This window comes from Dama dama, chromosome 30, assembly GCF_033118175.1.
Source record: "Dama dama isolate Ldn47 chromosome 30, ASM3311817v1, whole genome shotgun sequence".
NCBI classification, from domain to species: domain Eukaryota; kingdom Metazoa; phylum Chordata; class Mammalia; order Artiodactyla; family Cervidae; genus Dama; species Dama dama.
In genome coordinates, this window is record NC_083710.1 from 57,404,291 (window position 1) to 57,476,379 (window position 72,089).

Here is a 72,089-nt window from a genome sequence, read left to right on the forward strand (position 1 = left end):
AGTAGATATGTAAGTAAGTAGGTGAAGATAGATAGATAAAAAAATTGTCTTTCAACTTCATTTATGCCTTTGCCAACTCAAAAAACCTATGTAGCCACCTGCCACTATTTTACATTAAATTTCCTGGTTTTGGTGTTATGAAAAGTCTTTTTTTTAATTAAAAGAAAAAGCTCACATATCTTCCTTTAGTTTTTATTTTCTGTTTTCTTTTTAATTTATTCTTTTGACTATTCCTTCCTTTTGAATGTGTTTGTACTTGAAGGGGACAAACTTACTTTTGTCCCCCAAACAGTTGTCAGTACACTCCAAATCATATTAAACGATCAATCATTTCCTCTTTGACTTTAAAATGTCACCTATGTTATATGATAAGGATTAGAATATGCCATCCCCAAATATGCCATTTTAGCATAAGATTTGTTTTAAGCTGAAAGCAATTAAAAAAACAGCAAACGTGGAAAGGGGTCTCTGCCCTCCCCCTGTCTGCCTAAAAGCAAGAAATAAATTCCTGTTTGTGAAGGTTTATCCCCCTTTTCTTCCTGTACCAGGAAACAAAAGCAATCATTATCACTGGAGATGAAAGAAGGCACTGGGATGGGCCTGCACAAATAAATCTTACTAAAATAATCCTCTTTTTTCCATTAGTTTACCCTGTATATTTACCTTCTCTTAACTTACCACCCCTAGAAGCTCAAATCCCTTTTTCTTCATCTCATCATGTCTCCCCAAGTTTATTATCCTTTGTTAAAATGATATAGAACCCCCTGGATTAACTGCTTCTTTGAGTTTGCCTTCATTTCTTTTCTAGAAAAGCCTTCGTACATGTAATGGTTAAAATGCTAAAATCAAATAAAATGTAAATATCTATTCTCATATTAATATTTGGCCAGTTTATGCCCTTCCTGTGGTCAAAAGGCTATAATAGGCTTCCTGAGAAATATAAAGAAGAATGAAGCATGATGTTTGCCCACAGGAAACAATCTAGTTAGAAAAATTTTTTGGAAGTAGCTCCAATAAAAGTTTATCAAAAGTATACTAAACATAATTATAATACCATTTTATGAAGCAAAGATCCAATCAGTATCTTTATACCACGTGCTGCACTAGATATTATTTGTAGAAGGACCAATGATCCTAACGAAGCTAACAACTTAATCAAGGGACTCAGATCTACAAAGTTAACTACACAAGTAAATAAGTAAGTGTTAGTCGTGCCCGACTGTTTGCGACCCCATGGACTGTAGCCCACCAGGGTCCTCTGTCCACGAGATTTCCCAGGCAAGGACACTGAAGTGGGTTGCCATTTCTTTCCCCAGGGGATCTTCCCAACCCAGGGGTCGAACCCAGGTCTCCTGCACTGCAGGCAGATTCTTTACTGACTAAGCTACAAGGGAAGTCCCTTAACTACACAAAGCTGTGATCTATTCATCTACATGATGATTAAATGCTGTTTGTGTACTCCAAAAGAAAGCTGCAGATGGTAAGCAGGTCAGTCATGGGAATGGTTAAACTGTAGGACCAACATATGGACCTAGGAGAAGACAGTATGTTACTAGGCAGAGCAAGAGAAGAGGATTCTGGGCCCAAAAAGAAAGACATTAAGAAAACACAATCTGAGAATTCCCTGGGGGTCCAGTGGTTAGGACTGCGCTGTCACTGCTGAGGGCCTGGGTTCAATCCTTGATTGGGCAACTAAGATCCTGCAAGCCCCGTGGCACAGTCAGACAAAAATAAATAAACAAAATAAAAGCATGCGTATCGCTAACATGTAAAACATTGTGTTTGCTTTGAGGGAACTGAAGTAGTGGAGAGAAATAAACCCGGAAATGTACATTTAAGCCAGATCATGAAGTGTTGAATTTTTGAATAGAGTATAAAGAGCATCAATTTTTAAAACAACTTCAATATATATTAGATCCTCTGAGTGCCCTTTACCTCATCATAGCAAAGGAGTGAAATTTATTTCTTCAAATTTGGAATTTACATTTGAGTTGGTGAGTCCTAAAACACCAAGTTCTTGACAAATGTTAAATTTACTTTAGGGGGCCACAGAAGCAGCTATCCTCCAAAAGGCAGAAAGAGGCTTATATGACAGCTGATGGGGGAGAACTAACAACAAATTAAAATACTACGAACAAAGGAATAAATAGTGGTTTCAACTATACGCCCTGAGAGCAAAGGTTCCAAATTGCAGGCATTGATTTGCAATCAACCTGCTTTTCATTAGAGTTAATTTACTTAATAAAGACCATTTTTATTGAATGATGATTAGTAATTACCTTTTCAATACTCAGGAGTCTAGCCAGTTTAATGGTGAAAATGATCATGATAGTAATATAATAGGAGCCCACATTTGAAGCTTTTTGATAGAGAATTTTTGCAGGATAAATTTTGTCCTGAAAACTTTATATGCATTGTACTGTTTAGCTGTCAAAAAATCCCCTGAGGTTGATACTGTTTTTACTCCATTGGCCCTTGAAGAAACTGAAGCTTAAAGAGACAGTGTATCTTTCCGAAAGTCATACACTTCCTTGAAAATCCAGGTCTCAAAATCTACTTGACTTTGGAAACGGACATTCTTAATGTTGATCGCGTTGTTGTTTTAAAGAGATAATTCTAGCAATAAGTGAAAGCCAAAACAGGAACAGGCTAGCTAGAAAGAGAGAAGAAGCCAAGAGCCTGGTGCAATAGTTCAGGCAAAAAATGAACAAAGTCTGGCATGGGGCTCTAACCCTGAGGATGAAGAAGCTGGACCCATTTGCCAGATAATTGACCAGACTTGGATACCCATTGGATGTGAAGGATAAGAAAGAGACATGAGTCAAAGGTGATTTGGGAATACAGCTCGAGTGACTAAGCAGGTTATAAAACTGTCTTCCAGTATAGCGCATGCAGGTCAATGAGCAGGTTTTAGTGGGACACTCAGAGGAGTGATCGGAATGGAAGTTACACATTTTGGAATCAGTTTCACTTCAATAATAGCTAATACTATGGGGGTAGATGACTTTAACCACCAAGGTGAGAATCTGTAGTAAGATGAGATAAGAACACAGGCTAGAATATTGAAAAAAAATCCAAGGTATGCCAGGGATCAGCACAGATGCTGTGAGAGTTTAAGGATGGCTGAATTTCATTCTGACTAAGAGTGTTAGGAATGTCTTCTTGAAGGAGGTGGGATTCACAGTGGAATTTAAAGGTGCAGGTGGAGAGAGTAGTGGAAGATGGAAATTTCAGGCTGAGAAAACAGTTTGAATAATAGTTGATGAATGGCATTTCAGAAACTTAGAGCTTACATGGGAAGGGTAAAGTTGGGTTGGGCAGTGGTTGGTAGAGCTGGAGTGATGATGGGGTCAGTTTGTAGAGGATATGAATTGGTACGGAAGAATTTTGTGGAGGAAGGTTTCGTGATCAGTTCTGAGTTTCAGGAAGAAAGCTTTTTGAAGACTCTCCATGGGAAATACGAGGCTCTGACCTTTTCCAAACCAGATCTCCAAATGACTGCTGTGTTAGGGAACCAGAGAAAAGTGTCTTAGGCATTTTTAAGCACAAAAGGATGTGAATGAATGTATTTCTTTATAATAAACCCTAGGAAATCTTTAACTCAGACCCCTATCTGACCCATGAACTAAAGAAAGAAACTCATTAATCATCTAATTATGAAATATCTGGCTTTTAACTTGAACGAATTTACCAATGAGTTATGACAGCATTTCAGTAGAAAAATATCTTTCATCATCACTGTAACATAAAGAACGGAATCTTAAATTATATATTATTTACAGTGTTGAAAATTTGGAAATTGTTCAAAAGCCTGCCACTCTGAAGAATAAATTACTTGTGACTCTATAATTATTTTATACTTCAGATACGATGTATTTTTCCTTATAAGTAGATACATTAAATTTAAAGAAATTTTTCTGATTCAGGGAGTTACATAGCTTTCTTCATTTTCATATCTTAGCGCTTTATAAAGAATATTTTAATGCTATGTTTTATTTTGGAAAAAGGAGAAAAAACTCCCTAAGAATTGTTGTTATTCCTGGAAATTGTTCTGTTTATTCAGGGCTATTAAGTTTTCTTAAAGCAGCTTAAAGAGGTTCTTCTATTATGTTCTGCTTCTCTTCTCATATATTGCACATTTTTTTTCACAAATGCTAATATTGAAATGCTTTTGATTGTGAATTTCCAGGGGAATACAGGAATAGTATTACTGAAAAAGCACACAGACACACAAATGAATGAAGAGAACCGGGAACGATTCCAATGACATTTTAAATAAGAATGTTCAAAAGCCTCTCCGTTGTGCTTTGCTATTTGTAGGAAGAGTTAGAAGTTTTTCTAGCTCATGTCGACAGCTGTTTAGAAAAGTTTTCACAGGAGATGGGAAGGAAATGTGCCTTTCTCCTGAGGGAAGGGGAACAGGGATTCTGCTGGGCTGATTTTAACCTTAAACACCAGAGATGGAAGTGGAAACTTACTCTTATGAGAGAGTTAACAGCAGTGTACTGGACTTAACAAACTCCCTGGAAGGCTTGCTGCTAAATCTGTGTTCAGCAATATTCGTACCTGATTTATGCTCTGGATCAGAAGGTCAAAGGAGGTTTAAATTCATTTATCTTAGCCCAAGGACTTGAGCAAGAATAGAATCCCTCTTCACCTCCCTAAGAAAGCCACTGTGCTAGTGTAGTAGTATTTTCTTTATTCTTTTCTTTTTTAAAAAAATGAAGGTATCCACTATTTCACTGTGCTATTATGATTTGAATGAGTTTTCCTAGTATTTTTTCGATTTCTGGGGAGAACTGAAATAAAAGGAGATCCTATGATTGGAGTGGCTTCCCTGGTCACTCCAACGGTAATGAATCTGCCTGTGATACTGGAGACCCGGTCTTATCCCTGGGTCAGGAAGATCCCCTAGAGGAGGGAATGGCTACCCATTCCAGTATTCTTGCCTGAAGAATTTCATGGACAGAGGAGCCTGGTGGGCTACAGTCCATGGGGTCCCAGAGCCAGGCACCATTGAGTAACTAACACTTTTGCTTTCACTTTCTCAAGGGTGAACATCACCTACTCAGTGGACGTGAGTTTGAGCAAACTTCAGGAGACAGTGAAGGACAGGGGAGCCTGGCATGCTACAGTCTGTCCATGAAGTCTCGAAGAGTCAGACATGACTTAATGACAGAACAATAAAGGGTGAGTTTTCTCTGAACATAGACCTGAGTAGTGAGGGTTTATACCAACCAATTTCATCTTTTTAAAAAAATAATTTTATTTATTTATTTTTGGTTGTACTGAGTCTTCGGTTCTTTGAGGGCTTTCTCTAGTTGCAGCACGCAGTCTTCTCACTGTGGTGGCTTGTCTTATTTTGGTTCATGGGCTAGGGCTTGGGGGCTTTAGCTGTTGTGGTGCTCAGACTTAGTTACTCAGAGGCATGTGGGATTTTCTGGGACCAGGGATCCCTTGCCTCTTGCATTGGCAGGCGAATTCTTATCTACTGCACCACCAAGGAAGTCCCCAACTTGACTTTTAACACTCATGACATTTCATAGCAGAACAATATTAAGATATAAATATTCAGAAAGGTAGTTTTCCTAGACTGTGTTTTGAGATATAGTCATGTGTTTCTTTAAAAAAAAAAAAAAAAAATGACTTCTGGGCTCAACCATATCTGAGAAATGAAGAATTAAATAAAATTAAAGAGGTTACTTTAGGAAGTCTCAAAACTATTAACACAGTAATGTATTTTGCAGATCTCCAAGAAAAGATGAACATGCAGCATTGCTCACAGTTACGCAGACACTTTACCAAGAAAGTATGTTGTAACTAAGTTTGGGAAATGGTGTAGTGACATTATGAATGGATGAGCGAATATCTAACACATCAACATCATTCACTTTAAAAACACACACACACATACACATATAAATATATTTAATCCTCACAAAAATCATACGTATTAGGTGCTATTACTATCCCCATTTTATAGGTGGGAAACCTAAGACACTTTCCCAAAGTCCCATAGATAACAAAGAAGGCTTCCTTTAAGTCACTTTATAAACTTTTTCCTCAGTGGTAACCAAACATATCTGTTCATGAACCCATTAGTAACAATTTACAGTGTACTACTATGTCATAACTTGTAAATATATAAGCACTACTATGTTTATGTATCGTCTATTATAAAATAGAGCAAAATAAAAATTAAAAAGGTATGATAAAAATGGAATAATGAATGCTTTAGAGTAATCCTTTATTTTATTACTGAATACAAAAATTAATTTGCTCTTATTACAAATATAAAATCACTATTATTGAATATACTGAATTTTAAAATTAATGTTTTCTGATACACTAACTTGAAAATCTGATTCTAGATTAGTTTCAGTTAATATTGATAATTGGTTTGGTTGTTGGGAAAGACATGTGGCAAAGTGTTATTATATAAAATAAACACTTGAGGTGTGTTGTATTGCTAATACTAATGAATATGCCCATGTTTTACATACTCTTTTTTTTTTTCAATTTCCTTTCAAATGATCACTTTTTTTCTTGTATCTTAACTAATGGGAAACTAAGACTTGATAGAAATATCAAGCCATGTCATTTGTTTACTGCTTATTTGTGCTTGTACTATTTGAATTAAATTTTTAAACATTTGACTTTGAGTGTTAGGTTAAGGTAAACTAGAAAATATAATACACAAATGCAGTTAACCCATAACACATAGCTATCAAATGTTAGTATGTGCTGAAAGCAAGGTGAAAAGCTAGTGAAAGCCGTGTTGACCCCTCTGCCCTCCCTCAGCATCCTGCTCCCCGCACCTGGGATGAACGTCTGACACTTGCATGAGAACTCTGAAGTCATTAGTATGTATCCCTAAATTAAAAATTAAGAAAGATTAACTTTTATTATTCCTATTCACTTTAATATTAATGGATTAATTAGGCTGCACCTGCTTAGTTTCCACACACAGGATCTTCGATCTTCATTGTGTCATATGGGATCTTTAGGCACGGCATGCAGACTCTCAGTTGCAGCATGTGGGATCTAGTTCCCTGACCAGGGGTTGATTCTGGGTCCCCTGAATTAGGAGTGAGGAATCTTAGCCACTGGACCACCAGGGAAGTCCTACTTTTGTTACTTTTAAAGTAAAAAATAGATATACTCTTTCTACATTCCAGTAGTTCATTGTGTTCACCTCTGGGGAACCCCCAGCCCACTTTGGGGACTACTCCTCTAGACTGTTCAACATAAAAGACTAATCTGGTCAGAAATATTAAGTTTCAAATAAATCCAAAAACAAAAAAGCTTCTTACTGATGAAAAGAGTGATTTTGTTACCTCTTGGAAATGAACATTTTTTTTAGGAGTAAAGTAGCATTTTATTCAAAAGAAATTTATTCTCTAAATAAATGCTATTCCCTTGAGTAAAAGTCTTTTAAATTGACAATCAGTCTACCTTTATCTCTCTTTTTTTTTTCCTGTGGCATACATAAATCCAGTGTAATGGACTCCATAGGGTAGCCTTTCCTTCTGTGTTGAAAATTTAGTTTACTGTGTTCCTTCCTGGATAACATGGAAGGTTGAGAGTGTACTTTGGAGATGGTTGTTGTTCTTGTTCAGTTGCTAAGTCAGGTCCAACTCTTTGTGACCCCATGGACTGCAGCATACCAGGCTCCTCTGTCTTCCACTATCTCCTAGAGTTTGCTCAAATTCATGTCCATTGAGTCAGTGGTGTTATCTAACCATCTCACCCTCTGCCACCTCCTTTTGCCTTCAATTTTTCCTAATGTCAGGTTCTTTTGCAGTGAGTCACTTCTGTGCAACAGGTGGCCAAAGTATTGGAGCTTCAGCTTCAGCAATAGTCCTTACAGGGTTGATTTCCTTTAGGATAGACTGATTGGAAATGGTGAAGTCTCTCAGTCGTGTCCGGCTCTTTGCAACCCTATGGACTGTAGCCTGCCAGGCTCCTCTGTCCATGGGATTTTCCAGGCAAGAATACTGGAGTGGGTTGCCATTTTCTTTTCCAGGGGATCTATCCAACCCAGGGATCCAACTCAGGTCTCCTGCATTGCAAGCAGACTCTTTACCCTCTGAGCCACAAGGGAATCCCTGATTGGAGATGGTGGAGTTAGAGGTAGAGGTTAAAGACATCAGTGGAGAGTTGCATCTTGGTGACTAGATAGGAAAAAGTTGCAGGCACTTGGCTATTGCTGGATTCAGCTTTTCTTTTTGCAAAAAGTAGAACCCATTATTTCTGTAAAAGATTTCAGTTACCATTTAGTAACTTTTCTCCTCAGATCCAGTGCCATATTGCAATGTAGAGTGAGCAGGGCAGTAGCATTTACTCAACTTGGTCTGAAGCTCTCAGGAAGGCAGCTGCAGGAAACTGGAAGCTGCTAGGTTCCTGCAGTGGCTCAGACAGTAAAGAATCTGCCTGCAATGCAGGAGACCCAGATTCGATCCCTGGGTTGGGAAGATCCCCTGGAGAAGGGAATGGCTAACCACTCCAGTATTCTTGCCTGGAGAATTCCATGGTCAGGGGAGACTGACGGGCTACAGTCCATGGGGTTGCAAAGAGTTGGACATGACTGAATGACTAACACACACACACACACAGGTATCCAGGGCTAAGTCTAGCACCTCTTACATAGATGATGTTCAATAAGTATTTGAGAAATAAATGATTGAATGAATTTATAAAACAAAGAAAGAAAAGGTATGAACAAGTAGCCATTTTGGGAAATTCAGTTAGTCATTTTATGTGAAATGAATTAGAAGAAGAGAAATCAAACTAAGGTGAGAGAGACAGAGAGTAGCAAATCTGGGATGATATAAGCAATGTAATGACTTTGGATGGAGCACACTCTAGAAAGTTATCTAGTTAGGCCCTTTGCCCATGTTATTTCCATAGGCTGCCCTAATCACAGCAGGGACAAAGTATGTGGGAGGGTGTAAAGAAACAGTGAAAGCTGGTGCATGAATTGTAGCTTCATTTTAGGTTGGCTGTGGCATGTATACATGTCCACCGGTGGTTAGAACCCTGTGATGCGTTGCTTTGCATGCATTGCAGGGCTGGTTGTACTAGATCTCTGGCATCATCTTGATAGTCCAAGCAAGGTCCTGTCCCCCGGTGTAGGAGGACATGCTACCAGAAAGGCTGAAAGTGTTCTCTAAGGACTGAACAATGTAATTACTTCACAGAAAGGGAAGGACTTCCATTATTCGATTTTGCAGAGACTATTGGGGAACATTAGAGTTGCTTGAACTTGGGGAGTATTTACCACCTGATTATGCCTCAGGTAATGCTGATATCCTAGCATCTCAAACCACCACTGACTCCCTGGTATTGAGCAGTTCCGGGAAATACTGCTCACCCTAAGAGAAAAAGTATATTTCCTTAAAAGGGATATTGATTCTCAGTGCGATCCTTCTTTAAGAGCCAAATGAGAGGGGCTTTATACTAGAAACAGAATGAAAAAATACCTATTCAGCCAGTGTGTCTTAATTATGAATATAAAGCTAAAGATGGCACTAGTGGTAAAGAACATGCCTGCCAATGCAGGAGATGTAAGAGACTGGGGTTCGATTCCTGGGTAGGGAAGATGCCCTGGAGAAGGAAATGGAAACCCACTTCAGTATTCTTACCTGGAGAATCCCAAGGACAGAGAAGCCTGGCAGGCCCCAGTCCATAGGGTCACAAAGAGTAGGACAGGACTGAAGTGACTTAGCATGCACACATGCAAAGATAAGACACCAAAACCATGGTATCAGGAGAGATTAGACTGTCACATGAGAGATTGATATGAGATTGACAGATGTAAAGAGAATTGCAGATAAGAAGGAACTAATATTGATACTTGTGAACCACCCTCCATGAGCCAGCTGCTGTGCTTGAAGGCACAAACCTTATCTTATCATGAATTCTTATAAAATTTGAGAGATAAGTAATACTTTTCAATAAGGCTGAAGAAACTCAGAGAGGTTAAGACACTCACTCAAGGCCACATGATTTCTTCTGGCAGAAGTGAAGTGAAGTGAAGTGAAAGTCTCTCAGTCATGTCCAACTCTTTGCGACCCCTATACAGTCCATGGAATTCTCCAGGCCAGAATACTGGAGTGGGGAGCCTTTCCCTTCTCCAGGGGATCTTCCCAACCCAGGGATCGAACCCAAGTCTCCCACATTGAGGGCGGATTCTTTACCAACTGAGCCACAAGGGAAGCTTTCTGGCAGAGCAGGGACCAAATGAGGATATTGAAGACTTCAAGTCTCATGTTCTTTCAAGTCTCATGTTCATTCTCTACAATGAATCAGTAGAACAAATAAATAAATTGGACAATTTATTTTTGCAGGAAATGACTCCCTTCGTAAAATAAGCAAATAAACTAATGAATAAAATGACTCATGAGAGTCTTGGTTATAGGTGTGCTCCCTACCAGCACGTATATTCCACGCAAAGGGTCAAAACCTACCTTGCTGGTGTTGACATAATCTATCACAACACCACAGCATAATTTGTTCTGGTTCCACTTGGAGAGACAGGAGGGGGGAATAACTGAGTAAAGGAGCTAGGGGATGTAACTAGGCACCTGGCCATTCCTCTGGCTAAGATATGTGGCAGGTTCATTACCTTATGTTCAAAGCAGTGTATGTCATGAGGGTTTTTCTATATTTTCCACTCTTGGAGAGATCCCCTAGAAGTTTATTTTCAAGATTTGAAAGTGATTCTTTTCTATCTCAATGTCTAAGCTTAAAAGTTTAGACATTTATGTCATGATTATACAACATTAAAAAAAGAATAAACTGTTCTCTCTTCTATATGAAATGCTCTCATAATGTTGCTACTACCTGCCAAACAAACACGAGTCAGAGATTCAAGGCAAAGTTTGGAGAACTAGTGTTAACTCTCTCATGTTAGTGGAGAAATCAGCGAAACAAGTACAAGATTTTCTTCTCGTTTCGCTTACCACAAAGCTCAATCACTCTTTCAGGTGAATCAATTATGCAATTACACTTTGAATTGATAAGACTCTCAGGCAGACCACATCAATGACTTACTGATCTACCTTCAACTTCTCCACTTCTGCTTGTGAATTATATCTAGTGGGCTGCAAGAAGCGCAAGATCCAGATCCAGAAGGCAGGTGAAGTGGAGAAGGCAAGTGGAGAAAACACCCACTCCTTTAATAACTTATATGAGAAGCACTGGGAAGCCAGGATGTATCAAATCTTACCTTCTGCTGCAATGGCTGAAGTCAGCCTTTTTATGTGTCTAACCGGGAGATAAATTGTTGTTCACAGAACATGGCAATGTAGCATAGTTTCTGTTGGGTTTGGGCAGAAAAATACCCTTCACTACTGAAAAAGCAATGCGAAATTTGAAAATGAAGTTTATATGACCTCTTTATGGCCAAAGAGCAGTCGTTTGAAAGACTGTCTTTCTCACAATGGAAGCTGATTTTATATTCCTAATGAGGCGTGGGAGACAAAAATCTGCTCTTGAAACATTTCGATCTCTGCAGTGTTCTCTATTTAATTAGAATTATTCCCTATATGAATCTCCCCAGCTAGCAATCTAATAGCTATTAGCAGAATTTATTTACTGTTTAAATTGCTAAAGTTTAGGCTTGATTCCAAGGATTTGGGTAGGTAACTAAGAGAGGGTTTGGCCTTTTAAGTCAAATCCTTTCCTCATCTCTCCCATCAGTGGATATATAAGAACTCGTGGAAAAACAAAACAAAACAAAACTCAGAGTCTTAGCAAAGGAGATTTCTTTTGGTGGGGAAGAGAGGGAACGCAGATGATGGAGTAGCAGATAATTACACGTATCTGAAAGTGAAAGTGTCAGTCGCTCAATCATGTCAGACTCTTTGAGACCACATAGACTGTAGTCCACCAGGCTCCTCCGTCAATGGAATTCTCCAGGCAAGAAAACTGGAATGGATTGCCATTCCCTTCTCTAGGGGAATCTTCCTGATCCAGGGATCAAACTTGGGTCTCCTGCATTGCAGGCAGATTCTTTACCGTCTGAGCCACCAGGGAAGCCCCATATGTACATATCTGAATGTACCTGCAAATATGTTGAACTTGGGAAAAGTTTAAGTAAATTATTTTTTCTCCCTTGGTAAATGTAATTGCAGATGTGAATCCTAGAGTTTAATGATGTATGAGACAGACAACAAATTAAAACAAGAAAAATGGATCTGCCACTCTTAGTAAGTAAGCATTTTTTCATTGTCTATAGGGGAGAAAAGAAAGCTACAGTAGTAATAACCAACCTAGAATTAGGGAGGTTCACAATTATAACTTCAAGTCCTTCGGTGACCTTTATTTATTAGTTCTATCAAATTCAAACAGAATGTGCACTTTAATGTTTCAGTTTTTCAATTCATAACTCTTTTTCCATTTTTACATTAGTATGATTAGAATAATTACAAAATAATTGCATTTTATAGTTATTAGGATTAGGAAAATCAATTAAAATAAAATGGTATGTTTCCAAAGGTTAACTGACCAGCGATGTGAATGATAAATTTTGAGTAAACTGTTACATACATTGTTCTTCAATTCAAGAGAACTCATATATTGTTTAACTACTTTCTCAATTCTGGTTCATTAAAACATGACACTGTAGAGGATAAAAAATATATTTTCATGACTTTCTGTTTAGACATGGTTTGTTTTTGTTTTAGTTTTATTTACATGTGTTCCCCATCCTGATCCCCCCTCCCACCTCCCTCCGCATCCCATCCCTCTGGTTCATCCCAGTGTACCAGCCCTGAGCACTTGTCTTATGCATCCAACCTGGGCTGGCGATCTGTTTCACACTTGACAATGTACATGTTTTGATGCTGTTCTCTCAGATCATCCCACCCTTGTCTTCTCCCTTAGAGTCCAAAAGTCTGTTCTGTACATCTGTGTCTCTTTTTCTGTCTTGCATATAGGGTTATCGTTACCATCTTTCTAAATTCCATATATATGCGTTAGTATACTGTATTGGTCTTTATCTTTCTGGCTTGCTTCACTCTGTATAATGGGCTCCAGTTTCATCCATCTCATTAGAACTGATTCAAATGTATTCTTTTTAATGGCTGAGTAATATTCCATGGTGTATATGTACCACAGCTTCCTTATCCATTCATCTGCTGATGGGCATCTAGGTTGCTTCCATAGACATGTTTTAAGACTTTTTATATCAAAAATATGAAGGTCTGTATATTTTCAATATTTTATAGCATTAGAATTGCAGAGAAGTATTGGATCAGATATACTAATAATCTGTGATTTGAAGGAGTAGTAGTAACAATTACAACAGTAAAAATAAGGATAGAGGGACTTCCCTGGTAGTCCAGTGACGAAGACTCTGTGCTCCCAATGCAGGGGACCGGGTCTGGTCCCTGGTCAGGGAACTAGATTTCACATGCTGCAACTGAAAATCTCAGGTGCCTCAACTGAGACCCAGTGCAGCCAAATAAATGAATATGTATATGTAAAAAAAAAAATTGTGTTGGATCTCCTCTAAGAAGATAGTTTGGAATAGCCTCATTTTAAATAATAATTCATTGCTCACATATGAAGATGCCATAATGGAAAATGTCATCAATGCAGAATGCATTTAAGAGGTGTTTCTCTGCAATCATTAATAGAAAGATTCAACTATGATATGGTCAAAACACATGACTTGGAATCAAAAGTCTGGACTTGAAGATATTTCCACTTGCTTCCTATATGATTTGTAGCAACCCACTCATCTACAGAAATTCCAATTTCCTGTTATGTAAAATAGAAGTATTAATTTCTGTCCTTACAAACATCTCAAGGCCACCTGTGAGGATCAAAGGTCAAAATGAGTTTTGATATGTGAAAGCAATAAGTCAACAGTAGGGTACTGTAATAAATTACTATGATTTACACAGACCTGGCCCCAATTTGCATATTAAAATCTGGATCCAGAACTTGGGGATGAAAATAGAGATAGGGTACTTTGGTACATAATTATATTTAGTCTAAAATGACCTTATTTCTATTCTGTATAAAGTGAAGTGGCTGCCTAACTACTAAAGTTGCCATTTATGAAGTCCTTTGTTTATTGCTTGTAACTATGCCACAAATATTGCAAATCTAAGGCATGTGCCAGATACTGGGAATAAAATATCCTTTGCCCCATCAAGAAGTATATAAACCAACTTGAAGATTATAAAGATACGTCATAATTTTTTTAAATTTTTAAACTGTTTTGGTAACATCCCATGGCATGTGGGATTTTAGTTCCCCAACCAGGCATCAAAACCATGCCCCCTGCATTGGAAGCACAGAGTCTTAAACATTTGACCACCAGGGTTATAATTTTAATTATAAAACAGCTCACAAAAAGAAGAGTTTAAATCTCTCTTTCATATGTGAGTAAACCAATGCTCAGAGTTGCTAAGTAACCACCCTAAGATCATTCAGCCAGCAAGTGGTGGCACCAACATGAGTTGCCTTCTGTCAATTTCTAAAGTAAGTGATTTGGACTGTGTATGTTTGTGTGTGTGTGTGCTCAGTTGCTTAGTTGTGTCCTGCTCTTTGCAGCCCCATGGACTGTAGCCCACCAGGCTCCTCTGTTCGTGGAATTTTCGAAGTGAGAATATTAGAGTGGATTGCCATTTCCTACTCCAGGGGATCTTCCAGACCCAGGGATCAAACCGACATCTTGCATCTCCTGCATTGCAGGTGGATTCTCTACCAATTGTGCCACCTGGGAAGCCTTTCTGTGTGTATGGCATCAAAATAATATTTTTGGTGCTTTCCTAGAGACCCACTGAAGCTCTAATAGGTAGTTTAGATGTTACATTGTTCTTTTATAAAGTTAGTGATATACACATTGATATTTTAAATATATCTATTTTCAGGTGAGAAATACATTTTATATCATTTAATACTGAAGGCTTAGTGTCTCATCTTTAAAATTCCCATTCTTTGTCACCAGGTAGTGAATTTCTGATGGACTGATGAAGGCCTAAAGACAAAGCAAGTCGGTTCTGATTAAGAACCAAGTGTTTGCCAAGAGCCTTGTGGCTTGTGATACTTTTATATGTGAACTTGGCTGGGCCATGGTACCCCCATATTTGGTCAAATGTTATTCTTGGCATTTCTGTAAGGGTGTCTTTGGGGTGAGATTAACATTTAAATTGGTAGATTTTGAGTAAAGGAGATGGCCCTCTGTAAAGTGGGCGAGCTTCATCCAGTCAGCCGAAGGCTTTCATAGAACCAAGACTGAACTCCTCCCAGGAAGGAATTCTACCAGCAGAAGCCTTTGGACTTGAACCGCAACACTGGCTCTTACCTAGGTCTTCAACCTGTAGTCCGTCCTGCAAATTTTGGACGTGTCAGACTCCATAATCACATGAGTAAATTTCTTAAAACTAATCTCTCCTTTTGCATTGTGTAGGTGTGCACACATATCCTACTGTTTCTATTTCTCTGGAGATCCCTGACTAATATACTGCTCCAGAGTGACCAGCAGACCCGTGGGGAACTTCTTAGAAATTCATAATCTCAGATCCTTCCCTTGAACTATTGTTCAGAATTTGCATATTTTAACAGGATCCCCAGGTCTTTCGTGCACAGAGTTAAGTTACATAAGTCCTACCCAGGGTGATCAGAAATTCAAGATTTGTTTTTTCTCTTTTCCCTTTTATTTTTTTAAGTGCATTGCTGCTACGTTGGTGTCTGTTTGGGGGGCATTTTGAGGGTCCTTTTATTTCAGGCTAGTTGAATGCTCTGGGGCAGTGAGGGATTAGTGAGGGAAATTGTTGTTGGTTTCGCCTACTGAGAAAGCTCAAAAATTTTGATAATACTCTCCAATTTTGTGATCGAATTCATTGCCATGGAAAGCTATTCCATGTTTCTGCTTGGATTGATGGTGTTGATGCAGGGACTGCTCAGCTAAGAAAAAAAAAAAAATTAACGGGTCATGAGTATCTAGGATAAGAGATACATAAAACCATAGTAGACTCATCTCAGTAATGGCTGGATTGTGGTTAGTAAAAGCCCATTCATTTGAATGACATTTAGAGGGTATCTACTTTGTGTCAGGCATTGTGATAAATGCTACAGAGAGAAAGATTTCTTTCCTGTCCTTAAAAACCTTATAGTCAGTTCAGAAGAATAGATGTATAAGTCAGAGCAATGACAAAATACAGCTGCCTCCTCAACAAATGACCATGAAAGGCAAAAGAGGTAAATTTTTCTTTAAATTCTTCCTCTTCTAATCCATTCCATGTAAAATGATCAGCTGAATTTTCCAAAATGGCTACTTCTTCATACCCATTCTTTCTTAGACACCATCAGTATATCTTTACACTATTAAATTCATTCATTCATTTATTCCTCAAATACATGTTGAGCACCTCCTATGTACTAGGTACTGAATTGAGCCCTGGAAATCCAGCCGTAAACCAAATAAATAAGGTCTAATGAAAATAAAAATGAAATAATCACACAGATGATTACATAGCTTCATTGATAATGTGCTATGGAAGAAGACTGAATAATATGAGAGTGAATCACAAATTTTATCTAGACTAGGAGTTAGAAGGAGCTAGATTTCCTGGGAGGTGACATTTTCACTGAATATTAAAGGAAGACTTTATTGACTACGCTAAAGCCTTCGACTGTGTGGATCACAATAAACTGTGGAAAATTCTGGAAGAGATGGGAATACCAGACCACCTGACCTGCCTCTTGAGAAACCTGTATGCAGATCAGGAAGCAACAGTTAGAACTGGACATGGAACAACAGACTGGTTCCAAATAGGAAAAGGAGTACGTCAAGACTGTATATTGTCACCCTGCTTATTTAACTTATATGCGGAGTACATCATGAGAAACGCTGGGCTGGAAGAAGCACAAGCTGGAATCAAGATTGCCGGGAGAAATATCAATAACCTCAGATATGCAAATGATACCACCCTCACGGCAGAGAGTGAAGAGGAACTGAAAAGCCTCTTGATGAAAGTGAAAGAGGAGAGTGGAAAAGTTGGCTTAAAGCTTAACATTCAGAAAACTAAGATCATGGCATCTGGTCCCATCACCTCATGAGAAATAGATGGGGAAACAGTGGAAGCAGTGTCAGACTTTATTTTTTTGGGCTCCAAAATCACTGTAGATGGTGATTGCAGCCATGAAATTAAAAGACACTTACTCCTTGGAAGGAAAGTTATGACCAACCTAGATAGCATATTAAAAAGCAGAGACACTACTTTGCCAACGAAGGTCCGTCTGGTCAAGGCTATGGTTTTTCCAGTGGTCATGTATGGATGTGAGAGTTGGACTGTGAAGAAAACTGAGCGCCGAAAAATTGATGCTTTTGAAATGTGGTGTTGGAGAAGACTCTTGAGAGTCCCTTAGACTGCAAGGAGATCCAACCAGTCTATCTTGAAGGAGATCAGTCCTGGGTGTTCATTGGAAGGACTGATGCTGAAGCTGAAACTCCAATACTTTGGCCACTTGATGCGAAGAGCTGACTCATTGGAAAAGACCCTGATGCTGGGAGGGATTGGAGACAGGAGGAGAAGGGGACGACAGAGGATGAGATGGCTGGATGGCATCACCAACTCGATGGGCATGAGTTTGAGTAAACTCTGGGAGTTTGTGATGGACAGGGAGGCCTGGGGTGCTGCGATTCATGGGGTCGCAAAGAGTCGGACACAACTGAGCGACTGAACTGAACTGAACTGAAGAATTTCTCAGGTTAATGGATGTGGGATGAGGGCTAAGGAAGAAGATTCCATACAGAGGCAGTGGTATTTGTGAAGGATGTGTGGAGGGATGGAAAGAAACTGACGAGAAAAGGAGAGAAGGCAGACCCTTGGGGTTAGGGTGGAAAGGGGCAGAAGTATAGGTCTTAGAATAGGGAGGAACCAGATCATTCAGGATCCTGACAGAATTGGAATTCTGTTCCAAGAGCAAAAGGAAGTCATCAAATCTGTTTAAAAAGGGATCAAAATGTTTATAATACACTTTTGAAGGATTATGCTTACTGCTAATTGGAAAATGTGATGGAATAGCCAAAAATGGATTTGAGGAGACACGTTCGGATAAAATCCAGGTTCTTTAGTTTAACATTCAGATTCCTCAGAGCTGAGGCCAAATCTATCTTTCCAGTCTTCATTTTCACTTCTCCCTTACATAAACATGCATTGCAGCCAGACTAGTCTACTCACTCTGTCCTTTACTCAATCCTGATTTTTGGCTTTCCAGAACACCTTATTACCTATTTTTCAAGAGCTAGGCAAAATTTTGTCTGTCCTCCGTACCCTGGTTGAGTGTTGCCAATTTCTTAAAATGTCCCAAATGATTACCATTTTTCTGATAAGTTTTTCAGAAAAAAAAAAAAAAGATTGTAAGAGACAATAATATTTTTGAACAATGAAAAAAATGAAAGTACTGCTGATAAATTTGTGACAAAGTCTTAATGTCAGCCTGTTGAGGTATATAAATTAGTCATACCAACTTAGCATTGGCTTTGAAATTTATCTCATCTATTCATCTGCTTTTGGGTCTTTGTTTCTTAGGTCCTAAAGGCGCTTATTTGTTTTTTGTAAGAAAAATCAGATTGGAATCAATTGTCAAATAACATATTTTTCCTTACTATTAAATTTAAGCCCAATAACACAACATTTAATTGCTTTGCTTTGGGCACATATGATAACCTTTTCATTTTCATGCTGTTTCAGGATGGCATTTTAAACACAATTAAAATGTATTTTTGACCCTTTAGACTAGCCTGCAAGGCTCCTCTGTCCATAGAATTCTGGAGAATACTGGAGGTGAGAATACTGGAGGCGAGAATACTGGAGTGGGTTGCCATTCCCTTTTCCAGGGGATCTTCCTGACCCAGGGTTCAAACCCAGGTCTCCTGCATTGCAGGTGGATTGTTTGCCATCTGAACCACTAGGGAAGCCCATAGATACATATATACATACACACACACACATATTTATTGTAAGTTAATTTTTAGAAACTAAAATCTTACAAATCTCTTATAAAGAAACACTATTTGAAATTGATCAATCCTTTGGCATGACATCAATTCTGTTTTTTTTCTTTCACATTCAAGAAGGGATCTCTTTCTCTTTCACACCTGGCTGGCCGTGGGCTCCTACCCACCACCTCAGTTTAAGAGAATCATTCAAGTTGTTTTGTAGCCGTCATCCCCTCTGGGAAATTTTCCTGATCCCATATACTACACCCAAGATAGAGGTAATCATTTCATCTTTATATGTGTTTTAAGTCTGTAATCACATGTATTATACACTACGGTAAACATTTAGCTGTCTTGCAAACACATTGCGGGAGGGCAGGCGATACTGTCTTATATCATAAGCATGTAACACCGTGCTGAGGTGAAGAAGAAGAATGAGGAGGAAGACAAGGAGAAGAGGAAGAAAAATCCCCTGAGTATACAATAATAGTCAGCTTTTTTAGTACTTATTTTGTACCTATCTCAAGAGTTCATATTTCACATCTCTTCAATCTTCACAACGTTTGTGTCAAGAATTATTATCTCTCAGATGAAGATATCAGACCTAAAGACCTTAACTAATTTGCCTGTGGCTACACAGCTAACAGGTCACGGGGTGGGGTTGGGGTTGGGAGATTGGAATTTGCACAGTGACTTCTCTGAAGACCATGAACTTCAAGCACTACAGAAAACTGGTGTACGAACGTATATAGATACTAACAAACACAGGGTGTTTTTCCCCTAGAAGAATTTCAGAGACTTAGCACTCAGGTTGAAAATTTCAAAGTTATGGTCACGGTGACCGCCCCCCCCCCCCCCCCCCCCCACGTACCCTGACCTCACTCTCCCTCACACGCTGATGGCCATCTCAGAAGGACATATTTCATTCTCCCCACTACTCCCCTAGCTTCCTCTTAGCAGGGTTTCTCAAACTCAGTTGTTGGCATCCAGACTGAATAATTCTTCGTTGTCAGGATTATCCTGGCCAGTGAAAGCTGTTTAGCAATTTGCCTCTACCTGCAAATACCAATATTTGGTATTTTGCAAAGCTCACCCTTTCAACCGCCAGTGGTGAAACCCAAAAACATCTCCAGACTTTGCCAAATGTCCCCTGGGGGAATCAGATTGCCCAAGGCAGGAATTAGATACTGCTACCAATCTTTATCTATGGATTAGAACCTAAGTCCTGGTTATTAGCTTCCAAAGAGCTGTGGGCATTGTTCTTATTTTGCTGGTCCACAATCACAGATCTAAATGACTGCTTTTTTCCCCCACTTACTGTAACATCTTTTACACTGAAGATACACCTTAAATATTAAGTCGGTGACCAGAAGTTGCACTCTGAGCCTGTAGTTTTTATCATTCACATGTCAGGGCAAAGGCTCTGAAGACACGTTATTGGGTTCCTTGTAAATTCTCACAGATGATTAGAATCAGATCAATAGTTTGTAAGAGAATCCATTTCCAAAGTTTAAGCTTCAAGGTGTCGTGTTAGTGAATGGTTGGAACAAAACCGAATTGGGCTGCATCCTAAATGTGTGGTCAGAATCCAGGTGACACAGGGACCTGAATACGAATGTCGACTGTGTGGTTGTTGGTGCTGCTGGAGTCAGTTCCTTGTTGGCAGAGGGATGGCTTGGAGACAAGTCTCTCTCAGGACATCCTCGCCACTAGTGTGCCAACATAGCAGGTGCTAAATGTTGATCCCAAGGCTCTGTGCTGCTGCGTGATGCATGCTGGGCTGCTTGGTCACTAGACTTTATAACATTCGCAGTGACCCTTAAACGTAGTTTGGAACTTGTGATTTGGAGCCAGAAACTCGGGAACAGTTTCAGGGTGTGAGGGCTACTTTGTGCTTACTTGGAGCAGGAAAGCCGGGTCTAGGAAGGATGCATTGAGCATATTAAGAACTTGCAGAAATGAGAGGTGATACAAATATGGTATTTACCAGAGCCATATTTGGCACTACAAATATGATAGTTACCAGAACCCTGCTTGATTGTAAACCCTATGCGAGTTAATAAAACAGATGTTATTTGGAACATAGAACCATTTTTAAAAAAATGGAAGTTCTACTGACTTAGGTGGGCTTCCCTCATGGCTCAGACAGTAAAGAATCTGCCTGCAATGCGGGAGACTGGGGTTCGATCCCTGAGTTGGGAAGATCCCCTGGAGGAGTGCATGGCAACCCAATTCAGTATTTTTGCCTGGAGAATCCCCATGGACAGAGGAGACTGGTGGGTTACAGTCCATGGGGTCGCAGAGTCAGACACGACTGAGTGACTTTCACTTCACTGACTTAGGTGCCAAAGGTGGTCACCTGGGCATCAAGAGCCACGTGCACATGTGTGTGCTCAGTCATGCCTGACTCTCTGTGACCCACTGGACTGTGGCCTGCCAGCTTCCTCTGTCCACGGAATTTTCCAGGCAAGAATACTGGAGTGGGTTGTCATTTCTTCCTTCAGGGGCTCTTTCCAACCCATGGATCAAACCCATACCATGGAGTCACCTGGGAAGCTCTGTGAATCTGCAAAGCCAGGCCTCTGACATTGTGTTTTGGCAAGGGCTGAATTATTCCAAAGCTCAACTACTTCCTTTCGCACTATCATGAATGCTTTTTTTCTTCTCAGCTTGATTATCCCCAATTTGTTCTTCATGTGTATTCATTTTTCTAGGTACAGAAGCACGCTAAAATTATAGGTTAATGACGAGGTAAATTCTAACAAAAACTGGAAAGGCAAGAATAAATAGATCTTTCCAACTTATGTCTTAGTTACATATCTTAAAAATGTATTTTTTAGAGAAAAGTTTTAAAGAATCATGAATCATGAAATTAAGAATAAACATAGCAAATTATAGGTGTCCAAGTATTAATCAAACATCTCTACATTTCACTTAGAATTTAAGATACAAACATGGTGAACATAGTTTTATTTAATGAATAAAGGGAGTCCTCTTGCATCTCCCTGAGCAGAAAACTCCATGGCTATTTAAGTGGGCTTCCCAGGTGGCTCAAGGGTAAAGAATCTGCCTGCCACTGCAAGAGACACTGGAGATCCAGGTTCGATCCCTGAGTGAGGAATATCCCTTGGAGAAGGAAATGGCAACCTACTCCAGTATTCTTGCCTGGGAAATCCCACAGAGGAGCCTGGCAGGTTATAGTCCATGGGGTGGCAAAGAGTTGGACACGATTGAATGAGCACATATATACACAACCATTGCAAAGCCCTGGAGAACCACCCCCCACCACAGAGAACACATCAGTGCTTTACCCGTCTCCTGTGTCTCATGGCACCTTGCTTGCGCCTTCGCAGTGAAAAGTTCTGTCTTACATTAGTCACTAACCCTTTCCTTTTATACATCATCAGCTAGCCCTGTGATGGGTAAGGAGTAGGCATTCAAAAATAAAAAGTGTTAAACTGAAATACATAATTATTGATATTTTCAGGCTCAAATTCCATTCCAGGGGTAGGGGTGTGTGGTTCCTGTATTAAGCTAAAATTTTATTTCTTCTCTGTGCATTAGAACTGTTTTGAGAAATAAACTCCTTTAAGGTATGCTGAAGCTTTATATACTCATGTAGCCAAGCCAGAGGCCAAGGCAACAGGCTTCATTCTAATCTCCTTTAATAGTTCAAAAAATATTAGTTACCAAATAAGACTGGTTTTTGAAAATTCTTTAGGTTGATAAAAAGGTACTTTTAAATAAAAATGTGAAGTACTTCCCTGACGGTCCAGGGAATCTGCCTTCCAATGCAGGGGACTTGGGTTTGATACCTGGTTGGGGAACTAAGCTCCCACATGCCTCTTGGTATAGCCAAAAAGTAAAAAAAGAACATTGAAACATTTGAATAGTCAAGTGTTAATCTTTTTTTCTTATTTGCTATGCATCTATGTTTTTATATTCTCTCTCTATAGAATATAATGTGTATTATATAATAAGTATTATATTCTAGATATATTTCTCCCTCTGTTTTGACTGTAAGTTAAATGAGTATCTTTAATTTTGACCAGAGGTATACTATCATAAGTAAAATGCACAGTCTTCCATTATTCATATAGTCTCTCATGGTATAAGGCAGATAGAGGCATGAATGATATCCAAATGAAACCCAAACTACAGTCTGGCAGCCTTATCCTCCCATGAGTGGCCAAACCAGTGGTTAAGTAATCCAGATGTAAAGCTTCATTCTGATGATCAGTTCAGCGAAATCAGACAGGCCTTATTTTAAAATTCTGCTCTAGTCTTCAATCAATGGAGACACACCCTTGGTATCTCACAGAGAAATGAAGCAATTGGCCTAAAGTAGAAATTAACATCACTTGTGTCTTAATACTAAAAACCAAAGAATGGATATTGATACACTATTGATGTAACTAATGCCTATTTTTATTTCCCTTTACTAAAATAGTGTGAACTATTGTGCACAAGATGACTAACAATGTTTTTGATCTACACTGTTTAGCCTATTTTCAAAGCTGAGACTTTGGCACATACATCCTGGTCTTTCTGCACATTTAAGAGAGGAGGGTAAATGGCCAATTTGGGATGTTAACTACAAGTGAAACTCAAAACCCATAAACCCTTGAAAGTTCTGACATGCATGTTCAAAAGCGTCAAACCCATCAACTGTCTGTCTAGCATCTCGCTGCACTGGGCAGAGTGAACTCATTTATCTGACATCATCACTATCTTACATAACCTGGAGGTGAGTAGTCCCTGAGACAAAGGTGTATTGGAGAAAGAATTTATGCAAAAAGTTTGGTTGGGAGTACCTGCACTTGGTTTTGGCTTTCTTCTTTGACAGACCGTGTCCAGAGCATGTTCCGACAAGGAGAGCTCTGGCAGGGCCTTAAAATCTCAACACACATAAATGACTGTTTTCAGTAACAGCAATCAATTTGTCATCCTTAAATGAATTTCAATAGTTTCTAAGAAAATAAAAGGCAAGAAACCAGAATATATAGCGAAGATATCCCTAAATGCTAAAAAATGCTTATTGTATCATTGTACTTGTAACCTATCACAATATCCAAATGACCACTGCCTTATCAACTGGTATTCATAAGAATTTTCATGAACTTGAGTTGATGATTCCTCCACCTTAGTGTGATGACCTGGAAAACTGGAAAAATCTTTTAACACACTGAAAAGTGAACATCAGCTGTTTTCAACCTGTTTAGATATTCATTTAATACTTCATTTTTTATATTCTGAAAATGAATTCTCTATTGGTTTATAGACAAACTCAACATTTAATAGATTAATTGGAAGCTTCTTGAGGAATCCAGTTTTCCTTATTTATCTTTAAATAATTTTTATCAGGACTTTATATATATACTTATGCCAAGTCCTCTTCTAGCTTCAGCTGGTTTATAACCATGTTCCACATTCAAACTAGTGAATTATGGTTTACAATGGACTCCATTGAAAAAACAAAAAAAGATAAATTAGCAATTTCTAGGTCAGTAGCTCTCAAAGTATACATAATCACTAGAGGAATGATTAAAAATGCAAATCCCTAAGCAACAGGATAAGAAACTGATTGGAAAGAGGTTCTTAATCTACATCTTCAATAAACACCCAATGGCATCTGATAAATTTATCTAGATTAGACTTTTTAAGCTGCTTGTGTGTTAAAAAGAAAAAAAAAACAACTCAGAATTTCTATAACAAAATAGTTTTATCAATGCATATGGCAGTATCTGATGAACAGTCAGAAACTAGTTAATCAAAATTTGTGTGCTTTACAAATCCTAAAAAACTATACAGTGAATAAGAAACTCTGCCCTATTTTTTTCCTAATATTCTGAGACCATCAGGATTAGACCTTAAGAGTATTAGAATTGCAACATTCAGTATTTCAAACTTGAAACCAAAGAGTAAATAATTTCCAAATTAATTCAGCTTTGTGTTTTTTGAAAAGCATAGAGGGCACAACGGGTGCCCTTTTATAGCAAGACATTATAGCAATGTCTTGGTTTAGGAGGCTATATGGTTCCTTGAAAGCCAATTTCAAAAAACAAAACAGAAGACAGCCTGTACTAAGACCTTAGAACAGGAAACTAGAGATTAAACAATAATGACAGGTAAATCATTTCCTAGACTTCCGGTGATTCTTGGCAGCAAAAGGTTGTGCTTTTGGAAAAAAAAAATAATCAGCCATGAAGTGACTAATCAAGTGACTTACTACAAATAAGAAAACCCAGTATTTGTCAAGATGGGCTTGTAAGAGCTTGTTTTATGTTTGGTTCCAAAAGATAACTACAAACACTGACTTTTTTTTTTGTCATACTGCAGTGTAAAATTTAACAATTTCCTGGATAATCTGATTAAACAACTAAGACAGGGCCTCTCAAACAGCTAAGTTGGGGCTGCTTAAGCCTGAATTATTAGGTCAATGTAGGATGACATTCCTTGATACCCAGTACCTGAATCAAAACAAGTTATATTTTCCATGCCTTTTTCTTGTATCATGGCAATAAGCCTAACAGTCTAAAACCAGAGACTAGGAAAAACACAGCCAGTTAAGTCAAGAAAACATTTTGCCTCAATTATAAGCATTGATCTGTGTATACTGCATGCCTGACACATAGAGACCAGTCAATAAATTCTGCAAATCAGCAAAACAACGGGAGCCAAAATGAGCCCTCCTATGATTAATACTATTAAGTGAGTCAAGTGCTCAATTATTTCTCTCCTGATTGCTAGAATTATCCCTGAAAATCACCAAATCTTCACTTTAAAGCAGCAAGCATGAGTATCTCACAGATAAGTGAAACTATGTCTGTCACTGAAATATTTCTAAAATGGCTTCTTTTTCACTTCAAAAAAAAAAAACCAAAGAAAATGTAAAATAAGACAATACAGCTCAGTTTAATTTCAAACGTTAATATATTTTCTATTTTATATTGAACATATGCATCTGTAACCCCTCATTGGCAGCAACTATCACATCCTCATAAAAGGGGCAAAATCTGTAAGATGCCTCTTAAAATAAATATTCTTCTTTATAAAATAATAAAACTTCAAATAAATATTCTTTACACTAAACAATATGTTGAAAAAAATTAGAAAATAAAGGTTGAATTTTACTGTAACTGTACAATATACATGAAGTCCAAAGGGAAATCAGAGTCTTACAATAAAGGCTTTCTGTAAGGCAAAATACAATCTAAAAACATACTGATTGATTCACATTCTTCCGAATGTACAACATATTAGTATAATATTTTGTGAATGTGCCGTGTAGTACGGCACAACTTGTTTTTCACAGTTGCAAATATTATTGTATATACAAAAATATAGCACATTATCTCTGGAGAAAACAACGGGGGTGGGGGAGGGGAGAGGGGCAGTCATCTGCTAATTTACAAATTTTGCAAGTACTATTCACAAACAAAAACTTCGCCTAGAGTGTCTATTGCTTTAGCTTATGCAACATGTAGGTCACCAAGGTCTGTATCCCATACTCTGAGCTCCACTAGCTGAGTTCTAACAAGCATATCAATTAAAATGGCACATGGATGAAAAAAGCATTTCACTGCAAACAGCACAGGATATCCCAACCTTCTATCAACAGTGCCAAGATTCTAGCTGTTTAGTTGGTTGCATATGTGTGTATTAAAAAAAAAAAAAAAAGGAAGGGTGGAGGGAAACAATCCTCATGACTGCAATCTTCCTGATTCATGATGCTATGTTGGTTTTTCAAAGTTCCTGGGTGGGACAGCGGGAACTTTGCAGCAAACTGTGTTTGAATTTTTACAACGGCATCCGGGCCTGTTCACCCGGTCATAACACCCCTGGCACAATTTAAGGCAACCCTTGGCTGGCAGGTAACACCATAAGCAAGGCAGAAAAAGGGACATGACGCCCATGGCTGACCAACGTGTACAACAGTGAGACTGGCTACAAGAGCACGGGTTGTCCGCACAGTTGTCCTCGTCGTCGTTGGAACAGTGATAGAAGAGACCCTTCACACAGCACACGCAGGTCCCGTAGTCGATCACGTTCTGGGCCGAGCAAAGGCACTGCTTGTCGCAGATCCAGTCTGACGGCAGAGGCCTCGGGTAGGTGCACTCCTTGCACTTGCACTTGCCGCAGTCCTCACACTTGTAGGCGTGCAGCCCTACATCTTCCTTGCTCAGCGGCTTCAGCTCACCTGGCTTGAGCTCCGATTTGGGCTGCACTCGGATGATTCTGTCTGCCAGAGGCCCCGAGGAGAAGGAGGATCCTAGGAGCCTCTGTTCGGAGGAGCTGCTGCTAGTACTTGTCCTCGTGCTGCTGCGAGAGCCCGAGCTGACTGTGCTGATGGACCGGGCCAGAGGGGCCCTGGCCGGCGGGTGCTGGGGCCGGGCGGGCTGGCGGGGCTCGGGCAGCCCGTGGAGTCTTTCGTGTTTGTGCTGGGCTGTGGGGCGAGGAGCAGGCTTGAGGCCAGCTCTGGGGAGCACGGTGGGCCCCTCCGTGTACTCATTCGTGTTCCGGATGGCCCTGATCTGATCCAGAGACAGCACGTGTACCTGCTGGGGGAGGGCGTCCCTGGGGTCAGGCTCCCCACGCTGCCGGCCACTGTCACGGGGTGCCTGCAGCAACGGCTGCGACCCGCTGCCACTCTGAGCTCTGGCCTCCATCAGGTCTGAGAAGTGTAGTCACTCCAGCAGGCTTAGAACACATCTGAATTCCTGCGGAAACCAAGAGGAAGGAGACGGTTTACACTCCAGAATACTACCCACTCTCCACCCACCTGGCTTAACTCTTCACTCCCCACGTCCCTTGGAGAAACAGACTTGGAAAATGGAGTGGCTGTAGAGCGTATCAGGACAGCCGTCTGATCCACGCCTGCACCCAAAAGTAAAAATTACAGCTAGGTATCCACTGTTCTTGAATCCTGTGATCTTTGCTTCAATCACATGAGTAACGATTCCTTACTCGTATAAGCAAAAAATCTGCAAGGTTCAGGTTCCCTGTGAAAACTGCAGGAAAGTACTCTTGGAACATAGCATTCATACTGACATTTTCAAAAGCTGAATACGTTTTCAAATCGCGAAATAGGTTTCAACTTATCATGGTCATTTTTGCCTGGAACTTCAATAGATACAGCCTAGAAATTCTTGGTTCCTACTTTACATCTGCTTTTACATTAAACAGCTTGAACTATTCTGTGACTTTACAAAATCCCATAGAATGAAATGACATGCAAAAAAAGGGTAAATACTTCTCTTCTCCAGGAATATACACTTTATACGACAATCATGCATTAACTGTATAGTAGCATGAAGTTACAGAATTGAAAACACATCAATTCAAATCCTGTTAGGTGCCAGGAATATAATAGAGCAAACTTACACCTCGAGCAACAAAAAGACAGGAACTTATTTTCAACATCCCAACAACTTGAGAATCACATATTTTACAACCTGAAAGCCTCGGAGAACATTTTAAATTCTGCAGCTAAAAGACCCGCTCTCCCTGTTTTAGAAATCAATCATGTCAAAACCTTAACTGCTTTTGCCCATTTCCCAAAACCTAATAATTGAAAACATACACTGATTGGTGATAACAGGAAGTGATTTAAAAATTCAAGTGTCACATCGCAAATCTATCAATCCTGACAAGTAAACCACTTAAATTGCCATCCCTCTGTTCAATTTCAAAACTACCATCCTCTTTGTCAACCCAGTCTACAATGACCAAAAACGCGCAAAAGTGGACCTTCATCCAGTCTGACTTTTTAGAAAACACAGGCAGGTGACACACGCCTTCCAATTCGGAAAAAGGCCGAGCTGGAAACCGGATCTCAGCTCCAACAGAAAGGCAGACAAGACAGAGCTGTTCTTAGTTTATCGGCTCTATCTGCGCCCCAACGCCGTCCCCAGCAGGTGGGACTCAGTCGGAGCCCCGAGGGACTTTTCTCCGGAGGACAGACGCAGCCCAGCGGCCAAGCTGGCCCCCTGCGCACAATCCCGGGACGGACAGACAGGCGGGGCCGGGGTTGGGGGCGGGGTGGGGGGGCGCCGCGCAATGGAACCTGCCCTGGAACGGTGGAGGAACCCCTCCCTGCCTTCCCAGATAGAAATCTCCCCCACCCCCAGAGAACTGGCTCCCAGCTCCAAGAGGGAGCAGCTCCTCCCTTAGGCGGAGGTCACAGAGCCCATCGCAGGACGTTCCGGCCCAGGCCCTCGAACGCAGGGCACTGGTTTCCAGCCCCGACTCCGCGAGGAAGAAAGTCCTGCCTGAGACACAGAGCCGGGTCATCTAACCCTGGCACACTCGGCGACGCCACCCTGCGCTGACCTGAGGGGCAATGCCTGCAATGTGCACGCGCCTGTATATTAAAAATATACATCTGTATGCATGTATGTGTTCCTTCAAGTCACAGAATAATTGCTTTAAAAATTAAGAACATTTTCCAGCGCCCCACGCCGAGCATGCAAGACCTAGGTCCCTAAGCCGGACACTTGCCGCGATGCTTGCAGTGCAAAGTAGCATCTTTAGGGGGTAAGGGGGTTTGCTAAAGTGATTTCCGCTGATCCCTCTTCCCCATCGCAGCAACCCCCCACCCCCGCCCCGCGCTCCCTCGTCATCCCCCTGCTTTGAAAGTGCTTTGAAACCCCCCATTAAGAACTGTGTGTGATCAGAGTAAGGATGGGGGAGAAAAGGACTTCAGCATAAGGGTGGGGCAAACCGACACAGAAACCGCTTTGTAAAAACGCACAAGGTTCCGAATTAAAAAAACCAGCAGCAACCACACAAAAAAAGTGTATCAGTCCATCAAAGTAAACGAACCCCCCCCCCCCCCCAAACCTAGTCTCTCTTGCCACCTATTTTCAGGTAATGGAAAACGATCATGACCGCTTGATGACTTTCTTCCTGTGCTGGGTCAGCCCAATCGTCCAAAAAAAAAAAAAAAAAAAGGCGTGACCCAGGCCGACCGCGGCGAACGGAAAAAAGAGAAAGCTGCACTTCCGAACCGCGGAGACGCGGCGCCAGGCAGGGCGACGCTCCCACCGTCTGCGTGCTCGCCGCAGTCCACGCTGAGCTGAGGCGGGGGCGTCCTCCCCTCGCCACCCTGTCCTCTTTTTTCCACCCGCGAGGCAGCGACCCGCGCCCCCTTGGTAACCCGGCGCCCCTGCCTCGGGACAGCCTCTCCCGGGACCTGCCTTCCCCGGAGAGAACAGGTTCGAAGTCCGGGCGCTTGCAGCAGCGCCCTGGAAAACACAAAGTGCTTCCCTCCCTCTCCCGCTCTCAGCGCCCAGTTCGCGGCCAGTGCGCCGCCGCGAGCCGGCCGCCACCCCGAGCCCCCCAGCGCGGGCGTGCTGGGTCGTGGGGCCGGGGACACAGCACCTCGCGCGCGCTGCACCCCCCCACACCCCGCAGAGGCAGGCCGAGGCCGGGGTGAGGCTGATCCGCGGGCAGCTCCCGGGCTCCCCACGGAAAACCTGCGGGGTGATTGAAAGGGAGGCCCGAGGAGAGACGGACCCCACTGCCGGTCCGGCTGCACCTACTCCATGTTGCCCACAACGCGCCGGCCGCGGCGCCAGGAGGGGACGAGCCGGCCAAACGCGCCTCACCGTGATCGCGGCTTTGCACCAACCCCTCTCCGTTGGATTCTCTTCTTTCCGCGATGTGCAAATAAATCCAGCCCTGATGCAAACTTTTTGCCTCTCCTTCCTTCCAAACTCTGCTTCAGTCTAACTTCTGAGCGATTGGCTGGACGAGAAAAGGAGAGGAAAAAAAAAAAAAAAAAAAATCCGGAGCCAAGTCCTAGCCGAAGAACACTCTGGAGTTCGGGGCTGGAGGCGACCCCCCTTCTAGAAGCGCACGCGGAGTATTTCCTTTTTTTTTTTTTTTCCCCCTTTTTTCTCAATGAACTGGAGGCCGAAGCGCCAACGGCGAATCTCCTCTCTCGGCAGATGAGCGAATGAGAAAAGAAAACGGCCTTCGCGAGGACCTAAAAGCCAGATGGCCAAGTCGTGCGGTCGCGGCCGCGGCCGAGCGGAGGCGGCGCGGGGGCGCGCGGGGCGGCGGGCCGAGCCGGGCCGGGCCGGGCGGGCGCGGGGGCCTGGGCGCTGCGCGCTCCGCCGGCCCCTCTCCTCCGCTCGCGCTGCGGCGCGCAGCTCTCGGCGGTGCAGACTGGGCGTTGTGGAGGCGCGGCGGCGAGGCCGAGGCGGGGGCGGTGGGTGCGAAAGAGGAGGAGGAGAAGGAGGAGGGTCTGGGGCCCGGCCGGGGGGGCTCGCCGTTGGCCTGCGCCCTCGCCTTTCCGGAGGAGGCAGGGAGCTCTGCGGCGGCCGCGGCAGCAGTAAATGGCGTCATGTGGATCCGAGGCGGAACAGAGCAGTTGTTGTCCCAGAGGATATATCGCATCCGGTCCCAGCTCATTGGCTCCGCGGGGCTACATTCACTCACACTCCAGCGCCCGCCAGCGCTCCGAGCCGCAGGAGGCATTCAAAAGGGCAACCGCGCCGCCCCGCGCGTACCCGGGCCGCTCCTGCCGCCCCGGCCGCCGTCACGCGCGGTGCCCGCGGGGCCGGGCTGGGCACGGCGGGGTCAGTTGATCTAGTTTCAAGGAAACACTGACCTTAAAGTTTTCCCCAGAGGCCAGGAGGACGAACCTTGAGCTCGGCGGATTTAAGGAACTTTCTCCCCGCCACTAGGAGAAGGGAATAAACGTTTCAGACTAATCCCGGACAGGCAGTGTTAGCATTAAAAACCAGTTGCGGGTTTTGAGACTTTCTTCGGAATCCATTGCAAGACAGGCTCTCCCCTTTTCTGTTCCCCCTCGAGGGGGCGACGGGGAGAGAAGCAGGGGGAGGGGAAGGGGAGCGGGAAGTGAGGTGGGAGGGCTATTGGTTTATCCTTTGTCTACTGGATTAACCCGATTATACACCAGGCACCGGGACAAACCGCCACCCCCACCTCCGAGCGGCGTACGAGAGGGGCGGAATGCAGATTCGGGTTTCAAGTACCTTCTGCTCTGGCCGGGATTTGCTTTTGATGGTGTCAATTGTAGCTTTTCGGTTTAATATTAGATGTTGTTCTAACAGAGGGACTGAGCTACAGATGGAAGATTTCTGAAGATCTTTCTTACCGTTTTGTTTCACGCAATTGCTGATGGAAATGCTACAGTCTAGGCCTTTAAAAAATTTAGTTAACTCAGTCCTACACACGTACACGATTACTAAGGGCCACATCACGGGCTTCTGAAATGGGAGGGGGCTCGCCGTTCCATTGCAGATTTCTTCCTCAACTAGAAGAATCATCTCATTTCCGACTCTCCTTGTCACGTAGAACATTCCCCAAGAAGATTCTATTGTCCATTTGCAAGGTGGTCTATTTTCCCACTTACAAAAAGAAATGTAAAGATAGAAAATGCATACATATGCATTGCTCTAATTGCCGATCGTTTACGAAGAAACGTGCAGGGACGTGGGAGCACCAATGGGAAATTAACCCCCCCCCCCCCCCCCCACACACACACATTCTTAATATTGGATTCTGAGTGATTTACAGAATGGTTTTACTTTACAGGGAAGTACGGTCAGAACTCCCGAATAGCACCTGCGACCTCGCGGTCTTGGGGTTAGAGTTCTTGAAACTGGTAGGAAAACGTGGTGCTCGATTTCCCGGGTCTGGCTCCAGCCCACCTCGGTTCACAACCGCCCTGGCGCTCGCCGCCCTGTCCCGAGCCCTGGTCTGCGGACGTCCCGGGCGCGTTCCCTGCCACGCTGCCCTCTCCCCTGCCTTCTCCGTGTTTCTCTAGGGCTCCTCGCCCGGGGTTTGGAACCAGAGGTGGCAGGGGAAGTGGCCTGCGTTATTTCCGGACGCTGGCCTCCCGTCCCCCACCCCCCACCCCTCGGGTTCGGGTGGACCGGGCTACGTCCGCCTGCTCCGCGGCGTCCCCGGGACGATGGGGCCGCCGCCAGCCCTGGCCTCTCCCCCGACGCCCGGGTCCTCAGGTCCTCCGAGGCTCGGAGCGGAGGCAGGCGCCGCTGCGGCTCCCGGCCCGTCGGGCCACCAGGGGGCGCCCACTCGGCCGGCGCGGGGCTGGGGTTGCTTTCTTCCACGCGCTTCCACGAGGGCAGCCGGGTTGCCTTCCAAAATGTACCTTGGTCCGGCCGGTTCACAAAGAATAAAAAGACGTTTTTCATGTAAGTGCAACAGCAGGTGCCTTTCCCTACCCTCTCCGCGGACACATTCCGTTTGAATGAGAATGAGGGGCCCAGGTGCTGAGGCGGACGGAGTTGGCGGCCAAAGCCAGCGTGTGCAAGGCTGACGGGAGCTCGCCGCCTGTCTGGCCAACAAATCTCGGGCCGAACAGGTGAAAGAAACCCGACGGCTGCTTTTTGGGGGACACTTGTGCTCAGGCTGTGTTTCCAGCACTGCAGGCGCTCTGCGAAAACACGCTGTTCGGGCTCAAAGCATAAAGTGGAATTTAAGTTAGACGCTTCTGGCTGTTTAGAACACCTTCTGTGTTTACAGAGTCAATAGGGAAGAATCTAGGAATTTATCTTTCATGAACTAGAAGGAATTCTGTGTAATCTAGCTCACCCAACATCCGGTTTGCAAGCTGGGAAAACATTTAACCTATACCTTAAGCGCAATGTAAAAATGAGAATCTGTTGGGTTCTTTCTAATTTACTCCTTACTATTTTTTTTATTATTATTCATTGTTGTTACTTTCCGCACGTGGTGTATAAAGCAATATCTTGTGGCTCCAAGATTACTTGTGATCCCGAAGAGGAATTATGTTTCTCTGTGTGTGTGTGTGTGTGTGCGCGCGTGTGCATGTGCGTGCATGCACGCCTAGTGAAGTGTTTGGTGTAGCTACTATAATGTGTCCTAAAATTGATTTCATGTTATGTGCCAAAATTATAAGGGGTTAATTTGGGGAGATACTTTAGAGTTTTGAAAGAATGTTCACAATGCAGTCCATTTTCAAATGTGTTGTGGAGAGTTGGAGAGAGGGAACCCTAATTTGGGAACAGGTGTTCCTGCTTGACTGATGTTGAAAAATGCCCAATCCTTGGAAACACCTGCTACATCAACACTTACCTCTAAGTTCTCTGGAGGCACAAAACTAACAGGTGCGCTTAATCACAGTCATTGAACCGTGGGATCTTATTTCTGCCTTCTTTTAGTTTTCTGTATTCATTTCTGTGGACTTACTTCCTTTTGTTAACTATCACTTGCTGACTCAATCGTTTTTGTAGTGTCCAACTCTTTTCAACCCTATGGGCTGTAGCCTGACAGGCTCCTCTGTTCATGGGGTTCTCCAGACAAGAATATTGGAGTGAGCTGCATTTTCTTCTCCAGGGGATCTTCCTGACGCAGGGATCAAACCCCAGTCTCCTGCACCTCCTGCATTGCAGGTGGATTCCTTACCCCTGAACCACCTGGAAAGCCCTTTATTAACTCTGCTGCTGCTAAGTCACTTCAGTCGTGTCCGACTCTGTGCGACCCCATAGACGGCAGCCCACCAGGCTCCTCTGTCCATGGGATTTTCCAGGCAAGAGTACTGGGGTGGGGTGCCATTGCCTTCTCTGTTATTAACTCTAAGTACCTTCAATTTGTTTTTTCCAATGAGGCAGTAAATAAACAGGTGTGAATTTTGCCTCCCACAGTCTTCCATAGACAGTGTAGACTCTTATGTACCAGTAGGTCTGTTGGACATGTTAAGTCAGATATTTTCAAGGTTGCACTTACTCATCTAAGCTTCTGATTTATATCATAGTAACAGGAGAATGTAGTTTTAAACAACTCTAGTTCCAGTTTTGTTGTGAGATTGACTGAACCACTTGGCTTTAGTGGTTTAGATCCAGTTTTGATAACCAACCATATCTTGCAGTGATATGCTGTTTTTTGAGACAAGAAAGTTGATTGTTTTATTTATTTTTTAGTTTATAACATAGACTTACCTATGTATTCATATTTAAAGATGGCCCAGTATACTTCCAAGAGTAAAAATTGAGTATTTCAATTGCCTTAATAAATTTATGCATGGACTCTTTTGGGAGGGACCTTCCTAAGTTAAAGGCTTTGCAATAGTGACCTTTTGATTTGACAACCAGGACTGTAGTCATTTTACTTTTTGAATTGCTTTGAATCTCCAAATTCTGTAACTGTTACCTCTTGGAGAGAATTGGGAGTTGCTACAATAGAAATTCAAACTAGAACACTCAGTTCTTATCTACATCCCTAGGAAGACTGGGAAGAGCTTATCTCTGTATCTGACCTTCTTTGGTGATGTCCTTTTATCCCTAGCTAGACTGGGGGAAAGATCTAGAGTCATCCTTGGGTAAGAGAAGTGATGGGTTGATCTTGAACTGGAGGCTCTGGTTGGTCTGGTTTTTTTCAGAAATCTTATGGTCAACCTTGAATCTACTTGGTGATTTCTACAGGTTGATCAGTCTTCCTGCCAGCTCTAAGAACTTTATTACTACGATTTATGAAAAGTCAGTTATGGACTGAATTTCTGTAACAAGGCAAAATTTCTCTACTGGCCAACATGATTTTTCTCATTATATTACCATTATATTTATCCCTTGACGTTACAGTCAGGCTTCTTCTTTTGTAAGACTGATGTCTGGAGAGAAAGTCTAATTGGTGAGACCATTGTATTGTTGCTTTGCCTTTCCCCAGACAGTCCCATGTTTGTATGTTTTATTCTGTTTTTAACATTTGGTCCCTTTATTTTGGGGCTTCCCTGGTAGCTCAGTGGTAAAGAATCTGCCTGCAGTGCAGGAGCTGCAGGAGACACAGGTTCAATCCCTGGGTCTGGAAGTTCCCCTGGAGAAGGGCATGGCAACCCACTGGAGAATCCCCTGGAGAATCCCCATGGACAGAGGAGCGTGGCGGGCTACAGTCCATGGGGTCACAAAGAGTTGGACACGACTGAAGTGACTTAGTACACATGCATGCCCTTTATTTTGGAATCTTTTTAACCTAGATGCTAAAGTAAAAACCACAAATTGAAATGAGTATTTGGATATTACTAAGATTTTAGCCTCTGAATAAATAGTTTTGGGTTTTATACTTCCTATTATGTGGACCTGTGATCAGAAGGGCATAGGAAGTTCAGCTTGTTCTCTAAGGAAGATGTCGAACACATTCTATGATAGTCCTTCTTATAATTCAGATGCCTTAACATCTAGGCTGCCAGCCAGCCCTGAATTAATCTCAGTTAATAGGTCAGGTCTAAAAATGTTCAATTTGGTAAATGGAAGATGGGTGCATACTGACTCAATTTCTTCTTCCTGTCTTGGTCCTTTGGACAGGAAGTGTTATGAAGTTACAGTGAATTGTGAATCATCTGAGGATATTTTGGGGTTGTATAAAACAGCTTTTCTATACAAACTGTGTGTTGGGTGTGACTATTCAAAAGGCTAATCTGCCCCAAGGATCTGAGGGAGTATATATCGGGACTGCCTTAGACTTAGTGGGGCTGGAACTGAAAGTAGATTCTTTACCATCTTATTCTTTCAAAAAACCAAAAACACTCATTTTGAAATTCCTAATCGTTCACACTCAGTAAGTGCTTTCCAATGAATGAATGAAATTAATGAATGTAATTAAGTAAATTTTTTATTAACCTTAATTTTCTTAAATACAGAGTTTTGAGATTTTTTTAATGACTAAACTTGAGTCATTCTGTTAACCTAGAAATTACTATTGTGTTTTGTGTAATTATTAGCAAGTGACTGAAATAAGTCTGTTAAGGCCATGATTTTTAACCCCTGAAATAGTAAATATTATAAAGTTTAAAAATCAATCTTTATGGAAATTTTATGTGCTTGAAAGAAAATCTGTAGGGAACATCTCTTCTCTAACTATATAATAAAGAAATTAGCAAAAAGACTGATCATGGGGAAGCTAGAGTATACTAAAAGAAAACTCATGAGTTTTTTCCTTTAAAAATGCATTTGGCAAAAGTCTAAATATATTAATAATTAAAATTAAATAATCTGTAGCTTCAAATTTAGAAGTTAGCACTTTGCTAACTTTCAAGTATGAATTTTTAAAATAGCTTCCAGAAAGCCCCCAAATAGCGGACTATTTTTACCTTTCAGGTTCTTTGTGAAAATTCTAGCCATTTGGGGCAAATTTCATCAGGATGCCTTGATGCTCAAACTTGGCTTTTCATTTTTCCTGGGATAAAGATCCAAGTCCTTAACCCAACTCCCTGGTCCTACTGTCTGTCCACTTTTCCTTCCCAACCTTTGTCACACCCACCTCACCCCCTGCTTTCTGCTGCTATGAGTATTACTTTTGTATATGCAATTTCCCCTTTCACTTTCTGGCCTTTTGCTGTGTTAACTCCTACTTATCTTTCAAATCTCTCTTGTCCTCTTAGAAAACCTTTCTTCTGACCTTTTGACTCGGTCAGATCTCCCTTGTTCTTCTGACCATCTCTGCTGCAAACATTCATGTAACAATTGAGTGATCATTTATTAACTGTGTCCTTCGCTACACAGTTGTAAGCTCCATGAGGTCTGGAATCCAAGTGGGTGCTCCCTGCCATTTAATCCCCAGCACTGAAGGGCCTGGCACATATAAGTATCTCAAATATTTTTAAATAAGATGAATGAATGAGTGAGTCAGGTAATTAACCTTAGTTCCCACCTATAAAAGACTTGCTGTTGGGATTGGATGACATAAAGTAGCTACAAAGGCTAGTATATGAGAAATTCTCAATAAGTAGCAGTGATGATTTCAGTTCACTTGGGCTTGGTAGTTTATTTGGTAAAAATAATTGTTTTGCCTCCATATTTTCAAAAGTTTTAAAAATTACGTAAGTGCTCAGTTGCTCAGTTATGTCTGAGTCTTTGCCACCCCATGGACTGTAGCCTGCCAGGCTCCTCTGTCCATAGAATTTTCCAGGCAAGAATATTGGAGTTTGTTGCTATGCCCTTCTCCAGGGCATATTCCTGACCCAGGGATCAAACGTGTTTCTTGTGTCTCCTGCATTGGCAGGTGGATTCTTTACAATGTGCGCCTCCTGGGAAGCCCCCAGTTTGATTTATGCATTTTACTTGTTTGTGTTTATGTAGGAATAAATATAGAGATTTAAAGCATGTTTCAGTGACTGTTATTAGCTATACTCAGCTGTTAATGGTATTTCTACAGAAACGTTAACCTTATACTGATTTTTGTTTTCATGAGTTATGAGCAAAAGTTGCTCAGTCGTGTCTGACTCTTTGTGACTCCATGGACTATATAGTCCATGGAATTCTCTAGGCCAGAATCCGGGAGTGGGTAGCCTTTCCCTTCTCCAGAGGATCTTCCCAACCCAGGGATCGAACCCAGGTCTCCCACCTTGCAGGCAGATTCTTTACCAGCTGAGCCACAAGGGAAGCCCCTTCTCGAAAAACTAGAGCACTTTAGAGAAGGTGGGACCTATTTAGTTGATGTGGTTGTTTCTGTCTGGAAGTTCTCTTGATTTAATTACTTGTTCAGAAAATATAGATGCTTGAGAAATGTGAGTTCCTTCTTATTTGAGAGTGATATTTAGGCTCTCACCAACAGTGAATTTTTAAGTGTGTATCTTGGAGATGGAGCCTTGTGTCTGCAATGGTGTTGGAAGTTCCATCCTCTATTAGGAAGAAGATGCACATTCGGTTACAGTAAATGATGTGTGACAGAGGTGTTTGTTGTACTTCAGAAGGCAATGATGTTTCATGGTTTTCAATTCTTTGAGTCATGATGATCCTGTGAAGGTGAAAGTACAACTCAGAATAATATTTAGAGTCTTGAACTACATCACAAGTCCTGTTCTCTAGCATTTTGGGGAAACACTTGTCAACTACTCTTTTTTATTCGATATCAACATGGAGTGGCCTTCTGGGGTCAGGGTTCCTGTCTTCATGGTCTAGGAGTTGCTGGCTTGATCACTTTGCTCAGTGGGTTTGAGATGAGAACTTGCAAGTGTCTAGCTGCAAGGAGCTGACAGTCTAAATGGGAGATGAGGCAAATAGCCATAAAAACACTGAAAGCCATTTAAGGGCATCTACTAAGTCACCTGGGCTTCCTAGGGGGCATTAGTGGTAGGGAACATGTCTGCCAACACAGGAGACATAAGAGATGCATTCAGTCAGGGAGGATCCCCTGGAGGAGGGTGTGGCAATCCACTGAAGTATTCTTGCCTGGAGAATCTCCATGGACAGAGGAGCCTGGCAGGCTATCGTCCATAGCAGTGTAAAGAGTCGGACACAACTGAAGCTACTCAGCACGCATGCACTGAGTCATTTTCAGCTGGGGACTGTTGATGCTTGCGGACTTGTTGGTTCAGCAGGGCTAAGAAGAAGGCTTCCAAAGGAGACACCTCTGAGCAGGGCAGTGACCCAGGTATTAGCTCTCTCTGAACCTCAGTGTACAGGTCTGCTATTCTCCCATTTTGGCAGTACCTGGCTCAGAGGATAAAGTGTCTGCCTGCAATGCAGGAGACCTGGGTTTGGTCCCTGGGTTGCGAAGATCCCCTGGAGAAGAAAATGGCAACCCACTCCAGTATTCTTGCCTGGAGGATCCCATGGACAGAGGAGCCTGGCAGGCTTCAGTCCATGGGGTCGCACGACTGAGCAACTTCACTATTGAGTGGTTTATTAAAAAGCTAAGACTCTGAATGTATGCCTAGGGTGTGGGTGAAAAAGACCCTTAATGTCTCCGGTATTCTAACTTTAGAATGGAGTTCAGATAAGACAGTTTTAGACAGAAGCTGAAATATTTCAATTTCCCTAAAATATTCTGTTAATATATACAAGTCATCCTAGGAACATTTCAACCTCAGGCAGGGCCAGGATTTGTGGCAACAAATGATTATCTTCCCGTTATTTGTCACCCTTTTCTCATGAACTTTGTACAACTGTTAAAATAAGTTTCTTTTTTAAAAATTAAGTTATTTTTTTACCGAAGGATAATTGCTTTACAGAATTTTGTTGTTTTCTGTCCAACCTCAACATGAATCAGCCATAGGTATACATATGTCCCCTCCCCTTTGAACCTCCCTCCCATCTCCCTCCCCATCCCACTCCTCTAGGTTGATAGAGCCCCTGTTTGAGCCATATAGCAAATTCCTATTGGCTATCTATTTTACCTTTTTTTTCTTTTTTAAAAATACTTTTTAAAATTTTATATTTTGGCTGCACTGTGTGGCATGTGGGATTTTAGCTGTCCAATCAGGGATTGAATTTGGACTCTCTGCATTGGAAGGCAAAGTCTTAGACACTGAACCATCACAGAGATCCAAAATAAGTTGCTTTTAAGGCTTACCTTTTTTTTAAAAAAAGATTATTTTTAATTGGCAGATGATTGCTTTACAATGCTGTGTTGGTTTCTGCCATACAACAGTGTGAATCAGCCATAAGAATATCCACCTATGCCTTACTTCTTTTTTGTATTTTTGGACTACTTCTCAAGTTATTGGTGGATTGAAACTTCTGAAATCTAAAATAATACCCAATGTCCTAGGCCCCAGGTGCTTCAGAGGCAAAGGGCACCATCCATGTGGCAGTCATTAGCACTGCAGCTCAGCAGGTGTGATAAATCACATTATCAGGATTGGGAGGGGTTTAGCATGCTTGCATTAAGACAGTAGAGATTTGACCAAAAATCTCTGCTATCTTTTGATGATCCGTTTCCATCAATTTATATTGAATACATTGTGTTCCAGAATTATCCCAAGATAGCTGACCTTGCTCTGCTTTTTTCTGTATCACTGCCTCCCAAATGACAAATGGGTTAATTTTTTTTTCTGAATTACATGTTCACTGTAAGAAGAAAATAAAACTCACTCAATTCAGAAAACTATGAAGAAGTAGAAGTCCCACTCACAGATAATATTTGATGAATATTTATTTTAAGATACTTTATTGCTAGTCATTCGATTTTCTCTTTTTGAGGGTTTGGAGTTCAGTTGTTTTGCTTGAATAAATAATGTCCTGGCAAGCAGTCTTGTTCCTATATATTCATGCATTTATCTTACCCTGCTAGGATACATTTAAAGAAGTAGAATTTTAATCAAATTTATGCATATTAAACTTTTTGATACTATTGCTAATAGCTCCCCCAAAGATTTCTCTAGTTTACATTTCTTATTTTTTTAAAAATTAATTATTTATTTATATATATTTAATAACTTTTGGCTGTGTGGGGTTTTCGTTGTTGCACGCACAAGTTTTCTCTCATTGCAGAGAGGGGGTTCCTCTCTAGTTGAGGTGCACTGGCTTCTCATTGCAGTGGTTTCTCTGGTTGCAGAGCACAGAGCTCTCGAGCGCATGGGTTTTTATAGTTGCAGCTCAGTTGTTACGTGGCATGTGGGATCTTTCTGAACCAGGGATCAAACTAGTGTCCCCTACATTTCAAGGCAGATTCTTAACCACTGGACCAAGTGGTAAGGGAAACCCCAGTTTAAATTTCTAATTCTAGTTAAGAGAGACTGTTTCTCCATAAGTCCTACCAATAGTAAGTTTTGCCAGTTTTCCACCTCTGCTTATTTATAAGTAAGTCATGATATCTCAGTGTTTCATTTTGTATTTCTTTGTGTAGTTCTGAATTTAAACCTACATTTTAATTTTTCCTGGACAGTAGCATTTTTTCTCTGTGATTTCAATTTCACATCCTTTGTTCATGTTTTAATTGGAGTGTTGTTCGTTTGTTTATTTTTGGTTACCTCATTTTAAAATGCAGTTATTTCCCCCATTTTCCATTTGTCTTTCAAACTTTGGTATTTTTGTTGTTGTTCTGTTTTGTTTTTGCCAGGCACAGACATTTTCAATTTGTTCATGAGCTCATGCCTATTTTCATTTATGGTTTCTGGCTGTGTTGCTTAAGACAGCTTCTTGACTCTCATAGTAGTAAATTATAAATTAACATTAAAGATCAAAATCATTGGGGATAATGTGGTACAAATAGTTAAGCCATGTATCTTATTGGCATGCTCATTAGGCTAAATTTGAAGGAATAATAATAATATTTGGATAGTGAGAGGTAAGGATGGAAAATGGTTCTGTTTGATTCAAAGCATGAAGTTTCTGGCCTCTAATTAAGTTGGGGTTGCCAGATTAAGAATCCACCTGCCAATGCAAGACCCAAGAGATGTGGGTTCGATCCCTGGGTCAGGAAGGAGGAAATGGAAATGGCAACCTGCTCTGATATTCTTGCCTGGGAAGGCTCTGCCAGGCTCCTGTCCATAGGGTCAAAATGAGTAGGACATGACTGAGCACGCTAAGCAAGGCCAGATTAACAAATAAAAACACAGAACACTCAGTCATGTTTGCATTTCAGATAAACAACAAATAAACAAATAGGTTTTTTTTTTATAAGTTTGTTCAATATTGTATTTTATCTGGTGACCCCAAATTAAGCAAAGTAAGTAAATAACAATAGGATGGTATTCAAAGTAAAAGCTAGTCATCTCAAAATGTACTGCTACCATATGTATTGAAATAGTTAGGCTATCCAGAATATATTTTTTTGGAAAAACTCTATCACATCCTATAGATGATCCACATTCTAACAAAGGTTTGTTGTTGTTTTTTTTTTTTCCCTTTAATGTGTGTTGCATGTCTACACAGCCAAGTAGAAGTATGAATTGAACTTTATCTGAGACCTAACATACAGTTGGTAGTGGTTTCGTTGCTAAGTCGTGTCCAATTCCTGCCACCCCATGGACTATAGCCTGCCAGGCTCCTCTGTCCATGGGATTCTCCAGGCAAGAATACTGGAGTGGGTTGCCATTTCCTTCTCCAGGGAATCTTCCCGACCCAGGGATCAAACCCAGGTCTTCTGCACTGTAGGCAGATTCTTTACCAACTAAGCTACAAGGGAAGCCAGTTAGCCACATTCAGTTGGAAAATTGTACTTTTTTCCAATAGCAAGGATTCTTGTTTTATTTTCTAGATCAGTGATTTTTGGCCCTGACTACATACTAGCCTTACTTGCGGAGATTTACAAAGGTTATATGACAAGATCCTTCCATGTAGAGTCCATTTTAGGTTGGTCTGAGAGGGGCCTTATTGCTTGGTTGCCCACTGCCTGTTTCCTCACCCATAAAGTGGGGGTTAAGTTATTTCCCATGTCCACGCTTCGTCATGAGAGTTAAATATGTAATGCAGGTGGAGTTTTAGAAGAAGTCTGACTCGTAATCACTCTTAAATAAGTGAAAGTCATGTATTGTAATGAAACCATAAGAAACCTAGCTCATTGAGAACTAGGAAATGCAATAGATACCAAGCAAAGCATGGGTAGATGAAAATGCTAGAAAGGCTCACATCTGCATGCAAGAGCTGATTATGGATATCTCTGCTCATCCCTACATTTAGTGACATTAGGTCTGAAAATCAGCCATGGTGAGTTTATTTACAGCACAGAAATCATCAAAGGCTGAAATCAAGGATTTTTAGTTCTTCACTTTTGTATTTTTGTAGCCCAGAGATCCAGTTATTGACAATATCACCATGTGAGAGGATGAAGGCAAGTGACAGGTCTGGGGTGAAGCACATCATACATTTACCTTGTGGACTGGCCTGAATTTGGACCTCGCCAGTTATGGCATACGAGAGTTGGACCATAAAGAAGGCTGAGCACCGAAGAATTCATGCTTTCCTATTGGGATGCTGCAGAAGACTCTTGAGACTGCAAGGAGATCAAACCCTGCAATTCCAAAGGAATTCTGAGTCAATTCTGAAGGAAATCAGCCCTGAATATTCATTGGAAGGACTGATGCCGAGGCTCCAATACTTTGGCCATGTGATGTGAAGAGCTGCTGCTACTAAGTCGCTTCAGTTGTGTCTGACTCTGTGGGACCCCATAGATGGCAGCCCACCAGGCTCTGCCATCCCTGGGATTCTGCAGGCAAGAACACTGGAGTGGGCTGCCATTTCCTTCTCCAGATGTGAAGAGCTATCTCATTGGAAAATACCCTGATGCTGGGAAAGATTGAAGGCAAAAGGAGAAAAGGGTGGCAGAGGATGAGTTGGTTAGATAGCATCACTGATTCAATGGACATGAATTTGAGCAAACTCCAGGAGATAGTGAAAGACAGGGAAGCCTGGTATGATACAGTCTGTAGGGTTGCAAAGATTTGGACACACTTAGCGACTGAACAACAGTCATGGCATCTGTCATTCATGGACCCAGGCCTTAAGTGTTGAGTCCCTGGAGGTAGTAGATTTATGAGTATCGTGGTCCTCTCCTGGTTTTGAATCTAGAATCACCAGAGTATGATTGAGCTATCACTCAAACATTTGTTCCAAGTCTAGGGGCAAATTATTTAATCCTGCCCTCAAAAACTTAAGGATTTGAACTCATAGAAACAAAGAGTAGAATGGTGGTTGCCAGAGGCTGGTGGAAATGGGGAGAGGATGGTCAAAGGGTACGCACCTTCAGTTATAGAGTGAATACAGATTCTGAGGATTTAATGTCTAGCATGGTGGCTAAAGTTAATAATACTTCATTGTGTACTTGAAATTTGCTAAGTGAGTAGATATAGAGCATTCTCACATGCACAAACACAAAGTAACTATAGGAGGTGATAGATGTGTCAACTTGGTGTTAGAATCATTTCATGATAAATGCATGCATGCTAAGTTGCTTCAGTTGTTCCTGACTCTTTGCGATCTCATGGACTGTAGCCCGTCAGGGTCCTCTGTCCATGGGATTCTCCAGATAAGAATACTGGAGTGGGTTGCCATTTCCTCCTCTAGGAGATCTTTTGGACCCGGGGATTGAACCCACCTTTCCTGTGGCTCCTGCATTGCAGGCAGATTCTTTACTGCTGAGTCACCAGGGAAGCCCTTCATGATATATATGTGTATCAAATTATTGTGTTGTGTACTTTAAATATATAAAATTTTAATTGTCATTTGTACCTCAATAAAGCTGGGGGAAAAAGCAAGGATTTGTGGCGGATATAGCAGGGGGCATAGGAAGCCATAAGATGAACATGGTCCATCTAACTTATATTTAGATGGATGCACATTCTCAAAACCCAAGCCCAAAATGATGGTGGTGATGATAATGCTGAAATTCCCTTGAGGTCTACTTTAGATTAGTTTGGAATGCTCTGAGATGCTCTGTCCATTGTCCTTTGCCTTTGTTGGGTACTCAGGTAGAAACAGATGGAAAGTATTAGAGGGTCTTCATGCCTCAGTTTCCTCATTAATCAGAACAGAATGGTTGTCGGAGTGATTTGGGTAATGGATTTTAACTGCATAGTGATTGCAGTTAGTTCCTCAATTTTCAAGAACGTTTGTTAGGTTAGGTTATAACTTAGGAACTTAGAAGGACTTCCCTGGTGGCTCAGATGGTAAAGAATCTGCCCGTAATGCAGGAGACCTGGCTTCAATCCTGGGTCAGGATGTTCCCCTGGAGAAGGAAATGGGTACTCACTTCAGTGTTCCTGCCTGGAGAATTCCATAGACAGAGGAGCCTTGAGAACTACAGTCCCTGAGTAGGACTTGTGGGCGACTAACACTTTGATTACTTAGAGCTAAGTAAGCACCCTGCCCAGATTCTGAACTTTTACCTTGGACCTCAGTAGCCCCAAGAGCTCTCTAGGACCACTAATCCTAATAGACTCAGTGTCGGTAGAGCTAGAGTCCTACTGCCTGACAGTTTGTTTTTGTTGCTCTCTAAGTAAATCAGCATTTGTTATTGTTCATTTTAACCTTTATTTGACTTGCTTTAACAAAAGAGACATAGTAAATCTTTTCTCATAATGATTGAAACTTTCTTCACTTGGGGAATTATATTGTTTTGGAAAAAAGCAGCCTGTATCATTCTGCATTAAAATGTGCAACATTGTTATTTTGGATTATTTGCTATAATCCTAAGTATAAAATCATGCATTAAAAAGCCAATATGAGACTTTAAATTACTTAACTTAAAAAACCCAACTATAACTGTATTAGGAAGAAAAAGAAAACTTACAATACTCAGGTATACAGTTCAATTAAATCAGAATTTGATATTTATACAATCTCTCCTCCTTGGAAGCTGCAGGTAGACAAAATTATTATATATATTGTATGTATGCTGCACATACATAAAATTGATGAGAGACGCTGAAAAGAAGCAAGCTCTTTGGAACCCAGACTGGATTGCCAAGCCGAGTACCCCTGCAAAACAAATTCTCTTTGTCTGAACATATGAAACGTACCAAAAGAGAGTGAAAACTAGTTTTTGGTTTTTTTTTTCTTTTTTAACTTTTTTTTTGTTTTTTTAGGAGAACCACCAGTGGAAGAAAAGATCACTTCCTCTGTAGACACTTTATGGGTTTCGGATTCCATAAACTCTGCCATGTAACTTGACCCCAAAGCTAATGAAATCCTGTTAGACTTTCCCTGCCCTCCTTCCTGCTTCCATCTTTCTGACTGTCTCACCTTTGAAAACCTAGATTTGTATTTGTATACATGTGTGATCCCTCCTCCCATTGTCTGGTTTTTAACCCAGGCACTTTTCACCTACATCCTCCCTTTCCCTCATCTGGCAGTCAGTTGGGCTTCTTCCTGCCTTGAATACCACATTCCCGAGTTATTCATGCTCAGTCATTAGCACCCTGTCCCCCTACTAAAATTATGAATGAAAAGCCTTGTTGTTCTTTACAAATAACTCAGGCTTCCTCAGTCAGTCAAATTCAAATGGAAGTGACTGCCGGACAAAGGGGCGGGATGATGGACAGTCCTCACAGCGAGTCATCAATGCCCACAGGAAGTTTGTAAAGCCACAATCTAGGTGGAGAGGATTGGGTGTTCCCAGAGGATGAGGGTTGGGGGGAGCTGGGAGTGGAGGGGTGCTCTTTGAGTCCTTTTGGATCTTAGAGGAAAAAAAAAGTCCACGAGGACCAGGGAAAGCAATGTAGAGAGTCAATTTTGCCCTAGCAAGAACTGAAAAATCCTTCCCTGGAGACATCTCTACCTTGCAGTAATGCTGGTTGAAACTGAGCCACAACAGACAAAACTGAAGGCCCTGACCATTTACTGGGTTTTGAATGCTGAACGGGGCAGTAGTGGGTTACAGACTGGGAGCTGCAATACTCCCCGCTGAGATGTTGCATTGTCCAGGGGCCCCCTTTTTCACAACAGGGGAAAAGGTAATTGACAGCCTGATTGTTTGGCCAGGCCCCCTGCTGTTTTAAAATCCTGGAAGGCCCCAGTCACACGTTGTCAATAACAGCCGTCGGAGGTGCGGAGTGAAGGGCTGTTCAGGAAGCAGTTTGAGCTCTTCAAGTGGACAGGCCTCAGTGACTTCTCTTGCACTCTGGCTGCCACAAGCGACTCATTCAAAAATAACCTTCAAGTAATAAATCAAACTTGTTTCCTGAACTATACAAGGAACAGCTGGTTATTTTTCCTCGCTTTTTTTTTTTAAAGACTGAAAAAAAAAAAAAAGATTTTTTACTACAGGAAATCAAGCATGTCAAAATTTGGCAAAGCAATTTGGATGATTTAACAGCTAAATACTTCTCTTTTTAATGTTATGCTTTCATCGGCCTTTTTTTTATTTCGGCTTTTCCTTTCTGCATTCTGTGTGCTGTCGTGGGTCCCTTATCTCTGCTTTCCTCCTTCGTGACAGGAAAACCAGTTTAGTGTTTTGTCCTTAGAAGATCGTTGGTGTAATTTCTGACAAGTGGTCAAGATGCTCCACTTCTTATACAGCTAAAATTTGTTTTGTTCTGCAGGAAAAGTTTGACTTTAGACCTAGGGCTCTTTTTCTCCAGAGATCCATTTATTTTGGAGTTCTGATGACAAGGCAGTTTTTCTCCAGTCTGCTGATTTAGGAACCCTGAGCTAGTACATATGTCACAACTGAAGTAGTCTGGTGTTTTAAGAAAGTACATTTTGAGCTCTTTGGTCTTTTTACATCTCTCTTTGTGCCTATTTTTGTGTTTCCTTTGTGTGTGTCTTTCTCTCCTTGACTCTGTTTGCCCTTCAGATTCTAGAAAAATCTGCTAACTTCTGATTGACCTTAGCAGTAATTAAAAATATAAGTAACATGAAGCAATGCCCTTCTATGACGATTACTGTTTACCTTTCTTTTACAGATTCTTGATATTTCCAATAGAAATCCATTTTAAGTGAAAATATTTTAATGATCTATCATGTGTACCTTAGAGGTCAGCTTTTCACGACTTGTGGACTTTAAGAATTAAAAAAAAGAAGTGTATTTGAGAATCTGTCAGATTTTAGTGCACTAGGTCTATTTCAATCTGTTTAAATATAACAAAATCAGGATTAGATATTAAGATTATGTAAAACATCTCTTTTACAGGGTATTTTGACCACTCTACAGTAAATGAAAAAACATTGATTATAATGTAGCATTGAGACATTATAAATTATACTTAGGGATTTTGACCTTTATGTATAATTATATTTCTTAATTTTGTTGAAGAGATTATTCATTTGTAATAAAACACTTGTAATGAAGTGTTTTACAGGAAGATAATAATGAAATTCAATTTGCAGTAGAATTAGGTCATTGTAGGCATCTTTTGTATTTCTATTCATTTCTTTTTAAGTATCTTTTCCTTTGTATTCCCTTTATTAATGACAAAGCTGTAATAGCACAAATAAACCCATCTTTGTGCTGTATAAGTAAGCTTATACACTTTGTAAATATACAGACATCTTGGCTGATACAAGTGTGAGCTTAGCAGTGGGTGTGGTTTCCATCTAAACGATTCTTCCATATACAGCTGATAGTCATACTGAACCTGTTTTGATGTAATATTTCTTTACTTTCAGCGTTTAAGCTTCGAGCATGTGGTACGTGACTGGATGGAATTCCTGGAGAACTGTATTAACATGTTCCAAAAAGCTGAATCCTGAGGTTAGTACCATGTCAGAAAGTTTGAGAATTTGTGCAGTAGTTATAGTATGGTTCATAAATGGTCGTATAATTTGCAAGTGAATTACATTATAAATATTATATTTAAAATAACATAAAGCACTCAGTTCTGTAGATGAATCATTTCTTATGAAGTCACAGCCTTTTGTTTCACCCAGAGATGCTCAGGGATTGCTGAGTTAAGCGGCCTTTGAACCTCCTGGTGTCCTCCGGCCTCACAGCTCCTCCCCTTGGCCCCGCGGACTCTGGCCACAGTGGGGGCGGGCGAGATAGCGAGTGTAGACCGAGTGTAGACCGAAAGTGCTCTGTGCAGACGTGCCTTCTGGCCTCCTGTTCAGCTGCCAGCCTCACAGAATGGACTTCTGTGCTGTCCTTTACACTCACTATCACACTCAGCGCTCTTTGTCACTCAGCCTTTGAGACAGAAGGGGGCGAGATAACACATCTAGACCGCTCCTGTTGACTTTGTAGATAAAGTCAAGGGCTGGAGTCAAGAACCCAGGGTCTTATCCTCCTCACTTTGCAACTGCCTTGCCTTGTGACATTGAGCCAGGCCCTGGACCTTCCCATTCCTCACTTTTCCTCTTCTATCCAATGAGAATCAGTGATGTTCTCTTATTTATCAGGAAGGTGTGGTTGTTGAAGGAATTTCTAAATGCTTGAAGCCCCTAGCAAAAGGAAAATGAAATCAGATAAAATGACCCTTTCTTCTGTTTTTTGGGGGGAAGATGGAAAGGAAGCTGCGGCTGGTTAATTACTCCCCACTCCCAGAAGTAATTCATTCTATAATCTTGTAGATAGGGAATTTTCCTCCTACCCTTGTCAGTTTTTACCTCGTCCTTATCTTTGGCTCTTTTCATCTTTCTCTCTCTCTCTTCCTGCCTGTTTCTCCCTTTTCCTCTACCCCTGCGATGTTTCTTTCATAGCAATGTGCTGTGAGATCAAGGTGTATAGAAATCAGCAAAGGTGAAGAACATCTCTAAAAGGCTCTGTTCAATGTGGGTGAGCGGAGACACCGAGAAAATAGGAGGGCATCCTGAGTTGACTGGATGGGGAGGGACAGTAAGGGGAAGCTTTTGCAAATATGTTGAACTTAGAAAGATAAACCTTTAGAAACAGTTACCAGCTGGCAAGATGGGTCTCTGGGACCTGGGACAACTTATTTAGAGGTTTTCCCAAAGAGATGGGATTGGAAAGGGTTGGAACCTGTAGTGAAATTCAAGGATTCTCTCAATGGAATAGGGTGGAGGGCCTGTTCTGACCACAGCCATGGCTTCCCTTTTCAGTAAATTGTACAACTGCATAGACTGTAGCTTTGAGTCAAAAGGGATTTCAAAAGTCCTACTTCAAGGTAGAGTGTGTGAAGTATCATAAATTTTAAAGCGTGCATTTTAATACATTTTACTTGGTTCAGTGGGTAAAGAATTTGCCTGCAGTGTAAGAGACACAGGAAACACGGGTTTGATCCCTGGGCCAGGAAGATTTCCTGGAGAAGGAAATGGAAACTCACTTCAGATTTCTTGCCTGGGAAATTCCATGCACAGACGAGCCTAGAGGGCTATAGGTCCAGTCCACTGGGTCCAGTCCAGTGGGTCGCAAAGAGTTGGGTATGATAGAGTGACTAAACACACACCTTTAAAAAATCTTTAGTGGTTGAATTTTATTGCTATTGTTTTCATTTTATTCTGTGAAGAGCTTGGTAATATAAATTACAAGCCAGACATTAATTCACTTAGCATTCCTCATGGCCTTTTAAGAAGGGTGCTGTATATTCTGGCTTGCTTATTGGATTTTCCACATCTACACATCGATTCATATGTGTTCGGATTTTTTTCATTCAAAAGGCAGCAATATCATTTTGGTGGTGTATGCTTTTGATCTTATGTACATACATGGTTTTTATATGGCCTGACGTTGTGTTTGTTACTTCTTATTGAATCCATTGTATATTCTAAAATGTATTATTCTATTTTGCTACCTATAGATAGGCTTTTTTAGAGTGATTCCCCTCATTAAGAAAAACAAAAAGACTACTACATGGGGGACATATATAATATATAATGTAGTATATGTACATAAATATATATTTAAAATATAATATACAAATATATATATTTTACTTGTTTTAATAAGAAGGATATTAAAAGATTCATATCAATCTATCTATAATTCACAGGCTCAGAAGGGGAGGCAGGAGCTTATTAACTTAAAAAAAATAAATTTATTTATTTCTAATTGGAGGATAATTGCTTTACAATATTGTGTTGGTTTCTGTCATACATCAACATGAATCAGCCATGGGTATACATATGTCCCCTCCACCTTGAACCTCTCTCTCACCTCCCACCCCATCTCAGCTCTCTATGTTGTCACAGAGCACCAGATTTGAGCTCCCTGCATCATATAGCAAAACCCTACTGGTTATCTGTTTTACACAGGGTAATGATTATGTTTCAATAAGGAACTTATTAGCTTTCTAAACTTTTTTCTGCTCTGTTTCACTTTGTACAACAAATATGTGTTACTTTATTATTATTGTATTACTTTCTTGAAACATTAATGAAAAAAGTTTCAATACTGATTTAATATAAACACTTAAAGACAAAATTTAGTAGTCATTGATAATATTTGTGTTTTACAAGGTTTTTGCCAATCTTAAAATGTCTAAAAATCCGCAAGGAAAAGAGTCCCTTTTGTTTTTAAGAGCACACACATACACAAGGCAATGGTTGGTGCTCCCTCTGCTGGTTTCCCTGTAAGAATTAGCCAGCCAACTTGGGAGAGTAAAAAGATAACAATGAAAATTATGTTGATTCTTTGTCTTTAAACACCCTTTCTACATATGAGCTTTATCCTAGATTGGCAGCAAGTGTTAAAGCAGTTTGTGAAAATGGGTTCTTTCCTGATATTTAACAGTGATACTGAAGTTGGGCTAGATAATTAAAAATCTCCTTTTTTGTATCATATAGTAAGATATAAAAGACAATTATTCCTAATTTATTGGGACTTTTTGAGTGGGGATTAATTTTGTACAACTACCTCTAGGAGTTAGTTGACAGAACACCTTTACATTAGTAAGCGAACATGATGGGAGCAGTGACATTATCACAGGCCATTTTTTTTCTCAGCTTCCTTGGTGGCTCAGATGTAAACATTTTAAATTTTATTTATTTATTTATTTTTGGCTGCGCTGGGTCTTCCTTGCTGTGTGCAGGCTTACTCTATTTGCAGGAAGCGGGGTCTACTCTCTAGCTATGGTGCGTAGGCCTTTCACTGTGCTGGTTTCTCTTGTTGTGGAGCACAGGCTCTACCTAGATGCATGGGCTTCAGTAGCTGCAGCTCACTGGCTCTAGAGAGTGGGCTCAGTAGCTGTCGCACACCAGCTTACCCATGGCATGTGAAATCTTCCTGGACTAGGGATCAAACCCGACTCTCCTGCATTAGCAGGTGGATTCTTATCCACTGTACCACCAGGGAAGGAAGTCCATGAGCCATTTTAAAAATGAAATACCTTGTTATATCATTACTGTAATTATAAATTCTTATATAAAAGATATTTGAAATTTTCTTGGTTTAGTTAATATCAATATCTAAACTATAAGATTCTTAGAATTCATTGAATTCACCAGTCTTTTTGAGGGGGGGGAATCCTGACTGTCATGGATCAGAATATATTGAATTATATATACTATTCATTTATCAAATATTAGTATTAAATCATTCCTAAATCTTTTATTGTATTCTGTATTATATATATATAATATGGTATTCTGTGTCTTAAAGGGCTTTAATGTGAAGACTCTGTCTGTACATATTCAGCTCTTTTTACTAGCTTTTGCCTTTAGGTAGATGTTGGCTATAGAATTAACTGATAGAATATATGAAACTATTTCCCTTAGGGATATAGGCATTTAATAGGGAGCTCTGGTGAATCTATGAACTTTCAAAGGAAGTATTTTTAATGGAAGGTTTCAGGGAGAGGGCTTTTATAGGAGGATAAAGTAGTCTGGAGAAGGGTCACCTCTGGACAGGCCCATGGGAAAGAAATGGAGAATTTAGAGAAGTCCAAGCAATAGGCAGAAGAACCTGGCAGTCTGTAGTTCATGGGGTCTCAAAGATTTGGACACCACTGAGCAACTTTCGCTTTTTCAAGCAACAGGCAATAAAGAATGTGGGAGGTGCTATTTAGTGGGGAAGAGCAGGAGTTGTATTTCCTTATAAGAGAACTGTTTTCCTTTTTTAAAAAAATTTTTTTTATATTATATTGGAGTGTAGCCATTTAACAATGCTGTGATAGTTTCAGGTGGACAGCCAAGGGACCCAGCCGTACATATCCATGTATCCGTTCTCCCCCAAACTCCCCTCCTGTCCGCGCTGCCACATAGCTTTGAAAAGACTTCCCTGTGCTATACAGTAGGACTTTGTTGGTTATCCATTTTAAATATAGCAGTGTGTATTGCTCTCCTTTTAAAAAAAGTCATTCCCTTTGTGAGGGGTGCTCAGGGAATGGTGAAGGAGAAAGGAAATAAAAGGGTAGAAAGCCAGATGTCATAAATCAACTTTACCCATCACTGAATGAGCCATATACCATACTCAGATCATCCCAACAGCATGGACAAAGCAAGGTAGAGATTTAGGCAAGTGACAATGTTGGGGACAGGCAGTTTCATGTAGCTGAGATCAGCCACAGCTACAGGAGTTTAGGCATGGGAATTCTGGGCTCTGGAAAGAGTGGGGAGGGTGATGAGTGTTGGGGGTCTGGGCATACTGAGGGCATCTGCATACATACTGTAGGACTCCAGTGCTGGAGAACCTGGAGTACCAGGCAGTGCGTCATAGCAAAGACAAGACTCAGCTCCTGCTGCTGGCCTCTGAGTTCAGGAGGGTTCCTGGCAGAATCTCTGTTCTGGATCATGGGCTATGAGCAGTTTGAGTCAAGGCTGATTTGATACTGACCCCAATGTACTAGCAAATTCCTTCATCCTGAGTCTGGAGACGGTTTGTATATGAGTGCATGTTCAGTTAAGACCTACAAGCCACACAGATGATGGCCCAAATCCGGAATTTTAGGAGATGTTATTGGATAGGGGGTTATGTTCCTTGCCTCTCAAACCATGATATATGGGCTAATGCACCCTTAGCCTAGAACGAAAAATACCACTGCTTTGAATTTTTTAAATAGCTTTATTGAGGTATAAGGGGCTTCCAGTGGCTCAGTGGGAAAGAATCCACCTGCAATGCAGGAAACATAGGAGACTTGCATTTGATCCAGACCTGGGTTTGATCCCTGGGTAGGGAAGATCCCCTGGAAGAGAGCATGGCAATCCACCGCAGTGTTCTAGCCTGGAGAATTCCATGGACAGAGAAGCTTGGCGGGCTATAGTCCATGGGGTCACAAAAAGTTGGACGCAACTGAAGTGACTTAACATGCATGTACGTATTGAGGTATAAATTCAGATACTATACAATCCACCCTTTTAAAGTGTACAGTTAAATGAGTTTGAGTATATTACATAACTTCTTTGAATTATGTAATAATACATACAATATAAAATTTGCGATTTTCACCATTTCTTTCTTATCACAGTAGTAAAAGATGTTTATCAGTTTTCACAATAAATAGCCAGACAAAAAATAAAAGATAATTACAGTTGCAAGCTATAATGGAAACATGATTAACCTAACAATATAAAATAATTACACACAATTTGGGGGATTAAGTAGAGTGATGTGGTAAGTGGAAGTGCATACATGCATATGTTTTCATCCACTCAGCCAGTCTATGTCTTATGGTTGATGCATTTAATCTATTTACATTAAAGATAATTATCCATATATATGATCCTGCTGTGGAGAAGGGAATGTCAACACATTCCAGTATTCTTGCCTAGAGAATTCCATGGACAGAGGAGCCTGGCTGGTTACAGTCCATGGGGTCACAAAGAGTCGGACACCACTGAATAACTAACACACTCTCTTTCTCTCTGTCTCCCTCTCTCCCTCTCTCTCTCTCCCCCCGCCCATTGGGACTTCCTAGGAGGCACTAGTGGTAAAGAGCCTGGCTGCCAATGCAGGAGACTTAAGAGATGCAGCTTCAGTCCCTGGGTGGTGCAGATCCCCTGGAGGAGGGCATGGCAGCCCACTCCAGTATTCTTGCCAGGAGAATCCCATGGACAGAGGAGTCTGGTGGACTACAGTCTATAAGGTCGCACAGGGTTAGACATGACTGAAGTGAGTTAGCAAGTATGCACGCATGATCCTATTGCCAGTTTCTAATTCTTTTGGCTTTATATTGTGTAGGTCTTTTCCTTCTCTTGTGTTTCCTGCCTAGAGAAGTTCCTTTAGCATTTGTTGTAAAGCTGTTTCGGTGGTTTTGAATTCTTTTTACTTTTGCTTGTCTGAAAAGCTTTTGATTTCTCCATCAAATTTGAATGAACATTTATATTTACCATTAGTCCCACATAATTGTTCTCTAATTTTTTTAAAATTTATTTTTAGTTCTGTCTCTTCAGGTGATATATTTTAAATTTCTTAAATGCAGGACTGTTTTTTCAGCTCTTTTGCGTTACCCTAAGAATTTTAACTTGATTTTACCCAGATTACTCTAAATGACAGAGATCGTAGGGCTTTGTTTGTTTGTTTTTTCCAATATGCTCTGTAGAGCAAATCCCCTGAGTTTCTACATGAGGGTGTGAGAAGGAAAGGAGCTTTGATTTTATGTATTTGGGTTTTGTATGGTATTTCCCTTGAAGAATGAATTGCCCTGAAAAATTTCAAAGACTATGAGTGTGTTTTGCTGATGATAATCAACTCAATATTTAGAAGCAACTGAATGTAGAAAACTTTAGATTGAAAGTCTAAATTAGATTATTTATGAATTGATTTCTTTATGAATATATACTCTATGGATTACTAGTCCTATATGAATCAACTTAACATTATATGTGTTTCTTTTTCTTGTTTTGTTCATGATAGTGGTTTTAAAAGCCATGCTTTTTACTGTTAGAAAAACTTTTAGTCCCGAACTTTTAGTCCAAGAGTACTCATGTGTTCATAAACCTTACAGTCCAGGAGAAGCAGTCTGGAAAGAGAAACTCTCTTTATACCCCAGGAGTTCCCCAGTAAATAGATATGTACTTAAATGGATGTGCAGTTTTTCTACCCTTGGACTGACCACATAAAATTTGACACAGCCAAGGCAGTGATCTAAATGAAGTTAGGATGCATATAAGAGCTCGTGGATTTATTTCAGGTCCTTTTTAACCAAAGCTACTTTTTTGCTTTATTTATATTATCTGAATCTTCTTTGCCTTTCATTCTCTTCTGATCAGAGAGGTAGACTCCTTTAGACCTACCTTCTCTGTCAACAGTAGCCATTAGTCACATGTGGCTGAAATGTCTTGAATACATGCTAGATTTCAATGACTTAGTATGGGAAAAAATAAAATGGTGAACTAGCTCATTTGCATATTTTTGTATTATACATTGAAATGACAACAGTTGGTTAAATAAACATTATTGAAATTAATTTCTTTTCATGAATTTCTGTTTCTTTTTACCACTGAAAAATGTTAATTTACATATATGGCTCACATTTCTGTTGAAGGAAACTCCTGTTGACCAATAGTTCTTAAACTTTTTTGAATAATGATGCATTTCTTTGACACTCTGATGAAAGCTCAGTAGATCATAGAGAGATAGATACTGTCAATTCTGTTACAGCCAACAGATGTGTTCCCAAGACTCACCTTACTATGCAAAATCACTCAATAGAAGCTACAGGGCTGGACATTCAACGATTTCGTCAGTGACATGTGAAGAAACATAATAAACATGGTAGCATGGTTCTGTCCATGGCAAACGGCTAAGAAATAGGCCAGTATTACAATAAATGTGGCGCTTGACCCTGAAAATGTCTCCTTTGTCTGTGGGGGTGGAGCCCTACAACTGCTGGCCTCCAATGCCTGCCTTGTTCCCCTGGCCGCCACTCTGTGTCAGAGGAAGAGAACTTGTTAGGAAAGGAGAAAAAGACCGAAGGAAAGAGAAAGAGAAAAATAACAGAGAACAGACAGGAAAAACACAAAATAGGCTGATAGGAAAGACGGGAAAAAGATGAAAGAGAAGGGAGGGCATGAGGCTGATTGACAGTCAGCGGGGTTGCGGCTTGTGTTTGGGAGGTTACCTGAACTCGGATGGAATGTTGGAAGAGCACAAGGAGAAAGCTGGGAAGTGTAAGTGAAAGTTGCTCAGTCGTGTCGGACTCTTTACGACCCCATACAGTCCATGGACTTCTCCAGGCCAGAATACTGGAGTGGGTAGCCGTTCCCTTCTCCAGGGGATCTTCCCAACCCAGGGATGGAACCCAGGTCTCCCTCATTGCAGGCGGAGTCTTTACCAGCTGAGCTATCAGGGAAGCCGGGAGAAAGTTGGAACAGTAAATTAAATAGCAAAGGTAGAGTTCATTGTTCTTAAGAGATGTGCGCATGCGTGCATTTTGTTGACTTGGGCAAAGCTCAGTTCAGCTAGGTGCAGTTTTCTGTGTTGGCCTGCAGATGAAATTGGCACCAATACAAAATTAGTGTTGTGCTACAGTCTTCCCTAATTTGTCGGTCACATTGGAACAAATTCACGTTTTCAAAATAAGCGTTCTAGCAGAACTGATTGTAGAAACATACACCAGAATAGATTGTCATACACAGCCCATGTTTGCAACCTGCAGACTGGAGGAGTGTCAGGGCGTGCCAGGCATGAGGAAGCAAAGGTGAAATGCCAGCAATAGGTTTTTTCAAGGTGTTATAGTACCTTACATAGTTATAAGGGATTACAAGAAGCGGGCAGTATTGAGCAATTTGTGGAGACTCCACTGGAATGTAGAGAGTGAATGCATTTATGGGGTTGGATTCCTGAGGATAGAAGACGTTAAACTTGAGGAGCAGAGAAGGTAGATTCCCACTGGATACCAACTGAGAATGATGTATTTACACAGCCTTTCTAATCTATGACAGAATTGTCCAGGAAAATCTATTTGCGAATAGAACTCTCAGGGACAGGAAATGAATGCTTGGTGAGAGGAAAATTCTAGGAGGTAGTAGGAAAAGAGAGCAGATATTGTCCTAATAGTCTGCTCCTATTTATCCTGGGCTTTAGTTACAATCCACAGAACTTGGTTCCTGTGACTTTATAGAAATAGGTCTAAGAATCTGTCAAAGGAAAGTGAACCGAGATCTTCAGGTCACTAGGAGCAGTGAAGTAACTTTGAAAATTAAATCAAACCACTGAAGTAGTTGCCCATTAAACATGATAATACTAATGATGGTGGTGATGATGATAACAAGCTAGTGTCCTTTGGGCTTTAAGTGTAGCTGGGGACCTACTATATGTTTTATGTGGATGATTTTATTTACTGACCATAATATTTAAAATTTTTTAATTTATTTTTTAATTGAAGGATAATTGCTTTCCAGAATTTTGTTTGTTTCTGCCAAATATCAACATGAATTGCTCATAACATTTTGAGACAGGATTTTTACCTTTCTTATCTATTTCTTTTTACAGAAACTATACCAACAGTATATATATATATACTTAAGTTATACAGTGTATATATATGTGTGTGTATATATATATATATATATATATACATATATATATATATATACAGTGTATATATATATATATATATATATATACACTGTATATATATATATATATAACTTAAGTTATACAGTGTATATATATGTGTGTATATATATATATATATATATATATACCAGTGTGTGTATATATATATATATATATATATATACCAACAGTAACTATACCAACATCACACTGGTAGCAAGTAGCTGAATTGGAGGAAGTTGAAGGCAGGCAGTCTAAAGCCAGTGTTTGCATGGAAGACTCTGGTCTTATTAGTGATCTTGCAGGAGACTTTCCTTGTCTACTGTTGTATATTCTTGTTGTTCAGTTGCTAAGTTGTATCTGACTCTGTGACCCCATGAACTGCGGTATACCAGGTCTCCCCGTCCTTCACTATCTCCAGAGTTTGCTCAAACTCATGTCCATTCAGTCAGTGATGCCATCCAACCAGTTTATTCTCTGTTGCCCCCTTCTCCTCTTGCCCTCAATCTTTCCCAGCATCAGGGTCTTTTCCAAAGAGTCAGCTCTTTGTATCAGGTGGTCAAAGTATGGGAGCTCAGCTTCAGCGTCAGTTCTTCCAATGATGTTTGTTGATTTCCTTTAGGATTGTCTGGTTTGATCTCCTTACTGTCTGAGGGACTCTGGTACTATTTTAATTTGTGCAATGAAATGCTATTACTTAAGTTATTTTTAAAATGGAAGGAAAATACACATATATGGGTTTAAAAAAGGAAACATAGAAAAAAGAAATAAAAACAATTTTAAAAACTGAAATCAAGTTTAAAATTCACATCCAACATACTATAATACATATATTTGGGTAACATGACTTGAAAATGTTACTTGATACACATATGCAGGGGGTTTTTCATCCATGTATAGGGTCCTTGGGGAGTTTCCATTGCTATTGGAAGTATATAGGATTGCCAACTGTAAATCATAGTAACAATGGGTGATATAATCAATTTTAAATTGTTATTCAGTTTTATCCAAGGCATATTTAATGTTTGGCTCTAAATGTTAACAAATGTCATTCATTATTTTTCAGAAATAGATAGAATTAATCATTTTTCGCAGGTTCAGTTAAAATTTTCTTGCATGATGATGCAAGGATAGTATGCTATACAGAAAGCAACACATTATTGTAAAAGCCTAAGCTGCACATTTGTTAACATTATTTTCCATTTGCTTATTTTTGCTCTAGATTCTAATTTATAAGAAGAGTATAGTAAGGCATTTTGTATTTAAGCGAAATCTATTTTTAAATGAATTTTTTTTTGTAAGTAACAATAGGTACCACCAGATTTTATTCTCTCTGCTTTATGATGAGAATACGATCTATTTTCTCTATTGTCTTTCCAGATACTTGGTTCTTATTAGTGGATTAGAAATAAGACATTTTAGAAAGGAAAATAGGGACTTCCTTGGTGGTCTTGGACTGCAGGGGCATGGATTTGATCCCTGGTCAGGGGAACTCACATCCCACGTGCCACGCAGCATGGCCAAAAATGGGAGAGGAAAGTAGCATTACCAAACCAGACTTGGGTTTGCTTGCCTGCAGTAAAGCAAATCTACTGACATTGGGTTGTGGTGAAAGAGAGAGTAGTGTTTATTGCAGGTTGCCAAGCAAGGAGTGCAGGCAGCTAGTACTTAAAAGGTCCCAACTCCTGGAGGCTTTCAGGGAAAGATTTTTAAAGACAGGGTGAGGGAGATGGGATTTGGGGGTTTGTTATCAGCTTGTGAACATTCTGATTGTTTGGTGATGAGTGATCAGGAGTCACTATCATCAACCTGCTAGCTCCAACCCATCTAGGGTCTACAGGCTTGTGGGCAGCGTATAGTTAACTTCTTGTACCTGCTGGGGGTTTCAGTATCTGCAAAACAGCTCAAAGGACATGGCTCAGAATATTATCTAGAGCCCTTGAAAGTGAAAGTTAGTCACACAGTTGTGTCTGACTTCTTTGACCCCATGGACTGTAGCCCACCAACCTCCTCTGCCCATGGGATTTCCCCAGGCAAAAATACTGGAGAGGGTTGCCATTCCCTTCTTCAGGGAATTTCTCGACCCAGGGATCAAGCCCAGGTCTCCTGCATTGCAGGCAGATTCTTTACCCTTACGTGTATGTGTGTGTTAGTCACTTAGTTGTATCTGACTCTCTGACCCAATGGACGCAAAATATCTTTAAATCTGTGCAATGAAATGCTATTACTTAGGTTATAGCCTGACAGGTTCCTCTGTCCATGGAATTTTCCAGGCAAAGGTACTGGAGTGGGTTGCCATTTCCTTCTCCAGGGAATCTTCCCGACCTAGGGATTGAACCCAGGTCTCTTGCACTGCAGAGCCCTCGAGGAGGAATTAAAGATCTTTGACTTTGTTTAATGGCTAAAGTATTATTATTTTGTCTTGTTTGTTTTCTTTTCTTTCTGCATTTTTTTCCCCCCACTTCTCTGATTAAATTTACTATTTGGGACTCAGGGAAGTCCTAGGAGGTTAAAGTTTCTCTGTGGACAAGGGGGCAGGTGGAGTACACGGTGGGGAGTGGGGCGTTGGTTCTGGGAAGGCCCCATAGGGTCCTGCTCGGTTACAGTAGAAGACCATCCCCCTGCCCCCTTTAATCCCTACTTTCAGATGTTCCATGACTTGGGAGATGTCATTTTGTCCCTTCACATTTTTTTTTCCTGTTCTCTGTTGTGTGACAGGAAATAAGCATACACATTTAAGGATAAGATTTTTCTAGAGAATGCTTTTTTTTTTTTTTTTTTTAAGAATTGCAGTAGGAGCACATTTTCTGCTATTATTGGATAAATACCTAGTGAGGTGGGCTTTCCTGGTAGCTCAGCTGGTAAAGAATCCACCTGCAATGCAGGAGACCCTGGTTTGATTCCTGGGTGGGGAAGATTCCCTGGAGAAGGGATAGGCTACCCACTCCAGGATTCGTGGGCTTTCCTGGTGGCTCAGATGGTAAAGAATCCACCTGCAATGCGAGAGACTTGGGTTGGATCCCTGGATTGGGAAGATCCCTTGGAGGAGGGTATGTCAACCCACTCCAGTATTCTTGCCTGGAAAATCCCCATGGACAGAGGAGCCTGGCGGGCTACAGTCCATGGGATCTCAAAGAGTCGGCCACAACTGAGTGACTAAGCACAGCACATATCCACTGAGGTGCTCTCTCTCTCCCTCGGATTCCTCTTCTGATTTCCCTGAAGAAGAACCATGTACTTAAGACTTACTTTGCTCTCCACATCACCTTACCTGGCTCACCCAAACATCTTGGCTGCACTTCCCAGAGAGATGGAATGTCTGGGACTGCTGGTGGGGGGTGAGGGACTGCTGTTAGGGGTAGCTGTTCTGGCCCCCAGCACTGGCCACCACTCAGCTCTCCTGAAGGGAATATTCCTATGACTTCTCAAGTGGTGTAACTGAGCAGATCCTGCCAGCAGTCTTGGCCAGGGACCAAAGGAGAGAGAGGAGGGTGGGGAGCCTGAGGGAGGCTTCTATCTTCACCAGCTAGAGATACCTTCATGCACTGTGGGCCTAAAGAGAATTTAGTTCATTCCCTAGTAAGGTGGAGGAAAAATAAGAATGATGGGTGGGACTGATTTTTTAATAAAGGAATATGCTTTTTTAATGAAGTCGTATCTTAAGGTAGCTCACTTGCTAAAGAATCTGCCTGCAGTAAAGGAGACCCAGGTTCAATCCCTGGGTCCAGAAGATCCCCCAGAGAAGGGAATGGCTACCCATTCTGGTATTCTTGCCTGGAGAATTCCATGGACAGAGGAGCCTGGCGGGCTATAGTCCATGAGGTCACAAGAGCCGGACACGACTTAGCAACTAACCACCACCATACTTTTCTGAAAACTACGACACTGATAATTTGTAATAAAGGTTTGAGTCCTAGTGCAACAAAGTTGATGCCCATGAATTTGTGGTATCAGGCAAGTAGACCCTAGGCCGACAGTTTCCCTTTGAGTCTGGGAAAAAGCGTTTCTCTCAGGGGCTGAGTCCTCTTTCTGGGCTTGATTATGAATGGAAGCATTTCTTGGCTGCCCTGGCAGTATCCACTGAGCTTGTTCAGGGGACCAGGAACATGGTGCACGATGGAACTCTTCCCTTGACTAGGGAGAGCAAACTGCTGATGGCATTGAGGGCTGATTTTCCTCTCTGACCTCTGTTCCTCATCTCCCTGCTGCCCTCTCTGCCTCTCCCACAGGCTCCAGTACATGCTTACACTTAGGAGAAGTGCCCCAGGTCAGGGGCAGGCAGAGAGCAACACACTTGTGCTTGGCAGAGTGAAGCCCTACAAATCCCAACAAGTGTGATTACAAGTCAACTCTCGCCCCTGTAACAGTTGGCTGGGGAGGAGACTGAGGTTTCTACCTTCTTCAATATCTAAGTAATTTGCCCTATCTATCTTTTGGAAACAGACTTTAAGCATGTAGTAACGATTCTAGATCATTCTTCCACCACCCCAGAAAATTGGAACGGAAGGATGAGGGGGAAATGATTTTCCAGTTCAACTTCTGCATGCTCTAGAGAATATCAAAAGCCAATGTGCTAATTTAAAGGCATCAGCCATATCAAGATAGGTAATATAGAAGAAGGGGGCTTCCCCGGTGGCTCAGTGATAAAGAAACTGCCAGCAACTCGGGAGCCACAGGAGGTGCGGGTTCAATCCCTGAGTGGGGAAGATCCCCTGGAGAAGGAAATGACAACCCACTCCAGTATTCCTGCCTGGAGAATCCTATGGATAGAGGAGCCTGGAGGGCTACAGTCCATAGAGTCGCAAAGAGTTGGCCATGACTGAAGCAACTTAGCAAACACACATGCAATGTAGAAGGCAGTGAGTCTTAGGGTACTTATTGAATATTTCATGCTACATCTTAACTGTTAAATAAAGCACACAGATGAAGCAGAAGAATGTGAGTTTCTGAGTCTCAGTGTTGTGGAAGATGCAGCTGGTAGCAGACCCTCTGGCACGTGGGTTTTTTAGGGTAGTGTAAGATAAAACTTAATTTTTCTGCTCTACTCTCAACACTTCTGACACCGCCAGATATGGATTTTCCCCACAATAAATAATTCTCCAATCCTCAGTACACACTGACTGAGTGGCCTGTAATCTCAGTGGACATTGACTCAATGTCTTATAAATTTAACTTGATTCTGACACTATCTACCTGGACATAGCATCAGATCATGCAAGTCAAGGACTGAATTCCACAGGACTGCCTCCACCCCAGATGTCAACTGCCAAGCCCAGATTGCCATCTATACTTCTGACCAAGTGATGATTTGCTAGAATAGTTCACAGAACCCAGGGAAGATTTTCCTTATATTCAATGGTTTACTTTAAAAGGATACAACTCAGAAAACAACTGCATGGGAGAAGTGCATAGGATTAGGTGTGAGGCAAGGGGGTGTGGAGCTTCCATGCCCCCTTAGGGTGCGTCACCTTTCCACCACCTTCATCTATTCACTCACCTAAAGCTTATCAAATCTTGCTGCTCCTGAGTTTTTATAGAGCTTAATCTCGAGCCTTCCACACCCCTACCTTTGAGGTAGAAAGCTGAGTTTTCCCAGACTGGGAGGGTGCCAATTATATCAGGTTATTGTTCACATCTCTGTCATGTTTACTTTATAACTCTATCTTCAGTCCCATACATTGAAGTGTTCTTCTGTCCCTAAAGAAAGTATTTGAAGACCTAATAGAAAGTAGACTGATTTGGTCATTTAGAAAGCTCTATAGAAATCACATCTCAAGCCTAGAAAAGGTGAATTGCATTGTTCAACCATGACCTCAAAATAACCCATCCTACATGAGTGGCTAGGAGGTCCAGCACTCCCTAATATGGGAAATGAATTAGTTTGCTAGTTCTGCTATTGCAAAATACCATGGAGTAGGTGGCTTACGGGAGACAGTGAAGGGCAGGGAAGCCTGGCGTGCTGCAGTCCATGGGGTTGCAAAAAGTCAGACACTATTAGTGACTGAACAACCACAAGGCAGATTACACAGTTTTTTTCTCACATTTCCGGAGGCTGGAAGTCCAAGATCAAGGTGTTAACAAGGTTAATCTCCCCTGGGGCCTCTCTCTTTGCTTTGAGGATGGCCACCTTCTTGCTGTGGTTTCTTGTGATCTTTCTTCCCTACACGTGCATGTCCCTGGTGTCTCTCAGTGTATCCCAATCTCTTCGGATAAGGACTCTAATCATACTGGATTATAGTGCCCTCCCCCGCCCATGGGAAATTAACTCATTTCAACTTAACTGCCTCTCTAAAGGCCTTGTCTCCAAACACAGTCATGTTCTGAGGTACTGGGTCCAGAACTTCAGCGTGTGAATTTGAGGAAACACAGTTCAACCCGTAGCAGGAATAATTTCTTTCTGTTCCTCCTTTAGAAGCTCAGGCAATAGTTGACCTAGGCCTGGGCTTCTCTTTTGAAAGGCAGGATAGTGCTCATGGAAGGAGCATGGGCTGTGAAGTTAGACTGTGAGCAGTGTGAATCCTGATTTAATCACTTACTCCTTTTTCAGTTTGGACTCTGAGCCTCTGTTTTCCCATCTGTAAGATCTGTGTAATATCTGCTTGGGGATTAAATGGGATAACCTGTGTGAGGTGCCCAGGGCAACAATGTAGGCGGTAAGCTTAGTTCTCTTTCTTCCCCTTCAAAAATAGGTAAAGGTTTCTGTTATTATCAGTGGAAGACATTCTTCTCTGGCTCCTCTGGTGGGATTCAGTACCTTCAGAATACTGTTTACATATGTGCCATGTGAACCCACTGAGGCTTCTATGGGTTGGACTGGGGATTGATAAGCATTGAGAGCCCTTTATTTTAGGGAAGGGTATTCAGTTTGGGAATAGAAAATAAGGTATCAAGGGCTAGTGTTTGCTGACAGCAGACACAAGAGTTTGGTATGGAATTAGGACCCAGCTAAGTGATTATTGAATTAACAGCAAAGCTAGTCACTAGGATGGGGCAAGCATTGCTGGGGTTTGAGGAACAGCAACAGCTCAGTGGGTTTCAAAGAAAACTATATTTGGGGCCACAAGACAACTCTCAACTTGAACCTATTGGTGGATCTAGGACTTGGCCATATTGCTAAGCAAAACTGCAAGATTTTTCACTTGCAATTATAAGCCCTTAGAATTTGTTATCAGGCATCTCCCAGGTGGCACTAGTGGTAAAGAACCTGCCTGCCAATGCAGGAGACAAAAAAGATGGGGATTTGATCCCTGAGTTGGGAGGGTCCCCTAGAGGAGACCTTCTAGAGGTGATCCCCTAGAGGAGATCACTGGAGTGGCAACCCACTCCGGTATTCTTGCCTGCAGAATCCCATGGACAGAGGAGCCTGGTGGGCTACAGTCCATGGAGTTACAAAGTACTGGACGTGACTGAAGCAACTTAGCATGCGTGCACAGAATTTGTCATCAGTGTAAGGCTGGGGGAGGTAGAAGCTGAATAAGGGTCTTTTACTTCAGGGCAACTAGTAAGGCATTTTCTGAGCATAATTATTGCTCACACACTTTGCTCATTTATCTCATCATAGAAAGAATAGACTAGACAGTGTATAAGTTATAGTTTATCACCATGTTTTTTTTTTTTAATTCAGATCACTTACGAAAAGATTTCTGGTGATACTTTTTTTTTTTTTTTTCTATCATAATACTCAACAGTGGAGCTGCTTGAAGAAAGAATAAAGAAGTAGAATTAAAAGAAAAAAATGAAACAAAACAGAAACGAAATAGAGAAGCCAAACACACTGTCTGCTGGTAATTTTCCACTACTTAAGAGAAAATGTCACTTTTCTCTCAAACAATCCAATCCTTACTCTTATCACCAATGTACATAACGTGATTGGTATTGCATATCTGCTACATAAACATTGCTTTAATATTTTTCATTACTTTTGCCCAAATGACCCTGAGTAAATGTAGCATCTGGCACAAGGTGCCGGAGTTGTGGCACTGTTTCAAAGCCAGTGGCTTTGTTGCACAACATGGAACTCTCAGAACTTTGGCATTAGCTGGATTTTTTTTTTTTCTTAAAAAAATTTCATTGGTGATTTCACCTTTATTATCCATGAAGCTCTATGGCCTAGTAATCAGACACGAAAGGCTAAAGGGAAGCAAACAAATGATATAACTCCATAATGGGGCAATGATATAAAAAATGTATATGTGACTAGTGTCCAGTAGTTGGTGAAATATTTTCATACACACACATGTACACATACACACACCATTTGGGGGAGAAATAGGAATTCATTTTGGCAGGAATAAAGCTTACCTTTTAACAAAAGAGGGAAATGTTATACCCTCATTATCTTTCTTTAAATATCCTCGTATTCACTGATATTAATGTTTGGACAGAATTTTAGCACATTTTTAAAACCCTCAAAGTCATAGTTGTATTTTTATTCAACAAAGGTGTGCTATCTGCACACGTTTTACTAAGTCAAGCAAATTTCAAAGATATTTATATTTCTATGGAGCTGAAATACACAATTTTTTTGTTTTAGTGGAAAATTAAATGGAAGGAAGTGTTTTGATCTCATCCTTTACAGTTTTATTTGAAAATAACTGTTATGTGCAAAAATAAGCAAATGGGACATAATCAAAAGTATAAACTTTTGGACAGCAAAGGAAAACATTAACAGAATGAAAAGGCAACCTATGGACTGGGAAACAATTGCCATCAATGGAACCGACAAGGGCTTAATTTCCAAAATACACAAATGGCTTCTACAACTCAATAGCAACAAGAAAAGACAACCCAATCAAAAAATGAGCAGAAGACTTAAATAGACATTTCTCCAGAGAAGACATACAGATGACCAATAGGCACATGAAAAGATGCTCAATGTTACTAATTATTAGAGAAATGCAAATCAAAACTACAATGAGGTATCATTTCACACTAGTCAGTGGTGTGTGTATGCTCAGTCGTGTCTGACTCTCTTTGACCCTTTGGACTGTAGCCCACAAGGCTTCTCTGTCCTAGGGATTTTTCAAGCAAGAATATTGGAATGGGTTGCCATTTCATCCTTCAGGGGATCTTTCCCACCCTGGGATTGAACCTGTGTCTCCTGTGTCTACTGCATTGCAGGCAGATTCTTTACGTGCTGAGTCATCAGGGAAGCCCCCACACTAGTCAGAATTGAAAAACCTTTGCATACTAAATGCTTGGAGAAGGCATGGAGAAAAGGGAACCCTCCTACACCATTGGTGGGATTGTAAGCTGGTGCAGCCACTAGAATGAAGACAGGATGAAGGGTCCTCCAGAAAATATGAAAACCAAAAAATATGAAAATGCTAATTTGAAAAGAACATCCCAAAGTTCATCGCAGCACTATTTACAATAGCGAAGATAAAGAAGCAACCCAAGTGTCCGCCAACATACAAATGAATAAAGAAGATGTGGTATGTATGTGTGTGTGTTTGTGTTTGTGATGGAATATCACTCAGCCATAAAAAGTCGTATAATGCCATTTGCAGCAACATGGATAGACCCAGAGATTATCATACTAAGTGAAGTAAGACAGACAAATATCACATGATGTCACTTATATATGGAATCTAAAATATTATACAAATGAACTTATTTTCAAAATGAAAACAGACTCAGGCATAGAAAACAGACTTATGGTTACCAAACAGAAAAGAAAGTATTGGGGGAGGGCAGTATAAATTCGGAGCTTGGGATTAGCAGATACAAACTACTATATGCAAAATAGGCAAACAACAAGGTTCTATTGTATAGCACAGGAAACTATATCCAATATCCTGTAATCAACTGTAATAGAAAAGAATTTGAAAAATTATATATATACATGTGTGTATATATATATATGTATAAACTGAATCACTTTGCTATATACCAGAAACTAACATATTATAAATCAACTATACTTCAATAAGGGATTGAAGTGGCTCAGATGGTAAAGTATCTGCCTACAATGCAGGAGACCCGTTTTTGATCCCGGGATTGGGAAGATCCCCTGGAGAAGGAAATGGCAACCCACTCCAGTACTCTTGCCTAGAAAATTCCATGGATGGAGGAGCCTGGTGGGCTGCAGTCCATGATAAGATAACTGTGTATCACCTCTCTATGTCAAAAAGATGAGTTATATGTTGAATGATCCTAGCTCATTTTCTTTTCTTGGCTATGTTGTGACGCTTGCAGGACTTTAGTTCCCCAATCAGGGATTGAACCTAGGCTCCAGCAATGAAATTGTAGAGCCCTAACCAGTGGACCGCCAAGGAATTTCCAATCCTAGATCATTTAAACCAGCTGACAGAGTTTTCAATGTCTGCAAAGTGTTTTATGACAATTACGTCAAATAATGAAATTTTAAAATAAAATCTTGAATTATTTAAAGATATCTCTTTAATATTAATCTATAATGCTCATGATACAATCATCAATTCTGTGAAACAAAGTAAAACCTCACACTAACTGTATTTTAAACAGGGTGGGCGTACATTTCCATAATTGAAAAGCTAAACAGAATCACACAAGCACATTGGAAATAATTGACAGATATTTTTATCTCAGTCATCCTCATCACCATCATCATTATTCATCATTTTTTAAAAAGTCCTATTGAACAGAACTCTTCCAAAGTTTTCTCCTTATAAAAATATCCCCAATGCAGTTTTCTTCATGCACAGAGGCAAAACTGCTTGTCACCAATTTAATTAGATTGACTGAGAAGAGTTTGAATAAGAGGCAGTGCACAAGCTAATCCAGGGGGACCAGACTATGACTAAGGAGTTTCAATGCCTGGCTTCTGTACCTGAGTTTCCACGTGAAAGTTGCGCTCTTATACAAATGAACTTACTTGCACCAACTGAAAGAGACTCACAGACTTAGAGAACGAACTTTCGGTTGCTGGGTGCTTGGGTTGGGTGGGGGAAGGATGGAGGGAAGGCATCATTAGGGAGTTTGGGATGCGTATGTACACACTGCTGTATTTAATTTGTATAACCAACAAGGACCTACTGGACAGCACATGGAACTCTGTTCAATGTTGTGTAGCAACCTGGATTGGAGAGGAATTTGGGGGGAGAAGGGATGCATGTATATGTATGGGTGAATTCTTTCACTGTTCACCTGAAGCTATCACAACATGTTTGTTAATTGGCTATACCCCAGTACCAAATAAAAAGTTAAAAAAAAGAAAAAGCCATGATGGACACTCCAAAAAAAAAAAAAAAAAACCCATAAATTATGGTGGCTGACTCCCTTTCTATAGCAAGCTCTGAATAAATATGATCTCATAAAAAAAAGTATGTTGTCTGATCCTAGAGAAATCATTTTACCCCCCATATCTACCCTTAGGGCCTTGGTTTTTACATCTATAAAATAGAGATCATGCTTTGTTCTATGTACTTCATAGCATCTTTCTAGGATCAAATGACATCATGCCTGCTAACTGTTTTCAGTATTTTCAAGTGTTATGAAAATGTAAGTGGTTATGTTATTTTTTGAGTAGAGATGCAAAGCTTGGTGGACTTGCTCAGAAAACCCAAGTCCAAGTTTTTCTTCTTCGAGTTACTAGCTAGGAGTTTTTTGCACATATACATGGACCTTTTTTCCTAATCTCTAAAAAAGGGGTAAAAATATTTACGTCACATATTTTGTGTATAGGTATGCAATATATAAAGTTGCTTTCAAATCCAGAGTGGTCAGTTATCTTTTTATTCATTTATTTATTTATTTATTTTTTAGGATGGAGCAATCCTTTATTTTTAGACACTCTCACACGGGGGTTTTTAGTACGGAGAGTTTCCAGCGGAGAAGAGAGAAAATTAATTTTTATTGGAGTACAGTTGCTTTACAATGTTATTCCAATTTCTGCTGATTAGCAAAGCAAATCAGCTGCATGTGTACACATGTCCCTTCTCTTTGGGTTTCCTTCACATTTAGGTCACCACAGAGCATTGAGTGGAGTTCCCTATGCTATACAATAGGTTTTCATAGTCATCTGTTTTATACATAGTATGAATACTGAATATACATCTACCCCAATTTCCCAATTCATCTCACTTCCCCCTTTTTCCCCTTGGTATCCATAGGTTTGTTCTCTACGTTTGTGTTTCTATTTCTGCCTTGCAAATAAGATCCTCTATATCATTTTTCTAGATTTCATATATATGTGTTAATGTACCATATTTGTTTTTCTGTTTCTGATTGATTTCACTCTGTATGACAGCCTCTAGTCCATCCACATCTCTGCCAATTTCATTCCTTTTTGTGGCTGAGTAATATTCCATTGTATATATGCACCACATCTTTATCCATTCCTTAAAATAGTTATCTTCATGTATGGAAGATTGTTACAAGCATCACCATGAATGCAGTTAGATATAGCAAGAAACAATTTGTGTAAGAAGTAATATACAAATTGTTACAGTGTTTTTTAAGCTGTAACAACAGTGAAAAAAGAAAAAAAAGAACTTTGTAAAATGCCAAATCTTTTCGAATATGTTAAATCCACTTGCTGACAGTGGCTGAATTTCTCTATAAAATCAGCCAGCAGTGAGGTTGGTCTTGAAACATCATCAGCGTAGGACTTTGCCTGATAGTGAGCAAACGCCCATAGTCCTTATCTTGGGGCTTTGAGGGAGAGACTTCCTAACTGGGAGGTCACCAACTGCCTTTGCTGCTGCTAATGGGACCCTCTGTTGAAAGCCAGGCAGAAGGGTCTAGGATTTCTCTGTATGAAAGAGACAAATCTGGCTTATCAAGAGATGACATAGAAAACAATAAATAGATAAGTGAAAATCCTTAACATTTTTTTAAAAGACTAAAACAGACTTTAAAAACATGAATGAAAGTGACTTATAGGAAATAGAATATGCAGTTGTTGATGATAAAAATCCACACAGTGGTTTCTAAATCTAATTATTAGTGTATCATTGCACACATCTCTTATCGATGTTTGATATTGGTAAATCATTGCTAATATTGCTTTTGATATGGTAACTCGGGAAGGGAATGCAGGCCAGACATGCTGGAGCAGCTCCCCACACTTGCACTGATTTCAGACAGGGTTACAAAAGCTCCAGTGCTTTCCTGACTGTTTAGCTTTCCTCAGAAAGCAATTCTCATAGTTCTCAAGTTCTGTAATCTTCCGACTTCAATTCTTTAAATGAATTTTGCGGCCAGCAACCAGCCTACTTGGCTTTTGTTATGTTTTAATAAATGTTGTGCTGTTTGGCAACAGACAGCAGGCAAAAAGTCAGAAGATCCTCAACCAGATAGCCTTTTATGGTTGTGAAAATAGCACCACTATTGCCTTTTTTCCCCATTTTCTGTGCTGTTTCTGATAAGAATAAGTAAAGTAAGAGCAGAATTACCAAGAACCTAAAGGATTCAGAGTTCTGTAGAGAACAAACTAGTGATTACCAGTGGGGAAAAGGAAGGGGCAAGATAAGGATAGGGGCTTAGGAGGCACAAACTACTATGTATAAAAGAAATAAGCTACAGTGATATATGGTACAGCACAGAGAAGAGAGCCGATATTTTGTAATAATTATAAATGGAATATAACCTTCAAAAATTGTGAATCACTACGTTGTTCACTTGAAACTTATATAATAAGTGGTGG

At 40.9% G+C, this 72,089-nt stretch overlaps 1 protein-coding gene and 1 long non-coding RNA gene across 2 annotated transcripts; one reads left to right on the forward strand and one right to left on the reverse strand.

Annotated features, from left to right (window-relative positions):
* Positions 1-25,860: 25,860 nt before the first annotated feature.
* Positions 25,861-31,004, reverse strand: SPRY2 (sprouty RTK signaling antagonist 2). The gene is made up of 2 exons (XM_061133063.1): positions 30,574-31,004; positions 25,861-27,684 (listed from the first exon to the last, which is right to left on the reverse strand). Exon 2 carries the CDS (start codon positions 27,631-27,633, stop codon positions 26,698-26,700), a length of 936 nt encoding a protein of 311 aa, XP_060989046.1. The 5' UTR covers positions 27,634-27,684; positions 30,574-31,004; the 3' UTR covers positions 25,861-26,697.
* Positions 31,005-33,068: 2,064 nt separating this feature from the next.
* On the forward strand, positions 33,069-55,290 carry LOC133049118 (uncharacterized). The gene is made up of 3 exons (XR_009691218.1): positions 33,069-33,150; positions 48,739-48,823; positions 54,879-55,290. It is a non-coding gene; the product is annotated as an uncharacterized LOC133049118 (long non-coding RNA).
* Positions 55,291-72,089: the final 16,799 nt, after the last annotated feature.

What these genes read in the sequence shown, in the direction of transcription:
- SPRY2 (XM_061133063.1), bottom strand. Translation starts at nt 27,633, where the DNA reads ATGGAGGCCAGAGCTCAGAGTGGCAGCGGGTCGCAGCCGTTGCTGCAG.